This window comes from Crocodylus siamensis, chromosome 2 (genome assembly GCF_052110815.1).
Source record: "Crocodylus siamensis isolate JL-2025a chromosome 2, ASM5211081v1, whole genome shotgun sequence".
Taxonomy (NCBI): domain Eukaryota; kingdom Metazoa; phylum Chordata; order Crocodylia; family Crocodylidae; genus Crocodylus; species Crocodylus siamensis.
In genome coordinates, this window is record NC_143396.1 from 275,948,112 (window position 1) to 276,020,200 (window position 72,089).

The window sequence follows — 72,089 nt, forward strand, 5'->3', positions numbered from 1 at the left end:
CTTCCAAATGTCACCACTGGATCTTCAAGTCAGATCCTTCTGGGAAAAGGAACTCGTCAAACACAGGCTCCCTCTTTGCCTTTGCCACTCTGCCAATAATGGCATTTGGGGTTCACTAGGCAAAGTGAAGAACCAGGAAGAAAAATGTCATTTTAAATGCACCCAAACATTTTGTTCAACCTAAAACAAAAGACTAGGTTGGGGGGGGAGAGGGGGAGAGTCCTATTTTACCCCTTGAAACCTTTCATCCCCTCCTCTTCTTAATATTTATTTTACTGTTTTTAAAGTGTCAGTTAATTTCCAAGCAAAAATGTTGCTTTGAAATGTTTCAAAAGTCCTAAATAAACCCTTTTTGACTCAGCTCAGTGCTTAGCACTGCCCTGGACTTTGCCCAGTCTTATTCATGTAGTAGCAGAACACCTCAGACCATCACTCATACCACAGACACCAGCTTCTCTTGCAAGAAGTTAATGTGACGCTGAACACCTGGGTCTACCGGGCCTCCCCTTTCATGGGCTTGATGAGAGCCAAAGAGAGTCACTTGTGACCCTCATCCCAGTCTGAAAGGAGGGTGGGGAGATAGTAAGTGCTCGGGGCAATTACCCCTGTTGCCATCCCCTAGTTATGCCCTGGAATGCCACCATCCCTGCCTTCCTGAAAGGAAAAAGATGGAGGACTCCCACCCCTCCCGCTTTTTTGGGAAGTCAGGAGATGTGTCAGTCAATGAACTATTTGTGATATACAATCACATGTCACAGGCCGGCTGGGCACTGTGAGTGTATCAATTTAGTTGCAGGCTGACTGGGTGCTGCAACTGTATCAGCCGCTGGGCTGTTTGGTTCGGGAATGAGGAGGCAGAGGTGGGAGTGAAGCAGGGGCAAATTTATTATAGCTTACACACACAACAGTTAACAGAAAGATAAATGCAATAAGCAGATAATGCAATATTAAAGAGCTAATAGTAAATAATAACCACAGATAATGATAACAGACAACAGACAAATGGATTAATCTGTCGCAGGCCAACTGGGCACTGTGAGGGTATCAGCCACTGGGCTGTTTAAAACAACAGATAGACAGGCATGGGTTGGCAACTTATCGATAGTCCCTCGATGCCAGGTGCAGGCCAAGTGATTCCAGCAGTCAGGCGTCCCCGATTGACGCTGTCAGAGGGATTACCAGGAAAGGTCCCTTGATCAGGATCCAATCCTCACTCACACCAGGAGTTCAGAGTCCGGGCTTGGAATAGTAATGACCATTCTGTTCCCTCCTTCCTGTTGGTCACCTGATGCACACACGTTTTAGACCTAGTCTTATGCTAATCTGTTGGCTTTAGAGCCACTCACATGAACTGTTACCCTATGGGATTGAAAGGTGTTAAAAATTATCATAAAAGGTTGCTACCCAGACTCAGTATCCAATAAGCAAATTACAACGCAGCATTTTTAGATTTGAAATTAACATTACTCAACCCTTTTAGATTTTCCTGAATATGCTTTTTTGAGATGTGCTTTCCTGGAATGTGTTGGGTGTGACAGGCGGTTGGATCCAGTTTTTATCATCAAAGCTGAACCATGAGCAAAACCATTAGGTCAGCTAATTTTGCAGCTTCAGCTTCACCTTTTGGGCCCAGTCAGTTCCACAAATAGTTAGCTTTATCATTTTGGTTAAACTTATGATGGGCAAGTTACGTTTGCGGGTTACAAACTTACAAGCTTTATATTAGGCAAAAATTCCAAATGCCTTCAAGAAGCACATATTTATTGCTTATTAATCTCTTTGGTTCTGGCTGTCACAATCCACCCCTTGCTTCTTTGGAGCATTTGGTAAGGCCTACAAATATGATTTCTGCCAGGTGGTGTATACATGGTTGGCAGAAGCAACAACATTTACTTTGGCAGGGGTATTAGACTTAATTTTATAACAACAACTTATAAAGATTATATTGAATAATATTAATCCTATGATTAAACTTATTACTACTACAGATCAAGGAAAAGGAGCACCTTTCGTAAAGGTATACATTTGCACAGTACAGGCTACTCCATACCACTTACATAGTGGGGGAACCACTTACATAGTGGGGGAATATTAGTAGCGCATTTACTAATTCGCCCTCCCTCTTGAGCTATGAGGGCAAGTTGTTTTCCTTTTCGGGCATCTTTGAACAAACCTTTAATGTGGGCCACCACTTCACCCCATTCTTTTAGCTGGGGCGTGTCTACATCCTTAACCCAGGATGTTAAGGGTGATGAATTCTAATTGGGTTTTCGGCCACATTAAGGTGGCTTCCTGGTCTTGGACATATGGGGTAGCTGATGCCCTTTGGAAATCTTAAGCTTCTGCATAACAGCTGGTGCAGGAGGTTCAAAATGTGCTGTTAGGATGATATAAGCAGCCAGGACCTTCCCAGAAAACTCACTGGGCTAGGGTAACATAGGGAGTTGCTGGTAAGGATGTTACAGAAACCATGTTGGGGGAACTATTAGGCTACCCTTTCCATAAAGTTCCCAAGCCTATTAGAATGCCATTTACAGGGTACACTGGGGATTGGGCCAAATAGTTGGGACCTTCAGGGTTACAATTTCCCAAATGGGATGAGGTAAGTCCCAGTCTCACATGCACCCACCCCCTAGTCCTGTTGTCAAGAGATAGGTGGTGGACCATGTGCCATTTGCTACTCTGTGTAAGACAAAAAATCATTTTGTCTTGCTACACCCCTCACAGCATGTGCTCCATGTGTCTCAGTAAATTAACCATTGGGCTAAAGCTGGGTGTAGTCCATGGTGCTCTAAACCAGCAGGCCATTCTTTGTGTCTGAGCTCACTTATCACCTGGAGGACCAGTATATTTGGTGAGCGGTAAACTATTGTGCCAAAGTGTCATCAGGAAGGGGAACCGCTGGAGCTATTGTCTCTTGTGGAGGTGGGGTTGGAGGGTTTGGTCACCTTCTTGGGCTCCGGGTGATTGTAGAATTTTGAGCTACAGATGGGGCAACGGCAGTGGTCACATCAGGACCCGGGGTGGGCAGGGTACCTTCAGGCAGAATGTAACAGCACAAGGGCCATTGGAAGTAACCACAACAATCCCCTCTTGTTCCACACTCATTTTCCCAGCCCTGGCATATGGGAGAAAACCAAATAACAACCCTGTCCCACAGTAACATTGACAGATTCCCCCTTGCCAGTCCACAATCCACCACTGGCGACTGAAAGGCCAATTTCACACTTTTTCAATTGTGGCTGGGCATTCCCAGTATCCCAGCATGTCTGAGGCTTTGGCAGTGGGTGCAATTCCTGGGCACAGGAGCATGTGAATGCCCCACATTACTCAAACAATAGCAAATGACTAACAGTCCTGTCATGATGGTGTTTCACCCCTATATTGCTGGATGAGGGTGGTAACTTTGCTCTGGAGCAGGATGATGACTCCAGAGCACCCCAAGGCTGCTACGGTTGTGCCTGTGGATGGACCCAATCTGCAGGAACAAGAAAAAATGGAGTCTGGCTCCTGTTAGATGAATCTAACCTTGACACCCACCATGAGTTATGTATGTCTCCTGCCATTAGCACCCCTTCCCATTTGTCCCCCTGCTGATGCTTAACTACTACCTGGTCTCCCGCCTGGAGTTTATCCCAGCCACCCCTTGGCCATTCCACTGCCGGCTCACGGGGCCCACTTTGACCAAAGGCTTGCTGCCTGAGGCTTCCTCTAGCGCGGGGCTGATTGCTGGCCCAGTTGACTGAGCAATCCAGGTGCAGGTCCCAGTCTTTGAGGGCCGAACCAGCGGCCATTTGCAGGTTGCCCTTTAAGATCCTGTTGGCTCGTTCTACCAGTCCATTAGATTGCAGGTGTTAGGGAATGTGATAGGTCCGCAGCACATGATGTTTTGCGGCCCACTCATAGGCAAGATGGTTGCAAAACTGTGAACCATTGTCACTTCGCAGTTCTACAGGAGGTGGGTAGATAGCTAACAGGTTTCCCAGTGCAGCACAGGTGTCATCATTCCAGTGACTGCTTCCACTGCTACAAACACATACTGTCGCTTTCTGGGGTGCGGGGAAGTGGGCCTACAAAGTTTCATTGGCAAACTTGCCATATTACCTTTCCATCGTGTAATGACAAAGGGGTAGTTGATATGGAGGTTAGTCGGGCCTTGGCTTCCTGGCAGATGATGTAGGAGTTGACTAATTCCTGTGCTTCCCTTTTGGTTAGGTGAATGCCCCAGGTGGCTGCTAGACGAGCAGTGCCATCGTGGCCAGGGTGCCCATGCGGCTAGAACTCCAGGGGTCTGCTGGAGGGAGGGGCCGGGCACCTTCTCTGGGGGTGGCTGAGCCTCTGCTTCAGCAACAAGGGCTTTTGTGCTGTCTTTGGCTAGCTAACCTACTTGCCTGTTCCACTTTGCTTCAGCCCCTCCAGCTTTTTTACTCCCATGTGCTGCATTAACATGTCATATATGTAGGGGAAGGCCTCCCTGTGCCATTTCCCACAAAGCCTCCCACTCATCACAGCTCCAACTGTCTCTGCCTCGCCTTTTGAAGTTTTCTTTTTTCCACAGGGGTAGCCACTTGGTACAACCCTCTACTACCATCCACGAATCACAGTAGATATAAATGGGTTTTGTATAGCCTGACCCTAATAACAGTTCATACTTGGCTACAGCGGCCAGTTTGGCATACTGCGCACTTTGGCTGTTTCCCCTCATCGTAAGCTACTTACCATCTCGAACCCGTATGGCAGCACTCCTCCAGGTGCAACCTTTGGCTGAGCCATCCAGACCTCTATGTCTTCTGATGTTTCCATGTCGGGTGAGAAGGGAGGTGCTTCCTTAATGGGAGTTGGTTCGTCAGAGCTGGCTGCATCTGGGAGCATATGTTAACTGTGCTCTCTGTGACCTTTTCTATTAATGCTGGTGTCCCTTTGGGGTTACCCGCTGAGCTTGACTTAAGATATAATAGACCCATTTTTGCACTGCGGTTACACTGGTGGGAAGTGTCTGTCGGACAATACCATTCCTAGGATGGGCACCAGAGTGGTTATGAAAGTGGGTAACTCCTCTCTCACGGCCTCTGTGGCTTCTAAAGCTGCAGCTGCCACACACAGCATTTGTTCTAGTAAGGTGTATCGAGCTTCAGCCTCCTTCCAGCCTCAGCTCCAGTTTTTACCATCAAGGCTGAACCCTGAGCAAAATCGTTAGGTCAGCTAATCTTGCAGCTACAGCTTTGCCTTTGGGGTCCAGTCAGTTCCACAAATAGTTAGTTTTATCATTTTGGTTAAACTGATGACAGACAAGTTACATTTGCAGTTTACAAACTTACAAGCTTTATATTAGGCAAAAATTCCAAATGCCTCCAAGAAGCACATATTTATATTTATTGCTTATTAATCTCTTTGGTTCTGGCCATCACAATCACAATGGCATCTGATCCTCTGAATGATGGTCACAGATTTATAGGATAAGTTGGAACCTACATCAGCTGGACATGGGACCTAGAGAGTGTGTGGAAGAAGTCCTGAGTTCTGTGCCAATTAAATCACTGACATGATGTATGGATTTGGCCAAGTCCCTTTGGGTATTCTGCTTCATTTCCCCCATTTATACAAGGAATACTATAGGGATATTGTGGTCATTAAAATCTACCCTGATGGCAGAGTGCCCTCTGCCAAAGTACACTTTCTCAATATGTGGGGAGTCATTAAGAGAACTCCAATACAAGACTCCATCGGATGGAAGAGGTGGATTTGAACAAAGCTACCCTGTCTCCATGGGAACTGCACAATGCAGCTTTGGAGTGATTTTCTTTCCTTTTTCTGTGTTGGGAACCTGGAGGTTCTGCTTGCTGGGTGGCTTCAGACAGAACCTCTGCATTTCGACAGCCACACAGCAAGCAAACCCAGAGGTGCAGCAAAGAGGCAGTGCTTGTGTGGCACATGCTGCCACTGAAGCCAATGCAAACAGTGATCCCATTTTTCTGTCCCCTGTAAGATGCCATGATGCCACTGGGCCAGACTCCCTGCAAGTGTAAAATCAGCAAACTGGGGGAATCCAATTCATGCCAGCTCACACCAACTGAGGAGCTGGTCCAGAAACTTCAATTTGAATCAGATTACACTGCTCTGCAGATGGCAAGCATGGAATCGCCAGATCTGCAGCCTGCCATGGTGGATACAGGTTGCTGGCAATCCTGGGACCTGGCACAATGAGGCTGCCAGGAAAGGTGATGCTGACAGGCATGTTCTGTACTGGTAGCAGCCCACACACTCAGATTTATTGCACTCCCATGGTCGCAAAGTCCAACCTGCTATCTGAGGCATGGGAAGAGGAAGTGTACAGAAGCAGAGATAATAGGACGATAATAGACTGTGTAGTGGTTGTACAGCAGCCATAAGAAAGCACCAAACTCTTGCAATTCTCTGAGAACAAACCCAACAGTATTTCTGACCAAACTGGCCTCAGTCCCGCTGGCTAGTAGTAGGAGATGTAGCACTGAGTAACAGTAGGATTTGACTTAGGGGCTTCAAGAAGAGCCTTGCCTTAATCAGCAGTTACAGGATCTGGATTGGCTTGATCATTTGCAGGTGCCACAAGTGGGAATAGCAGAGCAGAAGCTGGTTCTCCATAGGCAGGGGAATTTCTCTGACAGCTGCCAAGACCTTTTTAACTGATGCTTAGAACCAATGAAAAACAGAACGTGGAACTGTATTGCTCCATTTCATCCATGTGTTGCATACTGTGCCCAAGCATGAGGGTAATCCCTCTGTGTGTGCCCACATAGCACAATGCAATGCCCAGCGAAGATACCTGAGTTAGCTCAGGTATGAGAAGTCATGTAGCTGTGTTAGCACAGGGCACTTCCCAGGCTACTTTGTTTTTCAGGAGCTGAACGGCTTCTAGTATCTGAGGATGAAATTACATGTTACACTTAGACCATACTAAGGGCATATAAAAGGCAAACATCCAAACATTACAACTCTTTAATGTCATGCTAAACGCCCTCTGAGCCTCTCAAAGTTGTACCACTTCAGGCAAGAGTTAACTCTGAGCCATGCCACCTAGCTTATGTTCGGTCTGCTCCACAGAGATAAAATTTGCGGTCCTCCAGCATTCCAAGATGCACTGCTCCCAGCATCCTCCCCCACGACAGCAGGGATAGAGCCCAAGATGTCCTGGGCCCTAGCCATGCCCCTGCTCAACAGCCCTCCAGTGGCAAGAGAGCTGTGCAGGCAAGAGATGATATTAACCTTTAACATGTCACTGCTGGCAGCGTGCTCTAACATGGCTTAGCACTCCACAATTTCAGTATGATCTAAATGTAATGTGTAACTTCCCTCTATTAGCTAGCTAATGTAATGCTAATACAGATACCTGGCATTGCATTGGGCCATCCAAAAGTACCCTGAGTTATGCTCTCACTACTCTTTCACTCTAAGCTAAGTAAAATCATGCTTTACACTTCCCAATCCAGTCCTCCAAAGACTACAGAGGCAATAAGTACAGAGGGAAATCTTTCCAAACACCGATATTCAGTAAAAATGTTAGAAGACCTATGAATAATAAAAGACAAAAAAACACAAATGTCAGCCAGACAGGTCAGCTAACAAAGTCCATATGATTTTTAGCTGCACATGCTGATCAGGTCATTGATATGAGAGTGAGCCATCTCTCTGAAATGTTCTCTTATGTCCACCTCTTAATACTCTACAGCACTTTTCAGTCATATGACTCAAACTGGTTTAAAGAGCTTTGCAGGCATTACCAACCCCATTTTAAACAGGGGAAAATTAAAGTTCAAACCTCAGTGTGTTGGTGGGCACAAAGAATATGCTTTTACAGGGACATTTGCTAGCTGGGTGGACATGCGTGACCCAGAGGGCAGAGGGGGAGTCATTAGGCAGATGTGATCCAATCAGAGGATATAGCCTGGAGAAGGGAAGAATTGGGAGCATGAATCCGCTGAATGCCAGTTCGCCCAAGCTGCTACCACAGCACTGTTGCAGCTGAAATATCTTTGTCTCTGATTCTGGTAGAAGATACGGAGAATTTTCTGGAGGAACAAAAACCATTCCCACATTCACCACAGTTACGCTCTTTATGGACTCATGTATTTTCACAAAGTTCTTTGCAAAAGACATGTTTGGGAGCAATGTTTCCTAAACTTATAAAAGGATTAATCTGGTGTCAAATGAAAAAAACCCGTCATGAGTGAAAGCCGTTACTCTTTTATCCAGCTGGCATGGGGTGTTCAGAAACACAAACAAATCCCAGAAAGCAACACCTTCAATCAGCCCTTCCTCTTGACTGGGTAGGTCTCTTGGACATGTCAACACATTGTCACCTAATGCAACTTAAGTTGTAGACTTGGATGGATCCAAGTGCTTATCTCCTGTCAACAACTATGGGCAAAAGAAGACGAGACCATAATGAAACAAGTAAAGAGGTGTTATATGCTGATCTCACACAATAGCCCTGTAAGGTCTGTGTGACAGGGGAACCTGCTGCAAGTGATAATTAGAGTTAAGCAGCCATTGTTTGCTACTTGACCAGTTTCCTTGTGGGGCCTGGATCATTTTCTTCTGACAAATCCTAACTTGAAAACTTTGTTCAGCTGGGAAGGAAAGTTGCCAACATCCTCCTACTTCACTGCTGGCTACAAACACACATCAGAGTCCTGGCCCAGAGGGCCAGAGGGCCCTTGCACTTGCCACGAAGCCCAACCACACTAACCTGCTCCTGTTCCAGATGCTCCAATCCAGGACGGGGGCACTGAAACCACCACACACAGGGCACCCCCTGCCACTCTCAAGCATGGTGGAGACAGAGCCCCTGAGAGCCCCAGCAAGGCAGGCTCCCAGCACAGCTTCACTGCCTCACATTTGGATTAGTTTGACTGATCACATCCACGTCCTGCGTGCAAGCCACAGTAGCCACATGGGAGACATGGCTGCTGTGAGAGATGGGGGGAAGTGTCAGTGCCATCAACAGCCAGGCAGTTAACACTCCCTACAGCCGCTGCTGTTGCCTGTCACCACCAGGATGGGGCAACACTGAATTCAGTGGTCCTTACACTTGACCTGACACTGACTCTCACTCCTTCCCCCTCCTCAAGTGTCACCCTGGCTGCAACATGCTGCTCCAAACCACCGTCCCCTTCCCAAGTGCTGCTCTGACTCTCAACACTGGTGCCACCTTTAACTAGATGCCCGAAGCTCATGTCCTGGTCACCCACCACTAGTTACACTGGTGAGGCTTAGCATACACAGAGTGGGTGGTTAGGGACCCCCTTCCCAGCAGCGTATTCAAGGGCTCCACAGAAATTGAAAGTCTACATCCATTCGGCATCTTCCCATTGATGTCAACGGGCTTCGAAGCAGGCGGATGTAAGGAAGAGCCATAGTTATGTAGTGGTAGTTCTGGGGTATCTTGTAGCTGTGATTGTCCAGGAAAAATGTGGGAAACAAGGATTTTTGTGGGTGATATCTTTTATGGGACCCACCTTATAGTTGGGAGGGTAGGGATACAGACAAGCTTTTGGATACCAAGTACCTTTCCTCAGGCCTGCCAGGACCACCTTTACAGTTGGTCCAATAAAAGATATGACCCACAAAAATCTCTGCCTCTCCCACTGGTACATAGACATTTTAATGACAAAAAGAGGTCAGTGCTTCTGGCCCCAGCATGCCCTGCAGACCCAAGAGAGCAGGCTCAGGAGCTATCCTGTCCTCTGAGTCATCTAAATCTCAGTTACAAGGTCTGTAAGTGATACCCTCACCAACCCCACCGGAGATGTGGGTGTAAGTGAAGACTTGATGTGAAGGCCAGGCATAAGTCAGAACAGCCCATGGCTGGCCAAGCCTTGCATGCTAGCGATGATGTGTGAGTTGGGACAGATGGCCCCTGAGCTGCAGTTCCAAGGGTGAACTTGCTTTTAGAGGAAAAAAAATCGATCTATTTGTAAATTGAACATATCTGATCTGGAGTCAGACACCATCACCATGGAAACCCACAAGGCCATCTCTATAGTCACTTTCCACGGCAGAGTTGTGCTTCTTAGGGAAAACCTTTCAGAAAATCACAACTGTTTAAAAGGCTGGAAACCGGGAGTTGGGGTTACACTCTGAAAATGCAGCTCTGGTATGAGAAGGCACGCACAGAGCCTCCGCTCTGCTTTTGGTTGCTGCAGAACCTCAATGCTATCAAGTTTCCTGGGTGCTTTGGGGCTTGAGGTTCGGTGTCATTAATTGTTTGGAAGGACATGGTGCCTCTATCTGCCCTTTTGTTTCTTACAACATTAATCCACCAATTGCCGTGGCATCTGTACATGGACAATACATGCAAAGAGACTCCTCTACCCCTGCATGAGGCCACTTGATAATACCTTTGACCGAGAAGCTCAAACATCACATATAAGACAAGGCAGAAATATTGATCAAAATTCTCCTGTTCTGTTTGTAACTGCACCCAAAGGCCAGAAAGAAAATTGCTGCTGCTTCTATTGTACAGCAGGTAATTTAGCAGCGCTTCTTCCAGAACAAGCACTTTTCAGGAACATGTGTTTTTAACATACAAGGTTTCAGGGCAGAATGACAATTGTTGAGCAGGTTGTTGGTACGTGCTTAACAGAGCATGAAAAAGCCACTGAAGCCTTGATTATAGCTGGGGTTTCCATTGATGCCACTTGACTGGCTGGTGTACACCAGTGGCTTGATCTGGGATAATCCCAGTTGTATAGTCACAGTACACGTATACCTTTCCCTGCAGGCTTCCTTCTCTCATAGCTCTGGTTTACCAGAAGTGCTTTCAGTGGGAGTGTCAGCCTCAAAGGCAACCACAGCCCCAGGCATTGCAAACCTGCTGATCCAGTTTTATCCAAATGGACTGAAGCCAGATGGGCAGGTTTTGCTTCTTCCTGCTGGAAAAGCCACACAAAGGTCTCAGAGCCAAGCGGTGGCGCATGGTGACACAAATACTTATAAGAAATGTTGGGGGAGGAATATGCACATGTTCCCCGGCTGGGAAGTTATGATCATCTCAAAACAAGACACCTGAGGTGTAAATGCAAGTGTAGTTTGTTGCCTGCTTGTGTGTTCACAGTTACAGTTACATGCACCTTAGGTACTACAAATGCCTATAAAGATGCTTGCCTTCCCATTAGCACATGCTGGACAAGCCATCCTTCCCCTCACACTAAATGGCTTTCTTTTATTTAAATCTGGCTTCAACAAGAGTAAAAGCAACTAAAACAGACTGAGCTGGCCATCTAGTCTGGCCTCCTCCGGTATAGAAGCATTCCTTAATGATTTGCCTAGTTTAGCTTTCAGTGCCTCAAGCAATGAAGCTCCATTACTTACTTATTGACAGAGTTCCAGTTGTTCAGCTTTTTAGTTTTTCCCTTGCCAAATTTTATCACAGCTAGTTCTAATTTTACACTCTACACCCCATACCCACCATCCCAAGGAACTCTCCTTTCCCAGCTATGAAGACCCTTGCTACATTTTTACAGCAAGTCCTATACATTTTAAACATACCTTGTATACTTAGTTGAACTGTCCTGTTCATCCCTTTTCCAACATGCTGTATCTGGCTCATCAGCTCCCTCCCCAAAGCCCCTGTGGAAAAATGAAGGGGTAAATGAATGCCTGCTGACACAGGCCCAGGGGGAGTTTTCTGCAGAGCTGTGGGACCTTGCCAGAGCATGTAACACCAGCCAACACTCTTGCTTTACCTTAGGGGTTCCTAAGGCCCTGTCTTAACCTTTGGGGGCCAAGCTTTTTGATAGGGGTGCCACAAATTAGTCCCAAACCCTCCCTAAGGGCCCCTCAAATCCCCTTTCCTTGCCTGGTCTGCTGGTCTGCTTTCTGCTCCTTGCCCTATCTGCCACTGTGCTGTCTGTCCCCTCCCTGATCTGCCGCATGTCACACATAGGGGCTGCACATGCCACTGGTTGGCCACGCCATATTTAAATCATGGTAATAGAAGCTGTGGACAGATATACATTTTAAACTGTTTTAAAAGAGGAATGTGGACTGGAGCATGTATCAGTGTAACTATTTTGCCTGTCCTCTCCCAGACTAGTCTACATCCCCTGGCAGACATTACACTTATGCTGAGATTGACCAGTTAATCACATCATAAGTTGTTACCTGCCACACATGAAATCAATTAATAGTTTGATAAAACAAGAAATAAACAACAAAGTTATTACACCAAAAATATTCAAAAACTTTGTGGCAGGTTCCTATCATGCCATTAACTAGTAGCCAGGCTAGGTCTCCTAGCTGCAAGGTATGTCTCCCAGCTGATTTGGAGCTCCCAGCCATGGGGGTGCACCCTGAGCCCCTGTGGCTGACAGCCCCATCAGCTTATCCAGGTTCATAGTGGTGGGAGTACACGGGCAAGCAGCAAGCTCTCCCCAGATCAGCTGGGGGATCCCAGCCACAGGAACGCATGGTGCACCCATGCCACTGGGAGCCTGGATCAGCAGATACGACTCCCAGCTGCAGGAGCTTACTACTTGCCAGTGCAGAGGGAACCTGGGATCACACAGGCAATAAGGTGTGATGGGATCTGATGTGGGATTCCCACAACCCCCACATGTGCATGGCTGGAGGCGTGATGGGGGGGATCCTGCATCAGATCCCATCTTGCCTTTACCTGCATATGCCAAGGGCCTAAGTGAGTTACACTTCTGCAATGTTAAATCTGAACAAAAATAGGCTTAATATAACAGTTTGGCTCCATTGGTATTAGTAGAGGAGTGGGTAGATGGAACAGTTACATTGGAATAGCTTACACCAGTCTAATTTTAATACTGGTACAGCTGTTGTGTCTGTCCATAGGCAGAAAAGTGTCATGGAGTCTGCACCTGAGCATTCCCTGCCTACTTGAGTCCCACTGGAGGTTCATCAGTGTTGCTCCTCCAGGCTAATCGCCAACGTCTCTCCATGAGCCCTCAGTCTCTGGCAAGGATGGGAGGGAGCAATAGGAGTTGCCCATGACAAACCTGGGTGGGTGGAGGCACATTTAGTCCTGTCCTACTCAGGACTTGCCACTGACATAGCACAGAGAAGTCCTAACTTAGGCATCTCTGCTGACTGCAGCCACAGCCACACAACCTTCCTGCTGGGAAACGAGCAGCTCTCAGCTCTTACAATTGAGGGCTTTAAAAGGTTTAAGCATTTAGCAATGACTAACTTACTAGCCAAGTACTTGCATTAATATTTAGCTCTTCCAAATGTCCCCCTAAACCAGCTCTTCAAGAACTCTGTCTATTTGGGCTCTGATTTCCTCCATTTTGGCCATATAGCTCTGAGACCAAGCCACCCCTAATTAAGCCCATTTTTGTAGACATCTTTGCACCCTATCACCATGCATAGAGAAAAGGTGAGCAAAGCATTAACACCAAAATGCAGTCCATGCTCTCCTGGTTTCTCTAACCTTTGTGTAGAACAAATCTGTACATTATTAAAAGGTATTTGGACCCATTTAAGACACTGGGTTGCAGTTGTGCAAACAAAATAATAATAACAACAGTGGAGGTTTCAAACAAGATTTGCTTTGAGATGCATTTGAACTGCCAGCCAACCCTAAACCTGGCAGGTGAAGGCACACTTAAGCCAAAGCTACAGGAAAATGGGCTAACATCTTTTTGATCACTTCACTTGGACTGTCTATCCATGAGGGAAACAGAGCAGTGTCTTTTGCCCTGTGTTGGCATAAAGCAGTGACAATGCTACATAATGACATTGGGACATAGCTCTGAAAGAGGCCTCCTGACCTATGGGGTCCGGTCCCCTGCACTCCCAGGCAGCCCCTTACCCAAAGACTCCAAAAATGTCCATTCTAAGCCCACAACACAGCTACAGGGCACCACACCAGGGAGCGCCAAGAACTACATTACGACTTGCCTACTGATAAACACAGTCAGTGCCCTGCCCCTGCCCTGGAAGGGGGCTTTGTGCCTGGCTGCAATATGCTCAGAAGATCTTAGGGAACACCCTACTAAAGAAGGCAACTCCCTACCCCCTCCAAGGCCATGCCAGTCGATTATGGGGAACAATTCCTACATCATCTAGGGGCAGGGGGAAGTTTTGCTATGTTCCCGCCGAACCCAGGCATCAACCAAAAGGCAAGGCAGCAGCCTGGAGAGCTGAGCACTGGAAGGCTCAAGGGGCTTTGTGTCCTTCCCCCTTTCCCCATTCACTGAAAATGATTAACTTGAATCCCGGAATTCCCCCAGGCCATCCTCACTCCCCTTCCCCGAAGCACGCTGAATTGTCAGGGCAGGAGTGAAAGTGAAAACCAGCAGTCCACACCCACAAGGTGAACAGACTGTTCAGCTCTTGCAGGAGACCTTTGCCTGGGACTCGGTGTCTTACTTCCCCTTCCAAGCTGCTTCATTAAAACCCCCTGGAAAACAGAAAAATTAAACAAGAAGCAAGAAATAAAACAAGATGCCAAGGAGCTTGCAGTCTGGAGAAGAATCAGCAGCCAGTGTCTGAGGACAGCAAGACGATCCTGCTGCCAGCTCACTCAGGTGAGTGTCTCTGTGCCCGGCAGGAGGATCCTGCCATGTTCTCCAGCTAGTGCCAGAGCCCAGACGCCATAACATGGCAGAGGTGCCTGGTTATAGCGCTCTGAGATGCTGCTCCCACATTATGCCACGCGGGACCATTGTGGCAATGTGGCCAGTAAGTCCTGCCCTTTGTCTTTCCTGCACCGGGCAGATTTCTACAGCTCTGCATCACCACACCTGCTGTGCCAGGACTGTCACTGTTGTCCCACAATCAGACCCAGCTTGATTGGAGGCTGGATCTGCAGCACCCCCAGCAGAGAGATCCCTTGAAAGGATGGTGTCTTGGCCTCTATCCCTCCTTCTCCCCCCACCCAAAGCTTTTTAATTTCCCCTCTCCTGGAATTTCCCCTCTCAATCCCTGCTTCCTTCCCCAGCTACTACGTGCAGGTAGTGACATACGCCACAACACGCTGCGGGGCTAGCCCTGAAGTCACCCCTCTACACATATCATTGTAGAAAACAGGGACCCCATCAGCATGCCGTTCATAGCTTATATACAGGAGGCCTTTGATAAAGCGTGAGAAGAAAAACAGGAACAGTCCTGAATAAAAATTGCCATTGCTTTATGCCTCAGGGAGGAACTGATTGTGCTAGAGATTTTAGAAACAGCCCCTGCCCCAAAGAGCTTGTCGGCCAGGAAGCAATCGCCCATGGAAAGGTAAAAGAGACAGAGAAGCCTGACTGCAGTCAGGTCTCAGCATACAAAAGTAAAGTCTGAGGAGACAGGGCTGCAATTTGGAAGTGAATTGAAGTCACGGCAGTAAAATTATAACAAAATAGGAGAGGGGGTGGTGTTAAAGGGAGGTTAAAATAGTAAAATCTCTGAGGTGATTTGGGGCTGGAGCTGAGCTGTGCATGCTCTATATTTCTACTGTGGTCAGCCTGGACAACCTGGTGTGAGGCACTGGGAGGTACAGAATGAAAAGACAGCCCATGCTCCAAACAGCTCTCCAGTCTGAGACAAGAGATGACAGATGGATCCAGACAGACTGATGGAGAAGCGGGTACAGAAGGAAATCAAGTGACTGGCACCCTAGATCTCTCTCCCATCTTCCTGCCCATTGGGCTAGACTGAGTCCTTCCTCAGTGATCAAGACAAGGACTGGTTAAACAGTATTTTCATTCTTCCCTGGCTCCAGAGAAGCTGCCTGTGACACCCTGTTAGGAGGCACCAGTTACTCATCCCAGCCCCTCGCATTGGCTCAGCTCTGCTGGCTGGGCCCTTTTGAAATGTGCATCATGGCTCCGTTTGCTTGTAGTGCGGAGCAGTGGCTAGGCTGAGTCTACTGGCCTGTCTGGAGGATCATGCAGCAGGCTGTCACGCTGTTAGATGCCAGGCAAGGTTACCCACTGTTATGCACACAGCTCAAATCGGCAGGCAAAAAATAAAGTGACGACGCTCTCCCAAGCTCCACACACAGAGTCCAACCCAGGAGGGAAGCCAGCTGGCCCTGCCGCTCACCGACTGTACAGGTGTTCGAAGTGTGAACACCTGCTGCATGCGCGGGCATGGATGGTCTTAGCTCCTCCTCAGGGGCAGAGCCAGAGCCAGAGCCAGGCAGGCAGTGGCATGAGCCTTAGAGCCCCGCTCACACAAAGTCATCCAGAAATGCCCCTTCCTAGCCCTCAACACTGCGCAGGAGCTTGCACGTGTAATCTTCATGTCCTGCAGTGTGTCTGCGAGCAGCTTCCTCCACAGAGAGGAGCAGCAATGACTAGAATAAGGTCACAAATTGCTTGGTCCCATAGACACCCGCACTCTCAGGAGCCCAGCTTGGTTGATGCAAAGGTTTGGGTACTTCGGTGGGATTATTTCCTCTATAACAGGGCTGAGGTGTGTTCTTTAGGCTTTATTTCTTCTCTCTGTGCTTAGGAATACATGGGCCACAATGAAGTAGTGGTCCTTGCCTCAAAGTGATCTGCAGCACCCATGTGGAACGTCACTGCACAGTGTGCTGATCTCTGTAAAATGCTTGTTCCTCCTTTTCTCATAAGCTTTGGTCAGTTATGAACTAGTTAATCACTTCAATTATCATCACTGAGCATCTGAGTTAACAGCCCCATTGAGATGACTCAGGTAGTTTCCCTTTCTCAGAACAAGTGCTTCAGGCTCTTTACAAACTCAGGCAAACTTCTTCACAGTGGTCACAGTCAGGTCATGTGTGAAGCTCTCTTTGTAATCAGAAAGGTTGGAGAACTTTCCACTGGCTGGTGGCTTTGTTATGGTCCATGTCTCCCTAGGGTCTGCTATTTTGGTCTTTGGAGCATAGGCCACACTCTGTCCCCTTGTCTCAGAGGAAGTCCTGGAAGTGTATCGCAGGCTTTCCCTGCTTGTGAGCTCTTTTTCTGTACGGAACTGATGGAGCCAAAGGTATGGGGCAGAAAAGCCTGAAACACCCTCTTAATGGATAGCCCAACCAGGCAAGAAAGGAGCAGTGTGGTAAATTGCTTCCAGTACAGAAGCTAGCATAGGGCAAGGGAGACTCCTCAGCCTCCTGCTTTGTAAGTAGCAGCTCCACCATCCATGGGAAGGAGAGACTCTCACTATAGATCCTTTTTACCCAGCTAGCCAAGAAGAGACTTGTGGCCACAGGGAGTCATCTAAACAGTACAAATTTGGTTTGTTTGCCAGGGGCAACTGGCAATGCCACCTGCAGGCAGGAAAATACACAATCAGACCTCCTAAGCGAAAGGCAGGTGGAAGGAAGTTGATCTCCAGGTGGTGCCTGTGGTACAGGGCCTATTCTAGGACAGCACAGTTTATATCCCTATCCCATGAGCAGAGCAGAGTCTAAGGTTACAATTCAGCCCTTTACCAGGAAGAGAAATTGCTGGGTGACAGAGCACAGAAAATAGTGGCAACTGCTGCCTGCCCCAGAACTCCTCATATTTTAGCAATTGTGGAAAACTGTTTCTGGATGTCCCTAGTATAGACAAGGCTCACAAGAGGCTCTGGGATAAAGATCCATCTATGAGATGTCTCCAGGCTGACACTGGTCTATGTCTGGCTTCAAAGTGCTTTGAGACAGAGTGTGCAAAGCAAACTTCCACTACATTGTGTAACCTCTGCAGAACTGTAACCATGACAATTCAGAGCACAGAGCACACAGGACTTTGATTTCTGATGTCAGGAGCCAGAGGAGAAGTCTGAAGCTTTTCAAACTTGCTGCAGTCAGTGCTGTGTGATGTCTGGAACTGACTGTCCACATTGTGAGCCAGGGCCCAGGGCTGAATGCCTTCAGGTCTCACTGCCTAAGTAGAGCAGCTGCTGCCAAACCCAAAGTTGCGAGGTAGATAACCCAAAGTGTGACAGCCCACATCTGCCTTTTTGACCTGAACTCATTTAGAATCATCTAAGAAAGAAAGATATCTATGTAATACAGATATAGACAGCAGAGGTTTGGGGGGGTCAGGGCACATACCCTCCTGAACACAGCTGTGCTTTGGGGTTTATGAGATGGCTACTAATTTAGTCAACACCAGGATCTGAAGCGGAGATATACAGCCCTGAGAGCAGGAGCCTATACAGTCAGTGCAGAAGAGCCAGTCTCTAGCAGGGGACAGCAGTGCACCACACACAAGCTGTAGCTTGGGGGGAGAGAGATGATTACCAAAATGTGTGGCCAAAGATTGACTCACAAGGGAGCAATATCCCAGCACAAGCCAGTCCTACCGTGTGATTCTGTTGTTTTGCTTCAGTACTTCCCTTGTCCTTCTGAAAACTGATTATTGCCAAGATGGACGAAGATAAAAAAGAGACACCTGTGGCCAATGAAAAAAGGAAGTCTGTTTCAAAGCCAGTGTCTCCACCAAAAAGCCCGGTGGATGAAAAAGCTGATTCCAGTTCTACAGTAAATGACTTGAACAGTCAGGGGGAGAAGAATGTAACAAGCCCTATAAAGGATTTAAAAAATGTGCTCACCTTGACGAGAGACACTTTTGGCAGCTTGAGAAGGAGCAAACGCTTTTCACTGAAACGAAAGAGCTTCAAAAGAAATGAAGAGGACTGCCACCTGGAAGCCCCCTGCATGGAAGAGTGTGTGGAAGAGACTGAAGCTGAGCTTGTTAAACAAGAACCTCTCTCAGGTAAGCGGTGAAAATAAAAATCAGTGTAAAAGCATTGTTGGAGTTGTAATAACAGTCAAGCAAAGCAGAACCCAAGTGCAATAGAGGCTGTCCTGAGTACAGAAAGGTCTCATTTAAATGCCCAAGCGCAGGTTAAACTCACCCGGACACCAAAGGAGAGCCCAGAACTGGCTTTCCAGTGGCCATCTAAAGGCCCATCTCTGCCCAGTGGTGGTGGCCTGGTCTGGCCAGACACCTCATCCACACACCACTCACCCACAGCCACACTCCAAAGCCAAAAATATACCAGCCAGGCTTTTTCAGGCCTCCTCACACCAGTGAGATCTGTATCAATGAAGGTACATGCTTATAGTGATGCAGTCCAAAGTTTGTCAACTGGCTGTGCTCAAATCTTGTCAATTGTGTCCATCTCCTTACCTAGATACATCAGTCATGACCAAAACGACTATGATGATAATGTAGCCTGACCTCCTACAAATATGTGCTATTGTATCTGACTGAGCCCCAAGAACTTGTGGTTGAATTAGAGCATCTATTTTAAGTCATATCTAAACTGATAGCAGGGGTTGACCTGATAGCTGCTCTAAAGCCCATATCTGCTGACTATTAACTCTTTAACTCAGTTTCTGGGGGCAGGCCAGTCCCACCCTGAGAGCTTTGCTGAGCATCATGAGGTCAAGCCTGCTGCCACTTGCCTCCTGCCCTGCCCTTTTCTGCAGCTGGTTGAACTTGGCCAGATGTGCAGGCTTCAAGGACTGACAGAAATCCCACAATTCCCTGATCCTGACTTCTGACCCTTTTGTATCACATTTCCTCTCTGTACTGCTATTAAATGGAGACAAGCCTGGGGAGAGAAATAAGTAGTTCATAAAAGGGTTCTATCTTACAGATAATATATTGGCAGTGGCTTTGGTGAGGGCTATTGGGAAAGGGAGTATGTGGCTGAAGGTTCAACCCTAACTATCAGAGTAGACATCCCTTATGAAGGCATTCAATCTGGATTTAAAGATTGCAAAGGATGGAGACTACACCATGCACACTGGCAAGCTGTTCAAAAGGTTAATTGCCCTTCAGTTGTCTGCCCTAAATACCCAGTTAGCAATTAGCCTTTGGCTGCTATATTAAAGAGTCATTTATTATCAGATATCTCTTTCCTGAATAGTACTTCTAAAGTGCAGTCAAGTTGCTTCTTAACTTTCACCCTGATAAATGGACTACATTGAACTCATTTAGGTCTCTCATTGTAAGAACTTGTGTATGCACAGGTTTTGTACCAATTGAACAAGAATCAGATTATAGTTAATGGGCGCAGTGCCTGGGGCAAGACTTCTGCAGCAGTATTTGAAATGAAAGTGGAAAATGTAATTGGGGTCAGCCCCTGTTTGGATTCTAACATGTGGGGCCTAACATGGCCCAAACTGTGCATCAGCCAATGCCATTTGGTTCAAATTGTTTGTACCAAAATGCCTTCACTTTGGCCTGGAGAGGTACAGAGCTGGCTGTGGGGTCCCTCCAGGTGCTTTTGGGATTGTTCTGCAAAGCCGCAGGGTGCAGTAATTCCTCTGAGTGGGAGATGCCCAATTCTGACACCTGTGTGATGGGGAATATAGAGGAAGAGTTCTTGGATTTCCCCACCCCTCCCCAATTGAAAAGCCTGAGAATTCGTGTCAACGCTAACCAGTGTCCAGGTTTATTTGAAACATAGGACTGCACATCTTGTGGCATCTCTAGGCTGAATTCCCAGTACATGCCAGGGCTCCTGTGGTGCAGACAGAAGTGCAGCTCCCCACTGTAACTCAGAATACTTTACAGGAAGTTTTCTGAGTTACAACAATCCGCCAAACCAAACAGAAGTTCACCGTTTGTTCCAGGGTGGACGGGAATCTAACTGCTGGCTGCCTGTGAGGTTGCAAAGTTTTCAGAATGGGGGGGGAAAGGAAGAGAGGCTTGTTTTAGGGGTTCCCCAGCTGATGCTGAAGGGTGGGGTGGGTGAAATGGAGCCCGCCATCTTGAGGGATGCTCCAGTACAGCCTCCAGTAGGGGCTTAAAAACACCCAGACTGAACTCCCTTCACTCCCTTTCACCCCTCCCATTCTAAAAACAGATGAAGGCTGGCAGGCAATGCAGACAGATGTTACAGATGATGCTCTGTTTTGAAACATCTTCATCTGAGCCCTCATGCAATGAGGGGTCAGGTTTTCACACACTTAGCCATTTTTAAAGTTGTTTGCAGCCATGCACTTGTGTTTGGTCATGGCTATAGACTGCTTTCTGTGGCCAGATTAGGCAATAATTGTCACTTCTGTCTGTGCCCCTGAATTCCTCCATTCTACACTACAGCCTTCCCTCAGTTTCAGGAGCCCTGTGCGTCTCCCCCTAATCTTTCTTTGCCAGGGTTCAATGTACCCCAACCTCCTCTTCTGCCATGGCAAGAACTCTGTGTTGTCCTCCCCTTTCTTCTTCCCAAGCTCACCAAATCCTCACACCAGGGACTCAGCCCTTTCCTCCTGCTTGGGGCTGTGTGTACCCTGTGCCCTATAATAGGGTTCTTCATTCCCACCCACCCCCCTTACCAGGGTCCTGTAAATTCCCCTTTGCCTCCTGCTCCCTCAAAAATTATTTTTTATCCAGGGGGTAAGCCATGCAGGGTGCCCACATGACCAACTTTACTGGGAGGACTAGTAGAGGTAGAGTATTATACAGCTGGAAGGCAGTCATTAGGGCAAGGGACAGACATTACTCATAAACTGGTTTAAGTGATCAGAAACTGGTTTAAATCTGTAACAGAACAGCTGTTCACTGCACATAAACCAGTTTAAAACCAGTTTGAGATATACCTGGTTGAATGTACTATCGACTTAACTGATTTGGCTCAAACACATTTATGCAATGTCTGTCTCAGACCCCTTGCTGGTTTAAGATAAACCAGACTCCCCCAGCATCCCAGAATGTTCTCTGGGCTGGGTGGGGCTCTCTGTTCCACAGAAGGGCTGGCCCCTCCCCTCTGCTCCCTCGCTGGAGCTCCAGCAGAAACTGCAGGCACAGCAGGGTCTGCCTGGCTTCCCCCTCCCCTACTCCACCCCCTTGCTGCTTGCTGCTGAAGCAGGGATCCCCTGTCCCTCCCATCTCCCACAGTATGGACAACAGCCCCACAAACCCTAGGCATGTGGTATGATAGCTAATGTCAAGAAGTGCCTGTGTGTGTCTCCAATTTCACTGGGACTGGAAGACAGAACAGTGACTGCCTAGGGCTTTTTGGAGCTAATCAACAGGTCAGATGTTAAGCTGCTTAAGAAGAGTTTGAACTAATGGAGAGAGGCTATTGTTTTGCTAATGATGTGATAAACACTGTTATCAGGTCCCTGCTGGCTTGCTCACCTGTCAGTTTGCTGCAGACAGTATAAAGTAGCAGGGAGAGGGAGATTGGAAAGCTCTATATCATCAACAGATGCATGCACTGCACACCCCGCCTTGCCTCAGAGTGCTAGCAGGAGGCTGGGGTCTAGCAATACTCCTGCCCCTTGAGTAGCCAGCAGGGAAAAACCTGGGACTGTGCAGGCAGGGTTGGGGTTTACACCCCTCCCTAATCAAAGTATCCTGTGAGGGCCTGACCCCACCCCCACCACTCCTCAGCTCAGCCCTGTGGAAGGGAAGGGAAGGGAAGGCTGCTCTAGTGCCCCCTGGCTTCTAGCTGGAGCCACTGCAGACATGTACCAGAATTTCCTCAGTCCAGAAAGAATGACTTTCTGGTTACAAACCAGTTCAGCCTAGCCAGGTTAGACTAACTTGCAAAGATTGAATCAACTCAGGCTCAGGCTTTTTGAATGTCTGTCCCTAGCCTAGAGGTATAACTAGTGGGGCTTGTGCCCTGTGATCCTTACAGACAGGTGGGGGGTGCCTCTGAGTGTCAGAGACCAAGAGGTGCTGAGCATGGAGTTTGCCCATCCCAGTTCTCACTGCAACAACAACAACACATCATGTGTCCTGGGCTGCTGCTGCTGCTGCAACAGCAAAAGTGCAGGACTGCCTGGGGCCCTCCCTGCTCATGATCAATGTGAAATCCATGCAGCCAGACTGGTACTCAGTAGCCACTCACCAGTGACACCACTTTGCTTTGAGATACACAACAAAAGCAGCCAGCCAGAAGGCTATTTCAGCAGAGAGAAGCCTGTGCAGCCAAATTCAAGTTCAGGCCCAAATCAGAAGAGGGGCACAACTATAGGGTCTCATGTCTGCCTGGAGCCCCAGCTTGACCAGTATCTGATGCATTCCCCTCTGGGTGCCAATTAAACTTTCCAAGATTCCTTCTCCTGTGAAGGGTATTACTTGGAAACAAGCTCTTTGGAGAGAGATGGAAACAGTACATTAATGAGTTCCTTATAACCACATTTCTCCTTGCTATTAAACACGAGTTAGGCAGATTAAAGGTGATCTGTTGCATATGTGCAGTTGGAATACTTCTATGCACACAGGAGGCACTTGAGAGCTGAGTCAGTCCTGCAGCCCTTACTCACACAAACCTGAATCCTGTGGTATTTTGCTGTTGTCATAAACACATTCAATGTCTAACCTTAATTTAAAATCTGCTTCCTTCTCCCCTGTCACATTCTTTCTGTAGTAATGGAAATAAATGACCTTATTCAGCAAAGGCAGCTTTTAAAGGCCTTTCAAAGCATCAAATATTTGGAAGATGAAATTGTGACTGAAATGGATGGCAAGGATTCTGATGACAAGTCCACAGAATTTTCCAGGAAAGTCAAAGATGTGGATTTGCTTTACAATTCCATTGCTAATAAAATCAAGTCCATCGTGAAGGACACGCTGGACCATCCCACTATAGAGGAAAAGCTACTGACTTCACTGGTGGAGCTAATCGCCGATGAAGAAAAAGCTCATGCTAGGGCAGAGGGGACAGAAACTCCTGAGTCCACCTCCCTTGGCATGCCCAGGAAGTGGAGAGAGGTGTGGAAGGACTCTGTCAAAGAGAGTGCAGAAGAGCGCATCCTTCAGGTGCCCATGACACCTGAGAAGGACAAGGATTCTTGGCTTGCTGTCCATTTAGGGTTCCTCAGAAAAAATGTTAAGGAGGATTTATTGAAAATCAAGTGCTCAGTACAAAAATGCTACCCAGAGGACTATAAAGTATGTGACATGTACGTGGAGTGCTTCCACAATGCCATTTCTTCACACCTGCAAGGGCTCTTGCAGAGACACTTGGAATTCAATGAACTTTACGCATTGCTTGATTGGGTTGCTAACATGTACCGCAGGTAAGCTACTATTAGTTGTACCAGCTCAGTCTCCTACAAATAATCACTTGGCTCTGAAACACTGCAGGGTGCTTTTAAAGCATTAAGTTATTTTTGGTTTCCCATGTGAGTAAGACTGATGCAATCACTTGGAGTGCAGAGGAATGTTCTAATCTCATAACTGCGAAGACAAAGGTTTAGGGGTAAAAGTGCTTGCCACGTGTCTATTGTATACTTGAGTTGCCATGCTTCTCTGTAACTCGCTGACCTGCTGTGCTCATATACCACTTAGTTCCACTTTCAAATGTCATATTTCAGCTCTAACAAATCTCAATTTCCCCCATATGGAAATAGTTTACAAAGTACAGCATCTGTTAAGAGAGCTTTGGGGCATAGTACGCAGCCGGTGGAACTGCCTTCTTTACTCCTTTTTCAATTAGGTTGGAAACAATTCACGCTACTTCTCTTCCCCACTGGTCACTATCTGAGCCTTGGTAGGCACTTCTACATGTGCAATGCAATTAACTCTGGTACAGTTTGCGCTGGTGTTTATTGCTACTGGGCACCACATCTACAGGTTCATCTAGGACTGCAGCATGTTCAGCCGGGTCAGAGCAGCCCCAGCTGGCGGGGCCCCTGGAGGTCAGCCTGCCAGCCCAGGGCTGCTCCAACCCAGCCCAACATGCTGCTGAGGGGCTGGCTGGGGCTCAAGTGTGCTTTAGTGAGGGGCTATTCAGCGGGCAGCCCCCACACTTTTTTTTTTCATAGATTCATAGACAGGGCTGGAAGGGACCTCGGAAGATCATTGAGTGCAGCTGCCTGCCCCGGGGCAGTAAGTCAGCATGGATCATAGGATCCCAGCATGATAAACATCCAAATGTCTCTTGAAGGTGTTCAGAGTAGGTGCTTGAACCACCTCCAGTGGCAGTCTATTCCAAACCTTGGGGGCTTGGACAATAAAGAAGTTCTTCCTTATGTCCAGCCTGAATCGGTCATGGAGGAGTTTGTGACCATTTGACCTTGTCATCCCTTGGGGCGCTCTGGTGAATAGACTTTCCCCCAGATCCTAGCGAGCACCCCTGATAAACTTGTAGGTGAGCACCAGATCACCCCTGAGCCTGCACTTTTCCAGGCTGAAGAGTCCCATGGCTTTCAGCCTCTAATCATAAGGTCTGTTTTCCTCAGCTGTGATCATAAGGGGTCACACTGACATGCCGTCATGCCCCAGCCAGTCTCATCAGCGTCTACTTGTGTGTTGCAGCGCACTAAATGATGCCACTGCAGGACAGTACTTGTGTTTATGAGTACTATCCTGTGGTGGCATTTATTAGTTTACGGTGGCCTAATAAGGCCACACATGTGAATGCTGAGACTTTACTGCAGAGCTAATTAGTCAACTCTGCAATAATCATCTTATGTAGATGCGCCCGGTATGTAGGATATTGCTAGGTGGAATTAACCATAGTGTGGGTCAAATGTGTCCTTACTTTAATAGGAGATGTGGGTTTCCAGTTTCTCTAAACATTATCAGTAGTGCAGTAGTGACCAAAACAATCTAGGCCCTAACAAACATGGAAAGGCAGAATCGCAGGCCAAAACAGCTTATAGTCAAAACGGAAATAGAAATATGTGACAGGGTAGAGGGAAAGGAACCATACCAGCAAGGTGGAATTATTATGTATTTCATTATATTGATTCAAAACTGGCTCTCTACCTAATTAATGTTACAGATATCACTATCACTGCAGGGTCAGGTTTTAAGGGGGAACGCAAATGACAGTGGTAGACCAGATGATGATAGACATTCCAAGTACAGGAAAGGAGACACATCACTAAAGGGAGAATGGTGAATAAATGAGCCAACTTTTGTCAGTGTCAGTCAGGTCCTGTGGGTCTCTGGCACCCGGGGGGCCAATGCCTAGATTTGCCTCCCCAGGATGATCCGAGCAGGGTGTGGGTTCTGAGGCAAAGCAGCCTGTGCAGAGCCCTGCCTCTTGCCCCATGGCACTTCTGTGGGAGAATCGGGCCAGAGGGGGGAGGGGCGGTGGCCAGAATTTCTGGCCGGAAAGGCAAAAGAAGCCCGCAAGCCGTCAGGGGGGCGGTGGGCCACACACAAAGGAACCCCGGTCTTTCCGGCCGGCATGCCCCCCCCAGCTGGTGCCTGGGGGCCATGGCCCCCTACTGCCTCCCCCCCACTCTGTTGGTACACCACTGGTCAGTATTTAGCTAGGGATTTGGGATCTTGACTTCATGCAGCAAACTTCAAAAATACTGATTTAAAATTCCATTTCAGGTGAAACTGTTCCCTTAACCACTGCATTTACCCAAATCTAAGATTATCTTGAATTTAAGATGACCTCCCCAATAATGAGCAATAGGTTGGCCACCCCTGAGCTAGATGATAAAGCAATGCCATCAAACCAAGCCTTTCCTGATGACTGCTGATTCTGCTATCCTCCAGCAACTGGCTAAAGCATTCTCCTTGGATTCCACCTTCCATTCCTTATTTAGGACCAAACTTCTGGACAAGTGGTGACGTGTAGGGGGTTCATGGGGGTGCACATGCACCCCCTGAGAGCACCAGTGAATCCCCTGATTGGCCATGCTCACCTCTTAGGCAATGGGCAGGAGGGGCAGGTGAAAGCACCAGTGCCCCCCCTTCAAGTGCTGGCCAATTGCTGCAGCCACTCCCAGAAGTGGCCGCAGCTACTCCTGGAAGAGGCTGCAGTAATTGGCTGCAGTGATTGGCTGTCATGGGATCAGCAGCTGGTCAGCAGGATTGGACACAGGGGACCCCCCTGCCCCCCTCCCAGTTGGCAGGACTGGTTGCAGCGGGGGCACGTGCCCCCCTGCCCCGACCAAAGTGGCACCAATGCCAATGATGAAACAGAAATCAATGGGCTTTCCAAGTGCAGGTTCATATCCCTCATGGGACACTGTCAGTTAAGCTGTTTCCTATATACAGCACTGATGCAGAGTTAGCAGTGTATGTCCTGAATTCATTGAGAATAAATGTTTACAAACATTTTCCTCTTCCTTCTTCCCCAGTGCTTACCAGGAAGCAATATAGAAAGATGTAACATGAACTCACGCTTGCTCATTATATGGATGGGTTGGTTAGGTGGCACATTTGAATATTATGCAGTATTCAATCAAATGAAGCCTAATAATGGATTTCTCATTGTGGAGTGAACAACACATCCGTTCTCCCTCCCCCCCACCAAAAATAGTACTGTACCTTCCCACTAATCAGCTGTTTTGTACTGCTGGTAACTCATGGAAAAACGAATAGCATGTCAATGGAATGCACTTTGAAGTCAAACTCCCTAGTTCAGAGTCCACCCACCTCTTCCATATGGGAAGGAAATGCTGTAGTGCCATCGCTCATGTCCAAACTTGTGCGTGCTTTCTAGATCCTGGCCTTCCAAATGCCACCTGGATAACCTGACCCATGATCTTACTGTGTGCACAAGGAAGTGGACATGCAAAAGAAATACTTGGCCAGTTCTAAAGGAATATACTGTTGCTGGAATTAGCCCTAAAAAGCAATGTCAGTAGCTCCCTTTGAAATGAAATCAGCATCAGGTTGTTTGTTTAAAAAAGAAAGTTCTCATAGCAGATTTCATGTCCAAACATCAACAGGCATGTCATGACTTCTAAGATGGGCTGGAACCATAACATCATTTAGATTTTGAATAATTAGGATTTTTGAATAGCAAGAAAAGGTTGGCTGGTTAAATCTTGAAAGCATGCAACACAGTTTAAGTGTCAGGTAAGTATAATAATTATGTAGCTCATGCAACAAGAATATTCCATCAATTTACTCACGCTCCACAGCAGCATAATTTGTTCATCTGAATTTTTAGTGAAACCCTTCTGGGTCACCCTGATCTCCAACCAGAGGTAAAGACTGAAAATCTGCCTCTGCTTTTACCACCAGCAACCTGGGAAAAACTGAAAAACGACTACACTGATTCTTTAAAGGTAAGACTGTGAGGCCTGCTAGCAGATATATCTCAGGTAAGAGACAACAATGACCGATTCAGAAGCCTCCCCATTAGAGTCTGATCCTGAAGGTTGCTGGATAGCCCCAACTCTGAAAGATGTGGAGCACCTAGCACTGCACACAGAATCAGGCCTTAAATGACTATGACTCCAAGATTCCTTAGGATGAACCATGCCAATCTTCCACTGGTGGGCATATGGTCTTACAACCAGCCCTACAAAGCCAATACCACTGGTTACGGGAGTACGTAGTCACCATGACACATAGGGTGGCAAGGCCAAGACAATGAGAATACTGTTGCAGAGTTTCTCTTCAATCTTTCCAAGCTCCATTCATCCCTGAATGAAAGTCTGTCCTTTCCTATGATGTATTCTGCACACCGTGTATTTATTAAAGTCTGTTTATTGATACTGACCTGTCAATTTCCCTCCTTCCCTGTTTAATATTTAGGAGAAAATAAAGAGCTATTTTGACAATATGCTGAAGCTGGAGATCACAGAAAAATGGGAGAAGGAACTTCAGCCAGAACTCGTGCAAAACCAATACAATTCATCTCTATACTTTGATATTCAAACGGTATTTGATTAGCTTATGCAAAGTACATGCTTTTCCTTTCATTCCAAGGAAACTGGAATATTACCTTGTGGTATGTAGGTGCTGCCTCCTGTGATAATTTATGTTAGTCACGCACTTGCAGAATACATTAGAAAAAGCTGCCATTTATTATAACTTTTAGCTCTGCCACTTGCCTTCTAGCTGCAAATTAAACCCGCTGTCAGTTGTGTCACTGGCATAATAGGCAACTGATTTTGAGGTCTTTAAATCTCTTTGATTAGGAATTTTAAAAAATGGTTTGTTAGAAAAGCCTCTTCGTTGAAAGAGCTACTTTGTCCCAGGGCTGTAGCAGCCACCGAAAGGCTGGAGGCAGAGTGACAGCCACTCAAATTTGAACAGGAAGAAAAAACAAAAGCTCTTACTAGCTTTAGGGAGCACAGAGTAATAAAGCCAAGAGGGTTTGGATTCATTTTCATGACTTACAAAGGATTGAGTCATTTCAATTGAATACTCCTAAAGAAAAGAGAGAGAGAGAGAGAGAGAGAGAAAGAAAATCAAAGATTTTTTTGCCTACTGCTGTGACTCATTTTCCATAGAAGAATTTTCTACATTCTACAATTTTTTTTTTTTGATAACCATGAAGGCAGATGTGAATTGGAGTAGCAGATGGGTAAGGATGTTGGGAAAGGCAATAGAACAAGATTGTAGCTTGTCTGACTTTCGAGGCACAGCTGAAGTTGCGTGAATAGGGATTAGGAGGGACCAGGGAGAGGATTGCAGTAGTTAAGATAGGAAATGACTCGAGCACAGATGAGGATTTCTGAGGTATAGGCCCAGATTCTCAGCTGCAGCTAAGGTGTACTCTGGACAGTCAGTGTGGAGAGTAAGGCAGTTTTGGTTATGTTGGGCTGCGGGACTACCTGGAGTGCTTCTGGATTTTTACCAAAACTGGCATAGAGTAATGACAAAAGTCTGATAAATATCTTGGTGCTTCCACTGGGATATGTGACTCACTACCAGTCACACTAATCCATGTTACACAGTTGGGTGGATGAAGGTGATTCCCCTGTACTTGTCCCATTTATTGGATTCTTATCACACCACGTTCTAGATCATTGCAGAACACATGAAAACATCAGGAAAAATCTCCACAAGCCTGGGAAATGCAGTTCTTGAGATCTGTTTGGTAGATCTGAAGGAATACATCCCACGGTAAGTGCTGCTTGCAGCAACAGATTCCTTCCAAAGTGAGAACCACGTTCCCAAAGGTCAGGAGAGGTATCCATAGTGTAGGGCCAAACATTAGCATCATCTGGCATACCTGTGCCTGTTGCTGAGAGAACTCCAATTCATTGGAAGCATGACAAATTTAAAAGAGGATCTGCAGAAAACCAATATATACAATAATAGACAGATGGGAGATCCATGTCACCCATATATTTGATGTCAGAGCTCCAGAAGAGGAACTGTTGGCTGGAAAGGACTTTCTGCCAGTATCTTATCTTTCCAACATGCTCCAACTGTGGTATGCAGAGCCTGGACAACAATTAAGCACCTGCCCAAATGAGGCTGTAGAAAGGCACCGCCTATGATCCTGCATTAGCCTGAGAGCTTTGCCATTAACTCTGATGGGTGCAGAAGCAAGCCCAGAATGCATGACTTACTTCTAGCCTGATGTCTGAGTCTCAGATCACTGCAGTCCAGTTCAAGGGAGTAATTTATTCTACCTCTGATGACATAACATTGTTTCCTCATGAGTAGCCCCGAGGGTCATGGCTAGATGTCTGCATTAAAATGCAGCTGCCAGTGTTCAGATTCCATTGAATGTAGCCCTCTTCATCCTCCCATGGGGGTGGACACTTCCAGGAAAGATAGTGGTTGCACAAAGGAAACAACAATTTTCTCATCCTGAGACATCTATTTGCCTCCTCCTGTCACACATGTTGGATTGTACTGAGAGGAGAGTTTTGCTCAGGTTTCAGATCAACACTCTGGCATAACAAAGGAGAAGGACTTTTCAGCATGAATCAATGCCATCCGAGACTAAAAATAATTTTGCATTAACCTTTGCAATTTCACACCTCAGGAATGAGCCAAGTGGGTAGTTTGCTAATAAACGTTTTACAAAATCAAGTGTGGGAGAGAATGAAAATTGCTTTCTTGAATGTGAAGTCGTAGCTTTCTGTAAGGCCTGACAGAAATTTAAAAACACTTAAAAGCAACATGTTTACCCCTCCAAAATCTCATTTCCCATACCATAACTACCCCAGCGAAATCCAGATTAGTTTACATGAATCGTGTTTACAGGGGGGTTCTTTTTAAGAAGTATTATGATTTTGCAATTGAAAGTGATTAATCTAAGAATATTCCTTTCCTTTTGATTAATTTCTTAAACTTCTGTAGCAAAATCAAATGGCTTTTGGTGGAGTTAGACCTCGATGACCTTGCAGGTCCCTTCCAAATTTTTGACTTTATGATTAAACAACTATGGACCCAAGGTCCCTATAGTGATAGGGGGACACAGGTTTCCTCCCTTAATTGTTTTCTCATATATTATGTGTGTTGGGGCAAATGGACCATGTTGGTCTAAACAAGATACCTTTAGATCAACAGAGCAATAAAACATGAAAGAATGGAAGCTAAATCCACAGTGAATATGGGGAATATTTGTCTCTTCCAATTCTCTGTATAAACTTGAATGTAAAATGGAGCCTATCACTAACTATCAGGATCCTCAAAGGTACAGAGATAAAAACGAATACTGATACCTCATACACCATGCTGACAATACACAGTGAAAAGCTAAGGGGTATTGCCTTGCTTATGTTTCATTTCTGGTATAAAATGAGCCCTGAGCTAAATCCCTTGCATGTTAGCTGAAGTAAGTACACATTATACTGCTCCAAAAGCCAGAAAAATGACTGGAGTATTTTGTGACGCTGCAGATTACTAGTTAATTTAATTGCCCACAGTTAAAGACTTCAACCTATGCCCTGTACAGATTTCTGGAAGCTGGGATCTGAGCCATGCTGATGACAAATGAGCACATTCCAGATAATACTGTACATTTGGCTATAATGTCTATGTATCTCATTCCCTGCCCCTATCCCCCAGTAAGACATACAAAAAATCTGTGCATATAGAAGAAACCACACAGGTCTGGCAATACATTTGCCTCATCAAGTTCATGTACATGAAGCATTGTGTTGTCTAAGAGGACCTGTACACTGCTTTGCTTCAACTAACTGCAGCTAATTTCTGTTTTAATTAATGTTGCAGATTTGTAAGGGTTTTTCTGGAGTGGGACAAAGAGAAAGATTTTTCCTTGTTTCTGGTATATTTAGCAGCCTACATCAACAGTTTCCACGATCTGATGTAAGTCTGAAGTTCTCTTATAACAATTTTCGGGTTTGGGGAGGGAGGGTGGATTTTTGGTGGGTCTCAGAGTTAGAAAAGAAGGAATACGTTAAGGCCCAATAGAATCAATGACCCCAAATCAACCTGGGTATAAATGAAGTGAAAGAATGAAGTTACACCAACAGTGATTTGGTCCTCTGAGGATTGCATAACAGTGCCCATGGAATTTAGCTGATAAAAGCTCAGTTTGTCCTGAGGATGAGGATGGAGCAATAGAAAAAGATTTGCCATTGAGATCAAGGGCTTAGATGCAGGCCCAGCTCTGGTCTGTTCTTCCAAGCCATTTGCAGATCTCAAAGAATCATCTTTTCAGTTTAAAGCCTAACACTGTAAAATCAGCCCCTGCTGCTCCTTTTGACCTTAGGAGGGAAAAATATCTGGAGAATGCACTTCGCTTGCAAAGGGTGTGGGTTGTAGCCATGTTGGTCTAAGGACATAGGCAGACCAGGTTCTTTGGGTGAATCTGATATCTTTCATTATATCAATCTTTTATTAGAAAAACATTTTTTTAAAAGCAAGCTTTCAGGTTTAAAAACCCTTTGTCAGTCTGAGGAAGTTTCAGCAGTTGGTGTGTGCTCTTCCTGGATGGGATGAAAAGTCCAGGAAGAGCACACACCAACTGCTGAAATGCCTTCAGCCTCACGCAGGATTTTTAAACCTGAAAGCTTGCTTTTAAAAAAATGTTTTTCTAATAAAAGATTGATCTAATGAAAGATATCAGATTCACCTGAAGAACCTTGTCTGCCTTTTGTTTGCAAATAAACTCTCCATTTAATGGCCAGTATTGGTGACTTCAAGGGTTTTACGTATGTTAAAGACTGCGTATCTAAAGCTTGGCTTAAAAATGGCTTCTGGTTTGTGTCTGTTAGCTTGTCTAGCTGCCAAATCTACTTCCCTGCAGCAGGACTGAAATGCAGCCTATCTCCAAAAGGCCTGAGTTCAGGGTTCAGGAAGATGGACCCCTAGGTAGAGAACAATGCCTGCTGTGATCAGGGCTAGGGTGCAGAGGTGTTATACACCTCTTGCCTTGTGGCTACTCCTGCAGTCTGGCCAGAACAGCAGCTGCAGCCCTCCTTGGGGCACTGAGGGCAGTGGATCTCCATAAAAATAGATTTGCAGCCCTTTCCATGGCACTTCCCTGCCTTGCAGCACAGAGATGGTTCGAGGCATTCCTACACAGCCAGGCTGAAAACTCCACCTGACACACTTTTCATCCAATCTGTCTTGTGCAGGCAAAGGTTACAAGACCCTGGTTGGGGTCCTGTGAAAATATCATGCATGGCATTGTAAGTGTTGTGTCTGTTCTTAGACAGTGCTCAAAATACTCTTAAATTCTACAGCCCAAGAGGTGAAGGGAAGACACGAGATGCATCAAACATACCAGGTGCGGTTCTGCCCACATGCTCCGCTGTACACTGGGAGCAGCTCTCATGATATCACCTGACTCACACTCAATTGTAAGTGAAGTCAGCATCAGACAGAGTTTCCAGTAAACTTTGCCGATACCAAGGGTATCAAGGATACCAAAGATAGAGGCAGCAAGCCAGATGTTGTCCAGGTCCTGGTGCTGCCTGTGCCAGGCTAGCCCCATATGCTAAATGAGGAGTATGGGCTTTTCACAGATGCTAGAGTCAGAAAGGACCTCAACAAACCATCAAGCCCAAACCCTGAAAGCTGGAGACTCTACTGACTGAGTTACCAGGCTATCACAGTCAACCCAAGTGGGAGCATGAACCCACAATCACCAGCTCCAAAGGCTAATGCCTTATCCATCAGGCCACTGGGCCACTACGTTAGGCTACTGGCTTTGGTCTGATGCATGTTTCAGACAGCTCCTGGAGCCAGTCCAGGGCACACGCTGTCTGTGGCACTGCACCAAACTGGCCCTGCACACTGGATGCAGCACACAAAGCTGGTCTGTGAGCCTGATCCAGCCCACCAACTGCCCCAGCACCGCTCACCTGGGCCACAGGGGCTGATGAGTTTGACAGCCCTGCAGCTATGGTGATAACTTTTGATTCTGGATGTCATCACCATTGAGATTAACAACATGAGAATGCATTTTTGAACAGCAATATCATATCACATGCCAAGGCCGGGCCCTGTGAAATTGGGCCAAAAGACCTCTTGAGAAGATTTTAACATTTATAAAAATTCACTTGCAGTTCCCAGAGCAAATATAGGGGTTTGTGTTCAGTGGATAAGTGGCAGTTATCTGTGGTATACTTATGTGCCGTTTCTCTAAATCTAGCTCATTTGCAAAGGGTTCATTGGTCCTGATCCCAACTCAGAAGCTCAGGGGAGACATAAAGCGTCTTTTTGGCTTGCAGTTTTGTCTCACTTGGGATCAGAAAAGGCCACTCACTGCAACTATTGATTGTGAGCAAAGGGGTAGGGAGGGGTGAGGAGTGAGGACACCAAGCTCTGCCTTGATACTCACAGGGCAGGGCAGCTTGCTGGGTGCAAGGAGCACAGCTGCTCCATGAGGAGGGGCGAGGGAGCCTTCTGCTTACCCTATACCAAGTACAGAGCAGCAGGAATTGTAACCAAGTCCCGGGGTGATGCAACTGTGCATTGCCCCTCTGTGTAGAGGGGCCAGGGGTGACCCAAATGGGCTGGTGGCAGTTATGGGTGGGGATCATGAGCCCCCCCAAAAAATTCATTTCTTCTATATTATTATTTATAATCAAAACTGGAGGTCATTTGGGAATGGCTGCTTTGGAGGTTGCCCGACAGACATAAAGCAGTAACATCACAGTCCAGCCCGAAGTTAACTTCTGTGACCAGACTGCACTGGCACCAAAGAGCTAAGTGACCCTTGGCCGACTCTTCCCTTCCAGGTGTATGCCAAACCAAGCAAAAGTGTCCAGACCCCATCCTGCCTTCTTGTTCCAGCCCAGTTGTGCCACTGACAGGGATATCTGGCCCTATACGGTTCACTGTAGGCGCAAAGTTTTAAGTTGCCACAGCCACCGGTGCCCGTAGTGGATTTTTGTTGTTTCACAGTAAGCACTACCAGCAGAAAGCCTCTAGATGGCACAGTATATCCAGGAATTAGTCACATGCCAGCCTCTAGCAAGCAGTATAAAGCCAATAAAACCTATTTGAAAGTCAGTCACATCAACACTCTCATTTCTAAGTACCAGCCATTAAAAAGGTTCTTTACATTTATCTGCTGAGGATTTCTTAAGGCAGTAAAACGAACCAGGGCCCTGATTCTGCAAACACACACCTACTTCACTTTACGTAGGTGAATTGACTCCAGTGGGACTAGTCAGACATCAAGTTAACCACATGCACTGATGTTTGCAGAATTGGGGTGCTGAGTTGTAAGAGGTGGGCAGATTAGATGGCATCTAAATGTACTTCAGTGACTTAAGTTTCCAGATGTTGATCACTGTGTAGAAATCAGTGGAAGTAGCAAAAGTCCAGTGTCTGTAAACACCACATCATTTATTTAGGTGCCTTTAAATACAGGTGTCCAGCTTTAGTCAATGATTATGTTATAGCACTGCTTTTGTCTGACAGACATATAAGCCAAACAATGCAGCTGGGAGCAGACCCAGACACAGGCATGGGTGAACTGGGCGGCCACCTGGGACCCAGACATAAAGAGGGCCTGAAAATGAAAAGAAAAACTTTACAATTGCAAAAAAAATTGTTAATATTGTGCATATATGGGACTGGCAATGTTATCAATTGAGAAAAAGTTATTTAAAGCGCTGCATGATTGCTCAGAGCTCCAGTATGAAACTGGAGACAGACCTGATGAAAGTCTCTGGATTAAGGTCAGTGGGAAGAATGACAAAGGCGATGCTGTGGTGGATGTGAGCTATACACCACCTGACCAGGAGGATGAGGTGGATGAGGCTTTCTTCATACCGCTAGCAGAAGTTTCCAGATCACAGCCGCTGGTTCTCATGGGGGACTTTATCACCCTGACGCTTGCTGGCAGGGCAACACAGCAGTGCGCAGGCAATTGAGGAAGTTCTCGGGGAGTGTTGGGGACAACTTCTTGGTGCAAGTGCTGGAGCGGCCAACTAGGGGCCGTGCTCTTCTTGACCTGCTGCTCACAAACTGGGAAGATCTGGTGGGGAAAGTAGTATAGTGGATGGCAACTTGGGCACCAGTGACCACAAGATGGTTGAGTTCAGGATCCTGAGGAAAGGAAGGAAGGAGACCACCCTCAGCAAGTTTTCAGATGACACCAAGCTGGGGGGAGTAGTAGATATACTAGAGAGTAGAGTGAGGATGTAGAGAGACCTAGAGAAATTGGATGATTGGACCAAAAGAAATCTCATGACGTTCAAAGAGGACAAGTGCCAAGTCCCGCACTTAGGATGGAAGAGTCCCATGCACTGGTACAGGTTGGGGGCTGACTGGCTGGGTAGCAGCTCTGCAGGAAAGGATCTGGGGTTACAGTGGACAATAAGCTCAATCTCAGTCGACAGTGTGCCCTTGTTGCAAAAGAGTATACTGGGCTGCATTAGTAATGCATTGCCAGCAGATTGAGGGAAGTGATTATTCCCCTCTATCCAGCACTGGTGAGGCCACAACTGCAGTACGGTGTTCAGTTTTGGGCCCTCTGCTAAAGAAAGGATGTAGACAAATTAGAGGGAATCTAGCAGAGGGCAATGAAAATGGTGAAGGGGCTGAGGAACGTGAAATGAGGAGAGGCTGAAGGAAATGGGCTGATGTAGGCTGCAGTAGGCCTGCGCAAAGACGCTAGTATTTGCTTCAGATTCAAATTCAGCCAATTTCAATTTGGTGATTTGAATCGCTGTCCCGAATCAATTCAGCTCAATTTGATTTAGAGATTCAGTTGCCGCCGAATCTTCAAATCTCCGAATCAGCCAAGCCCATCCCCCGCCCGCTCTCCCAGCCTGGCACTGGCTGCCCTGCCTGGCCCGGCTCCGGGCATTTGGGAAAAAAAAGCCCAACTCACTCAGTGCCACCAGGCACGGGGGTGATCCCCACTGCCCCCACTGCCCCACGCTGCGTGGGAGGCTCTGCATGAGCCCCCCAACCCCCGCCCCCTCAGGAAAATATGAGAAGGATCTTCTCAAACCCACAAGGCTTCTGGGTTGCTTGTAATTTCACCCAAATTTCCTAACCTTATTTCTCGTTGAATTCCCCCCTCACTTCATCATATTAAATATTCCAAAGTTAACAGCTTGCATGTTTTCATCTTTGCTCCATTCACCCAATCCATCTTGTGCAGGAAGATGTTATATGTAGGAGATGCTACATATAATCAATAGTTGATTTGTACGTAAATGGTTTATAGATTTTCTCCTTCCCAAACCCCTTTACCTGTCTCTATGATCATAAAATCCTCAGAACTAGAAAGCTTACTTGGAAAGTACTTTGCACATAGTGGGCCACACTGCAAATAAATATGAGATTATCAATCCTATTCATAACTCACTCATAATGCTGGGATTTGAATTTTCCTGTCTTAAGAAGATGCAGATGATCGATATCTTCATTAGAGCTCAAGCTCTAATTAGAGCTCAAGCTTTATAACCAATATAGTTTTTGAGAAGGAAATGTACTAGAAATTCACACCTTTCCTTTAGAAATCCCTGAGGGTATAAACAAACAGTCCAAATTATTGTATCAGTATGAACTGATACTGATACAAACTGTTACATCCACAAGCCTAGCAAAACTGTGGCAATGCTAACTCCACTTCTTACTCAGGTTTACAGTTAGAGTCACTGAGCTATCCTGTATTGCTTCAGGAGCATGGAGGTGAAACAGTGGCACCGTAACAGCAGATGTGTGCTTCTTCCCTATTCAAACATTTAAAAAGTGCATTTGTCCAAAGCCAGAGGTGTTAAACTCACTTGGCTACACTGTCCACAGAAAGGTAACTTTATGCAGATAAACATGAAGCCATTGGTTCTCTCTCTCTCTGTCTCTTAGAACGGGCTTACAAACCAATTTTGCTGCTGACACTAAGGAACTGGAAAAGGTTCTGGCTGATGTGACAATGAATTTCAGAAAACGCTTTTTAAATAAATTAGAAGTGAAAACACAGGTAAGCTGACCCTCAGCACCCAGGCACTAGCAGTGTTCCCTGGCTGTAACTGAGCCTGGTAGCTGTGGATTTATTCTCATTTCTACAGTATGTACTTCATTTTGGGGAAGGCAATCTGTTGCTAATTTCAAAATGTGTTGTGCTTAATTTTGATTTAGAACTTTCTCAATTCCCCAATTTTCAAGGCTTTTGATTACAAGCATTGATACCATTTATTTTCAAGCAACAATAGCAACAATGGGTATTGGGTGGCTTCAGGTATTCCAATTTCACCCCTGGCAAAGACCCAATAAAATCAGTGGTGTCACACCAGAGATGAATTTGGTTCTTTAACAAACAACCTATTTCTCAGAGTTTGTTTAGCTGTATTTATTTGCGTGTCTGCCATCGTGATGAATTACCAGCACCCACATGAAAAACTTATCACAGAAGATTAAACTTAGAAAAGAGTTTATTCTGTGAAAGGCACTGTTTTCAGAGGAAAACCTAGGGGGATATTTCATCAGGGAGACAGCAAAGTCCTCCTATCTTAGGTTTGCCCAGTAGATCTGCTGACAGCCTGAAATGACAAGTTGTTTATTTTGCTGAGTGGCTTTTCCACGTCCCCTAGACAGGCCTTTTCTCAAAGATGTAATGTGATAAATAGGCAATTAAGAGTATAAGGAGAGATACCACAGATGCTTTAGGGATTGTACTTGGATGCGAAAAGTGTATGCAGCGATCAGAAGGAAAAAAACTTCGTGGGAAAAAATAAGGAGGAAGACTGAGATTTGATCTCCACATTATTGAAATACTTTTAGTGTGTTGGAAAGGAGTTTCTCTCTTTAGTTACAGAGAATAAACTACAGGACACAAGGGCTGCCAAGATGCAGCTTGGCAAGTGAAATAAAACCTTGAATAAAGCCTTTAGACAAAGCCCAGGTCCAACGCCCTCTAGAGCCAGTGAACATGGCACTGATATCAGTAGGCTTTGAATGAGGCCTGTTATGGGTGATTAGGAAAGAACGAAGTTAAGAGACTTAAGCAAGTTTTTAAATCATTTAAAAATTATATATGATGATGTTGTTCAAAAAAAAAAAGAGTATTTGAGGCAGCACAACGCAGGGATAGCATTCCAGATGGCTGGGAACGCAGAGGGAGGACTTCAACCGGAGTTACTTGGGGGGGAACTCACAAGGAGAGAGCTAGGACGAAACAGACTGGCAGACAAGTTGGGGGTGCGTATAAAGACAATATTAAAGAGGAAGGAAATTTTGAACTTGACCCTCAAGAGAATCCCTACCGCGAGCCACAGGAGGTGTTTGAGTTAGGACAGTGCTCCTTGGTACAGCTGCGTGAATTCTGGAGAATTCTGGAGAACTTATGAGATATGAGAAAACCCCCTCAGTGGTTAAAGGGAGGAGAGGAGGGCAGGGGGGTGCATGTCAGGAGCATCCTATACCCTGGGCAGCATCGCAAGGGGGAGAAGGACCAGGCTGAATTTGTGGCTTAGTCCTTAGCATGAAGACAAGAAGGGAAGATCTGCAGGCAGATGTGCCGAGCCCAGATCAATGACAGAAGAGAATTTAAATGAAATCCCCAGGCAGCAGAGATAGCCATCTCACAGGAGAGATTTGCCCTACCATATCTTGAGTTCTTTCTGGATGACACCTGAGTACAGAGGCATGGGAAGTGAGTTTCTGGGTTAGCTTCCGGCATGCTGTGCTCTGCATAACGGATGACACCCTCAGATGGTGCAGATCAGTGAGGACAGTGCCGCCGTGTCAGCTGAGACCCTGGTATATTATGTGAAGAAGCAGCAGGCATCAGTGGGCTCTTACAGGACTCAGTCAGCTGCTCTTACATGCCACTTAGGCTTCCTGTGATTAACATTTTAATTTGCCTCTTCATCCTGAAGCTTTCACCAGCTGATGCAAAGGGTTTTCATTCATCTAAAAATTACAGTTAGGGAATTAAAGAAACCACAATGCAGGGAAATCCACCATCCATCCTTAATACCTTAGCCAAGTGAAGCATATGCCAAAACCGAGGCTCTGCTCTCCTTGACATTTAACAGTGGCTTCTCACTGATCCCCCTAGGAATCTGTGCTGCTACAAAGTACATGTCTCTGAGCAGTACTTGTGTATAACTCATAACCCAGATCTGCTTTCTTTGCATGCCCAAAGCCCTAGCTGACTTCTGTGAGAGCTTTGGGTTCATTGAATTAAGGGCTGGGCTCAGAAGGCTACACACCCAGGGGATTCTTTTCTCAGGGGACTTAGGAACCTAAGAGCAAATTTTAAAAAAGGTAACTCATGCTTACAGTCCTAAGTCTTGAACGTCTGTGGAGTTTAGGCTCTGAGGGCCGGGTATTTAGAGGTATTATTTAGGCACCTAAAGAAACAGCAAGGTGCCTACTGGGTCTACTGGGTTTGGAAAATTACCTAGCCTGTTATGTGGAACAGCCATTGGATAAAACGCCTGCATTTGTTGCATACATTCCCCCTCTTCAGTAAGTGACTTACCACAAGGCCTGAGAGTCACACTCACTTTTACTTCATCGCTCCAGCCCAATGATTCTTGGATTCTTTCCCACACAGTGGCCTGGCTTCAACAGGAGAGACGGTGAGTGCCCCTCCCTTCAACACTGTCCTCACAAGGCACTTTCTGGTGAGGTGGGAGCTAATCCCTCCAGCAGCTGTGAATGGAGTCTGGGCTCTCAAAGCCCAAGCGAATGTTCCTCACCACTGTGTAAAATGCTCCCGCTCTATGTAGGGCTTAATCTGTGGGCACGTCTACACATGCATTACTGTAGCGTAACTACAGTGCGGTAAGTTTAGTACCTGTAATACTAAACAATCAGCGCTGTTGGACAGTAGTGCCAGCACACATTTTTACATGATGCTAATGCACAGCACACTAATTCTACTGCGCATCAGCACGGCTTTCACCATGACACGCTAATTAGTCTACTGTGCTTCTAGCATCTTGTGTAAACGTGCCCTGTTACATCTACTCTGAGATGCCAGTGGATCAGGAGAAAGAGGCAAAGGAATGCTTCAGTCATGGATTCAGGTGGGACTGCAACTGAGAAGCCTGCGGAGTGTAGACACCTCCACTGTTAGGTGACTGCTGACCAGTGGCTTTCAGGATCACAGGTTTGGGCTGAGAGGCTCAGTTCTGACTCCTAGTTTAAGTGCCTAAGTCATTTGATGGATCTGGCCCCAAAGTCACTTGGAAGAATGTTAGCCCGTATGCTCATGTGTAGTTTGAACAGTGCCCTGTACACCAAGCAGACACAGTAATTGTTGTTAAGCAATATTATGACTAAGTTTTAGTATTGTAATATTAGTGAATTGGTCTTTTCCAGCCACTATTTAAGAAAATTCTGACCAAAACCTGGGTATCAAGCAATGAAATTTTGAACTCAATACTGTCAACCACTGTCCAGTTCTCACAAGACTTAATCCATTTAAGGGAGCCTACCAACAAGGTATGTATTCCTTCCTTATGCAGTTGCCCTGGAGTTACAGCAAAATGCCATGTACTCTCTTTCAGAATATAGACTGACTTTGAAATAGGAACTCTCATTTATGTGTGTGTGTGTGTGCATGCGCACGCACGCATGCATGCACAAGAGACAGAGAATGCAAAGATACAGGTATATCTTTTTACGTCTGTACATAAAACTCGACATAAATAAGAATTGCTTATTTGAGAGTTTGCAAGGTCATTATCTTGCTTTGTTATGGAAATAAGTATCATATCCTTTCCTTTCTAAAATTTAAATAAGGGAATTGGTTTCATTAAAGAGGAGCCAAAAGCACTGGTTAATATTACTCTTTGAATGCAGTGATTACTTTAGCATGTTATACACTCCATATATATCTATACAATCGTGAAATTAGAGGGTAAGTAACAATAGCTCTAAATTTAAAATCTGCAGGCATCATCCAAACCTATTATTAACCAGTCCCAAATGTCCACATTTGCTACTGAAGAGCCAAATTACCAACATATAATCACGGACCATTTTGGAGTACAGACTGCTGGTAATTATACAGCTCCTCTTTCTTCCCTCTCTTAGCTTCTTGCCTCGATAGAAAGTGATGGAAGGGAACACAAGCCGTGTGTTTGTTTCAGAACCATCTGCGCACTGTGCTGAATGCTTTTCTTGAGTGCCACTCAGGATGGACTCCTAAGCCTGCAGTTTAGTATGCAACGATTAGCATGCTCAGCTTATGAGTCTCACCTGCCTCTTCGGTTATTGCCAGGGAATTAATGAGCTCCCTACCCTCAGACTCTCTCACGCTCCATTTTCCTGCTTTTTTTTTTTAAATCAGGATTTTCTGCGCGACGTTCACAGGTACTTGGTGAGAGAGTACATTGCACAGGCCATCAAACCAAGAAGAAAAATGAAACGCTCCCGGCGGCAGGACGTGAGCAAAAAAATGAAAGAAGAAGCCACAGTTATAACAGAGACACTCAGTGAGCTGGTAGGTGGATTGTCTCATTGCCTCATTAAGCACTTTCCCTCCAGCTGGTGGTATCATGGTGCCTTGATGTAAGAAACTACAGAACACAGGGGAAAGCTTTAGGGGTCTTGTTCATTGGGCCTATGTTTACAATAGGGAAAAATTCTTAAAATCCATCAGTATGGGCAGTCCTCGACTTACAGCATTTCGAGTTACAACGTTTTGCACATACAACTTTTATAAATTGACAGCCTGTTTCAACTTTACAATGCCAGTTTTGACTTACAACGCTTGATCTGACGCAATGCCATGCCAGCGAACGAGTTCACTGCATCGCTCATCTCCCTGGAGAACATCTGTCCAAACTTCCTTGGACACTTCCTTTAAGAAAGCAGACAAGACTCCAGAAAAACCTGCAGCCAAGACTCCTGAGAAGACTCCAGCCAAGAACCCTTCAAAAAGTCTAACCAAGAGCCTTTCAAAAAGTCCAGCAAAGTCACCTCAAAGAAGTCCTTCCAAATCAATATGATTGCTATTTACAATATAAACATATTAATGTAGCTGTATTACTCATCTATAATTGATCGAGTACAAAATTCTGGGGTATTTTTGGTGAAAATAGGGTATCAGGCCTTGTTCAGGAACCAATCCCCCTTTTATAACATTGTTTCTTATGAGAAAATTGATTCCGAGTTACAACATTTCAACTTAAGATGCAGTTTTCAGGAATCAATTGTGTTGTAAGTCCGAGGACTGTCTGTATTGCAATCACTAGTTCAGCTCAGCCAGTAGCTCTAGTGGTCACTGGTGGCTGTTGCCAAGGCTCAGTAGCCAAGCCTCTGGTGGTCACTGGTTGCTGTTGTTTTTATTTCTGTTACTGGAGTGCTTAGGTTCTGCCATTATGGACTAATGACCCATTGTGCTAGGTGCTGTACAAACACAGAACTAAAACATTCCCTGTTCTAGAGAACTTGCAATGTAGGCACAAGACAAGAGATGATGGAGCGGCACAGAGACACAGGAGAACACAAGGAAATAATGGGACAGGACTGGTCAGCAGGACAGACTGTAGCCACAGCCTATCACCCTCCTAACCACTGTCAAGCTTTCTATTAGCCACGTGGCAAAGGAGAGTTTTAATGAGGGCTCTGAAGGAAGATGATGAAAGTAGCTTTGTGGAGACTTGCAGGGATTTCCTCCAACTTACGAAGGGTGGCAATTCAAGTGCTCCTATCAGTGCTGCAGCTGATGGAGATAAAGCAGGGGTAGCAATGGTGAGACCCAGTAGAAAAAATACTCTGGTAGGAAGAAGGCCAGGGGAGTCAGAAACTGGGGCCTTGCTAGGTGACCCTTCAGTCTTGGGGAGGTGAGAAGGAATTGATAGCTGACTGTCCCCTTCATGAATAATGAATACCAGGGCTAGGATTTTCAGACAAAGTGATTTAGGTGTCTAACTTGTTTTGGATCTTTGGCAAATCCAAGTCTTGATCATTAACAAACCAAAATTAGTGGCTATTTGATAGGTGAACCAGAGGAGATCCCATAGGGATCTGGGGGGGTGGGGGTTGTATATAATGTACACTCCAATTTTAAACAGATGATTTAGGTGAAAAAGGTGCAAGTTATATATGAGAAATATGGTTTTTGTTATATTAAAGTTGTGCCGCCAGTGCCATTGAAGTTGTGCCACTCGTACAATTAGAGGATTGCAGAGCTAGGTCCCTACTTAGTTACACAAGGGAGATCTCAGCAGCATGTGAATGGCTTTCCTTTCTACCCTAGTGCCTCCTACATTCTTTACCATTCTGCACAAGACTCCTGCAGGCAGATGCTTACTGGGCAAACTAGCCACTTCACAAGCCAGCGAAACCCATCAGTGCTCCATTGAAAAATTAAAATGTTAAGGCTAACTCATCTTTCATTTCCCTGATTCACTGCTGACCCTTTCCCGTGGTGATGCCATAAAGTGGAGATGTGCTATTACTCCAATGTACCCCATCCCTTGCCAGGTATTTCTGCATATGTGAGGAGGGTGCCCAGCCTAGTGGCTAGAAAAGGAGACTCAAGTCAGAGTCACCTGTTGGCCATGGATTAATTCCAGCGCCTGGAGCAAGCTATGACTGCCTTTCCTTATTATTTCATAGACATTAGGGCTGAAAGGGACCTCACAAGATCATCAGGTCCAACCTCCTGTCCAAGGGGCAGGAAGTCAGCAGGGGTCAAATGATCCCAGCAAGATAAGCATCCAAATGTTTTTTGAAAGTATCCAGAGTAGGTGCTTGCACCACCTCCAGGGGGAGTCTATTCCAGGCCCTGGGGACTAGGACAGTAAAGAAGTTTTTCCTTATGTCCAGCCTAAAATGGTCTTCCAGGAGTTTTTATAAAATAAGAATGATAAGGCAAACCTTTTGCAAAGTACTTGATACTCAGTATACAGAAATGACGTGTGTTTTACTGTGTCAAACGGATGTTGATGAAAATGTACTTTCTAGGTGTTGCTGCTTCTCATTAAAATCCAGTGTGTAGGCAGTCATCATCATCTAGTTTCTTATTCCTAGGGCTCCGATTCTGATGAGATTTCTCTTGCCATATCTGTCATTGCTGATATCATTTCTGAGAGGAAAAAAGAAAAAATCCAGGCACACCTGGAGTTAATGCGTCAGCGCCATCGAGATTTGAGGTATGTAGAGCTCATATTAGAGGATTTCTCACTGCAAAGTGCTGCGAGCAGAAAAACAAATCACATTTCTTACCTCTGCACGTATTTGTACAAATCTTTTTACTGGTTGGTAACCAAATAAAACTTAAGATATGTAGGTTTCACTTCCCGTCCCTTTCCATTTTACCCTATTTCAGGGGTGTCAAATATACGGCCCATGGGCCAGATTTAACTGCTCTCTTGGTTGCCCTCCATTTCTTGTGGTTTCAAAATTGCACTTGCAATTTTGGAAATTGTTTTTTAAAAATGCTTTTCATCTATAAGTGGACAACTGAGTAAAAGAGGGCTTCTTCCTCTTCAACACATCTCTCCACAAAGTCCACCTATGTAGGCAATCCACTGAGAACAAGAGTACAGATTCTTCCAGGACAACACTGAAGTTTATCATTTAATTTACCTGCTAGATTTCACATGGCTGGCTTACTAGAAAAATACATACACCAACAGATCAAATACTGCTGAAACATTTGTATGGAGCCAGGACCCAGCGGTAGCAATCATATGACTGCTTCTCAAGGGCCCCAGAATTTGACAGAATTTAGGCTTTTGCTTTAAATGGTACAGCCTCCAAAGATGACTAGGGGACTGTCTGATAACAATCCAGTCCTCAGTAATTACTATAGTTAAGCAACAGATTACACCTTGATATATATATTTATTCTGGTCTTTAGAGCCATCCCTATGCAATCTAGTTTATAAGCAAGGTATGAGTCCATGTCCGTAGTCACTTTTGTAACCTATCCATTGATCTTTCCATTACTAGATAAGAAGTCTGCTCCATATCTAGGTTACTTTCACTCTAAATAGAATGGTTATTGTGTTATATGAGTACAAAAAAGAGTAGAGTTTAGTGACATCTGTATATTCACCAAACAATGAAGCTTTAAACACAGACATTTCAAAAATTGTTTTAAAACCAGCTGCAGTGGTTTGCACTGTTGGGTGGGGTTACAACCAGGCCTTATCTGGCCAGTGATTCATTTAAACAGAAATTTTACAGCTTGTTCATAGCCCGGAAGTAGCATACGGTGTGTAGGGTGCCTATAGATGTGCACCCTACACACTCCACATTCTAATTCAAATGCCTCAGCATTGCCTCACTGTCACATGTATTAAGCCGCCATGTGTTTCAAAATGGCTGCAGGGGTGCTTTATCTAAACCTTGTCAAATGAGCTTTAAATAAAGTATCCTGCAGCCATTTTGAAATGTGCAAGGGATTAATAAATGGGATAGTTTATTAACGTGATAGGGAACTATTTTAATTAGAGCAGCTGTTCAAGGCACCACTTTAAGTACAACAGCCCCTCCCCCACTTTTGTCCCTGAGCATGTATCTAGGAAGCCATTAGGCACCTTCACATGTGCTGCATGGGCTGGTGGAGTGGGCATGCTTTATTTAGAGCCGCTCCAAGAGCTGCTCTAATTAAAGCACCCACAGTGTCTTGTGTATCAGCATCCCCACACTTCAAAATGGCAGTGAGAGCGCTTTAACTAAAGCTCATTCTACAAGCTTTAATTCAAGTGTCCCTGCCACCATTTTGAAGTGCAAGCATACTGATACACAAGTTAATTGAGTCTGCTCCAATGTGTTGTAATTACAGCACATTGGAGCACCATCCCCACATGTGTACGGGCACTAGGGCTGTGCGAAACAGTACCGTTCCGTTTCGAGTTTCATTTTGACGGGACAGTGTTTCATTCTGAGTTCTGTTTCATTTCAAAAGCACTGTTGCATTTTGTTTAATCAAAACTGTTTCACTGTTTTGAGACTGTTTTGATGTTTCACCCATAGGCTATAACGGCGAAACATGGAAATGCCTAAAACTTTGACATTTCCTGCCTGATTCGGATGAATCTTGCCAGGGACAACAGGGCAGACCCTACAATGAGAGACTGCGGGACCTGAACCTGTTCAGCCTTCACAAGAGAAGGCTGAGGGGGGACCTGGTGACCGTCTATAAACTCACTAGTGGGGACCAGAAGGGTTTGGGAGAGACCTGGTTTCCCCGAGCGCCCCCTGGCATGACAAGGAACAACGGCCACAAGTTGTTGGAGAGGAGGTTTAGATGAGACATCCGCAAGAACTACTTCATTGTCAGGGCAGCTAGGAGCTGGAACCAACTTCCAAGGGAAGTGGTGCTGGCTCCTACCCTGGGGGGCTTTAAGAGGAGGCTTGATGCCCCTGACTGGAGTCATTTGAGCCCAGTTTTTTCTCCTGCCCAAGGCAGGGGGTCAGACTTGAAGATCTACAAGATCCCTTCCGATCTGATTTCCATGATTCTATGGGATGGTAGCCCCTTCTGAGGGCATAAAGCCTGCCAAGTTTCAAGGACACAGGTGTAGAGATTTCTCGGAAATGGCACCTCAAGGTGTTGACAAGCAAAACCCATGTCGCTTGCCAGCAGACTCCTGTCATCTGGCCCACAGATCTGGAGGCCTGCACCCCCGAGAGGGCTGCAGGGCAGTGCCGGACTCCTGGGAGTGCCAGATGACAGAAGGCTGCTGCTGCCGCCACCTGGGACTGGTGCTGGGTGTAGCTCACTCCCAGCACTGGGAAGATTGGTGCTGCTGCTGGCCCAAGGCAGCAGCGGTAGCCTCCTGTCATCTTCTGTCAGTGCACAGATCAGGGGCCTACAGCCCCCAGGAGGAGTCTGGCACAGCCCTGCAGCCCTCCTGGGCTGTCGCTGCTGGCTGGGGCCAGTGGCAGCACCAGTCTTCCCAGTGCTGGGCATGGGCTGTACCCAGCGCCGGTCCCAGGCGGCAGCACCAGCCTCCTGTCATCTGGCATGCAGATTGGGGAACTGCCCGCACCCCTGAGAGGGCTGCAGGGCTGTGCCAGACTCCTCCAGGGGGTGTGGGCCCCTAATCTGCACACCAGATGACAGCAGTCTCCGCAGCACTTGGCACAGGCTGCACCCAGCACCAGTCCCAGCTGGTAGCAGCAGTCTCCTGTCATCTGCAGCACATATTGGGGGTCCACCTGCATCCCCGGGAAGGCTGTAGGGCTGTGCCGGATTCCTCCTGGGGGTGGGGGCCCCCAGTCTGCGTGCTGGATGACTGGAGGCTGGTGCTGCCACCTGGGAATGATGATGGACGCAGCCCGCATCCAGCACCAGGCAGATCCAGGGGCCCGCACCCCCAGGAGGGCTGCAGGGCTGTGCCAGACTCCTCTTGGGAGGTGCGGCCCCTGGATCTGCACGCTGAATGACAGGAGGCTGCCACTGCCAGCTGGGACCAGCGCTGAAGCCAAGTAAGACCGGCTTCTAAATTCAAAACATTTAAAAACTTTTAAAACATTTTAAGTGGCCTTGCTTCATTTTGAAGACTTTTGTTGAGTTTTGATTTTGCTGTTTCAAGCTTAAAATGCATCAAAACAACTTCAAAACAAAACACCCAATGAAATCTCGCATACCGCTAACAAGCACCCATTGAGACCAGCAACTCAAAAGCCAATCTCAGAAAAACCCTGAGGCCCAAAAAGAGGCAATTTCCATAGTTTTTACCCAAACTACAAATAGACTGTTAGGGTCATCAGCTCAGTTTGCATTCTAGCCATACTGGGCACAACTACATGTGCCCCTAAGGCGCCATTGTTAATGAACTGTCATTTAGACGGTGCAGTAACAGCCCCTACTGTGCCGTGCATGCTGTGCATGGTTATTTTTAGGCACTAGATTGCTGTAGCAATGCTTTATAACAGAGGAGCACATGGCTACAGAGACCTAGCTGCAGCATCACAGTTCTTGCTCACGGATGCTACATCGCCATAGCGCATTGCTATGGTGATGTAGTGTCACGTGTAGATGCACCCATTGAGTAGCATAATTTCTTGAAATAAGTTTTGAAAACCAGGCAGAGCCTACTGGACCTTTATTGTTTTGTGTCATGCCTCAGGTCATTCTTTTCCTGGGGTGGTAAGAGTCCCAGAAGGGTTTTTATATTCATATGCACACACAGCCCTGGAACAGTGCCCATTACTTGTGTTTTGTCTACTAGCTGAAATCTAATTACTGCCAGTTAACTTCCTGAGCATTAATGCTGACATTATTTATCGACTGTTAAATATAAAAGGCCTTCTGTTTCTCAGGAAAGCTTGATGAGAGGCTGAAAGTTTCACATTTTAACATCTAAAAGCATCAAGAAGGAGATTTTCACAAGCACAAAGAGCTGTCAGGTGCCCCTCTCTCACTGACATGTTGAACTTGTCTCTATACTTCTGAAAGTCTTCGAGCCCTGTCCTGCTAGCCTTACTCATGATGTAGGTAGCAGAAGGCAAAGGCACCCCCACAGAATAAGACAGCAGTACTAACAGAGTGGCAGTCTGCCTCCAGACTACCCCTGTCCAGCAGCCTGACCCTACAGATCTCGCATAGGCCGAACTCCCAGTTGACTGGGAAAAGTCCCTTCTGGACACCTCCAGCTGCCCATATTAAAGATCCTTATCCTTAGTCTATGCAGTGTCACCGAAACACCATTGTCCTAGAGTGTTCAGTCCCCCAGGCCCTTCTGCAATGCTCTTGGGATGATTAGCAAAGATCACCAAAGGAGGGATGGAAACCAGCCCAGATATTTCAACTTGCCTTTCCTTAATGCACAGCATTGTTGTTACTTGGTTTCTTACAAGGTTTTCACTCACCAAGAATGATTTTGTTTTGTTTTTCACAGGAACGAACATATTATAGCTATTCTCTCCCTCCGAGGATTTGGGAAGAAGACAAGAGAGAGCATTATTCGGCATCTGGGCAACCTCAAAGAAGATGCAGAAATCGAAACAGATGAGGCACTCTTTGCTGAGATTGAACCTCCAGCTATTGTCAGCTGTTTTTAAAGACCAGCTAACCTACAGAAATCCCCTTCACCAATTCCTTCCAGTGCTTCACATTCCTAAAGTAACTCCTGCTCCTAACTGCCCCTCCAGTGCAACATTTTATTTCAGGTGCACAACTGGACTCTCTCACCCAGAAAGCAAACACAATGGAGGAGCCAATAAATAGGGACTACACAGAAAGGATCTCCAAGAAAGGTCTATACCCTGTCTAAAAGGACATCTCAGGCTGCATACTTGGGTCTGATCATTGGAAGGCTGCTCTCTTTATTGTACTGCTGATAGTTATGCTTTCCTGTTTGTGCATTTGTTCAAAGGATCTGAGAGGGCATGACAGATTCACTGAGGTTGGGCTAAGGTTTGGACTATATGCCTGTAGAGACACCCAAGAGAAAACAAGCCCCCACCCCCACTCTAGAGCTGTGCCCAGTGCTGCCCTCACATCAACAAGTGAGCAGGCAGGGCTGAACCTTGCCTCCATGCCCTCCCTTACGGACCAAACCCTGCAGCAGAGTTGACATGCCGGGGAGTGGCGTCATTAGCCTCTGCTCTAAAACTAAGCTGCAAATGCTTCCATGGCAAGAAGGACCCCAGGAGTGAAACAGACTTCAGCAGATTTCAACCATGGGTTCCCTTGGGCATGGCCCGCTATTTGTACAGAGACCCAAGTCCTGTACTCTGTGGGAGGAAGCCTGACGGAAACCAGAGTTCCCCACTGCTGGAAGTGTGCAGGTGCTCTTCATCCCTTGGGCACAGCTGAGTAAGATGAGATGGGAATGCTCAGGGCTGGACGTATGGAGACATGAGTGGGGCTAATGGATTCAGCACACCTTGCACTCAGAGGTGGCTTTCATCTACATCTGATCAGAAGGAATTCACCCACCACCCTGGAGACTGTAGCCCTACAGAGTTGTCTAGAAGCAATGTAAAAACTGGAAGACCTGAGTAGTGAGCCATAGGAGTGGGCTCTTTGACTCTCAGACTGCACTCTCAATCAAGATTTAGCCCAGATGTCTCTCATGGAAAAGCTGTAAGAGCCTAGCAATATCAGAGCAGAAGGCAGGAGTTCTTGTCATGTTCCCTCAGCCCTTGCTCTTCCTGGAAACTCCTTTTAATGAGGCTATTATGATCTGACACTGATGTTACAAATGCAAGTGTGAGGCAGACACCAGCAACAGCTTGGCCCAGATCCTTCGCTGATGTACATCAGTGTAGCTCCATTGACTTAAATGGAACGGTACTGTTGCCAGTGACTCTCAACCGAGGTGCTGCAGCACCCTTCTGTGCCTTGAGATCCTTTCAGGGTGCTTGGGGGCGGGGAAGGGGCACGTAGTACTGCTAGGTGTGCAGACATGATTCACATGATAAACCCAGAGATTTCAAATAGTTAATCCACTGGGTTAAAACCATCCTGACCTGTTGCGCACTGAGTTCTTTGCAACAGAAAAATTGTTCTGTTATCTTCTGTAATCAAAAAAACAAGTGAAAAATAAGAGTTGGCACTTTCCAGAGAGTGCCTTGGGTCTATCATGGGGTGCCTCAAATCTAAAAAGGTTGAGAACCAATGGTTTATGCAAACTGAGGATCCAGTCCATTACATCCAGACTTTAAACAAACGATACATCTGCTATGGCTGCTGTACAGACGTTATTCCATACCATCTGAGTCCTAAGAACCTGTAACAGGTTTCCCTCTCCAGCAGCATCTAGTGGCCTATGAGAGGCACCCTTGAAGTCCCTTAATACTTCACTTCTGTATTTTTGTCTTGGATTCTGCCTTTACCTACCACCTGGCACATCTTGATGTAAATATTGTATGGATGTTCTTACAAGCAGGAGACTTCCTATTGTACTTCTATGTTAGGGTTCTCAGCCACCATGGGCTTTTCCCCCCAGCTTTCTCTAGTTAAGCCTACCAGCCAAAACCCACCAGGTGCTTAATACTCTCTGGGCCTGTGGCTCTCTGTTTGTGCTCATTATGGCACCAGGTCTTCTAGCCCCCTTCCATGCTGTGCCCCTGGGTGCCAAGTTGTTGGGTCTTCTGCTTCCTCAGGCTTGGCCCCTTTCTTATAGCCCAGACTACTAGCCAAGATCCACCCACTGGAACGTGGCTTTGAAGTCCTGCAGCCAGCTCTGGGCCACTGACCCTATACAGCTGCAGCGAATAGTGCACTGGGCCCTTTGTATGACTGCACCCTAAGGTGCTAATGAGGTCTCCTCCTCCCCTACAGCCTCAACCACAAACCACCAGTTTACCAGTCAGTCATAAGCAGTAAGCCCATGGGCTATAACCAAAAAAATAAAGTTAAGGAAGGCAGTATGCCAGTTCATGTTTTTCCATGGCTCTGTACTTCTGCTTCCCACCATCTGCTATGCTTCTTCCTCTGTGGCTGCCGCAGCTTCTTGGGGAGTCATCAAGAGTTCACCCCTTCTGCTGCCAAGACCCCATTTGCCAGCTCAGCCCAGGGTTTTTATAGTTCTGGCCTGCCCCCTTCCGGTCACCTGCCTAGCTGCAAGGCGCAGCTTTTAACCCCTACCCCTACCCTGCCAGCAGGCTGTGCCCAGAAAGTTCTGGTGTTAAAGGGACCGGCCTGCTTTTTGGTAACAGGACTAGGATTCCCTGTTACAGAGCTCCATATATTGAAAAAGACTTCAGGGATATTTTTCAGGATTTAGCCATTAGCATGATGTATGTGGAGGTGGCATTGCCTCAATCATTAATTTTTTAGTTACTGAGTTTTTAAGTTTGAAGTAAAACTGTGATAAGCCTTAGTTCATTTTTTATCCATGTTTCCACCTAGATACAGTGAAGTACCTGAAAGCAGTGGGTATTAATAAAAGGCTAAAGGCACTGCACATGCAGAGCAGACAAGAAATAAGTATACCTTCTTATCTAAGTCATTAGACACCAGAACAACTCAGAAAGAGATGTGGTAAATTCTCCATCATGTGAAATCTTGGAAACCAAGACTGGATTCCTAAGGACATGCTGTAGTTCAATAACCATATGTGCATATATTTCAGGAATCTGATGAGTGCCATTTTCTGACTTGTATCATTCATGAAATAATGCTATAGGATCATTATGGTCCCTACAGGTCCTCTGACCTGTGAATCTATGTGACTTTCATGGCTGTAAAGAAGTGTAGTTTCATCTGCACTTACTCTTGAGATGAAAGGGCGATTTTACATGTGCTCTGGGAGCGGGAGGGGAGAGTGGTGCTTTAAAGCACTGCAGCATCCCCATGCTTCAAAATGGAAGAAGGGGCACTTGAATTAAAGTTTGTTGAACAAGTTTTAGTTAAAGCCCTGCCCCCCCGCCACCATTTTGAAGTGTGGGGATGCTGATACATGAGACATGGAGACTGGATGCACACTAATTAACATGCTCCAACAGACTTGCTTAATCGAGTCTGCTCCCCGCACAAGTACAGGCACCTAAAGAGTTCTGCTATTTGCAGAATGCTATTTAGTGAGTGATGACACCGTTTGCCTCAGAGTTTTCTAATGAGTTGCAAACATCAATACGCAGAGTATAAGTATTGGGGATCCTCTTAACCCTGAAAAATACCATTTCTGCCAGTCCACCTGAAGGCAGAGGCCCAAAGCAGTAGTTAGTTCACCTGAGCAGCCCTTGTTTTCCACCTTTGTGGTAAGGTGCCTAACTCACATTAAGGCTAGGATAGTGCCCAGGGGATACTCTGAATGTTCCTACAATCTAAGTAGGCTGTCTGTGGGAAATAGCTGCAATTTAGACCGCTCTTCTGTCCTGTCTGAACATACTATATCCCTGTCCTGGGCATGAGTCACCCTGTGGGCTTAATTGCCTCTATACCAGCAGAAGTGAAATGAAGCCTAAATACAAACAGGGGGCTGCTGAGATTTCATAGACATTAGGGCTGGAAGAGACCTCCAGCATGGCATGCTTCAAGCTGGGCCTGCAACCTGAGAAGCAAAGGGCTGGATTTTCAGACACCAAGCATCTGAAGTTCCCAATGAGATCAGTGGAAGTCTGGGTCATGCTTGGAACACAGGATTGGGCCCTCTTTATTCTGTGTTGTGATTCAAGCACCGCAGGCAAGAGAAGTTTTTGTTGTGGAAAGACTGTTCTCAAAGGTCCCAAATTTAAGCTGAAGAGCTAGCTGTCACAGAAATCAGTGGATTATATTAGACTCTCTAATCAAAGCCCATTTCTATCTCCTGGGTGGCAGAGAAGAGCTTGGAAACCTGAACTAAAGGCACTCCAGAGCAGGGTGAGGTGGTCCCCTGGCCCTCTGCCCTCCCCCAACTGCTTCTCCCTGCAGACCCTTCCCCCCTTCCTTGCTGTCAGATCCTGCTGTCCCTGAGTACATGGAAATGAGGGACATGTTTGAAAACACTGACCTTGAAATAAACATGCCTGTAATTTAATTTATCCAGAATTAATGCATTTTACCTTTTTTTGAAACTGTTACAGGTTTAACATAGGTACTCTATAAACATACTTTTAAGCAGCACTTTTGTGCTTAGCTATATGCAGTCTAAACTATGCATGGTATTTGTCCAAGCCAAAAGGCTCATGTTTTACCATATACCTCACTGGGCTTGGTCCCAGCAGAGTCAACAGTGTTTTGAGCTATGGTGACCCCAGAGCTCAGCATTGCTCCCACAAAGGCTCAATATGTTAATTCGCTCCTCACTCATAACTGGAACTGGGAGTCCTGGGCTCCTCCAAAAAATTATATGCAGATGAGGCACAAGGCAACCTGGTCTGCCTCCACTTTATTGAGGATGGACCACAATAATCATATGTGACAGGCTGAGAAAGAGGGCAAAAGAGAGCTCCTGGGTGAACTGTTTGGGGCCCTGTTTGGTGATGTTTGCTATACATTTAAGGCTGGTGAAGAAACAGGAATAATTGGAAATGGGAAAGAAGGCTCAGTTCAGCTGTGGGAGTGAAGAAGAAAATATATTCAATGTAGTGGCTCACCATGACTTGAAAATTAGTTAGCACTGAGGGGGACTGAGCACAGTGGGCATTGCTATGTATGTTTTCAGATGGGCTATACTAACTTAACCTTTTGGTACCACACTACAGGAAGGGTGTCAGGTCTGGCTCTGGCCATCCTGGTGCTAGCATATATAAATATAAACACACAAACACTAAAAAAGTTCCCATCATTGTTTGCTCTATATAGGCCATGTTTTTTATAGTCATGCTTAGTGTTGACTACATTTGATCAACTTTATAGTTGGTTTCCATGACTGAGTGTCACGGAGTCACAGAGGTGCCCCGTGACTGTGAGGGTGATTGGCAGAGCTGTCAATCACCCAGGCAGCTCAGGTGCCTGGTTGCCAGGACAACCAGGTGGTCACATGGCCAGAAGAGGGCAGGGCCTGGCCTTTATAACTAGCTGAGGCCGGAGCTGGAAACACAGTTCCCTTCTGGCTGCCGCAGGAGCAGGAGCTCTGCGGCTCGAGCTGAGTGGCCTGGGTTAGTGGTTGCTACCTTACCATGCTAACCGGCTGCAATGATGCAGGGAACAAGATCGCCCTGATGGAAGGTAGGATTGAGAGCCCTGGCGGGGCTTGGAGTTATTGTTAGGCGTGTGGAGCCTCTATTTATGTTGTAGCCAAAGGGCTGGAGTTTAAGTTACAGTTTACACCGGAGGACCGGGTGAGGCTGTAGGGGAGCGAGGAGGCCTCAGGGGAGCTCCCCAACAGCTTGGGGGTTCCCAGTGCCCAGTTGAGGCACAGTGCCAGGGGCACTAGTGTCGGTGCTGCTGGGCATTATATTGCGCCAGGGAGGCGCAGTGTGCGGGGTTACAGACCCCTGCCCATAAGGGCAGTGTTTAGCCCCGGAGCGGGGCAGAGACAGGGCGCAAGAGGCGCGGAGTCAGCCCCGAGAGGGCAAGGCCCCTGGAGCGGGGAAGAGACAGGGCGCAAGAGGCGCGGAGTCAGCCCCGAGAGGGCAAGGCCCCTGGAGCGGGGAAGAGACAGGGCGCAAGAGGCGCGGAGTCAGCCCCGAGAGGGCAAGGCCCCTGGAGCGGGGCAGAGACAGGGCGCAAGAGGCGCGGAGTCAGCCCCAAGAGGGCAAGGCCCCGGAGCGGGGCAGAGACCGGGCGCGGAGCGTGCGGCGTGTTGGCCCCAAGTGGGGAAGCCCAAAGGGGCAAAGCACAGGGAGCGCGGTAGAGGCCCCTGAGGGGCGAGGCCCCAGAGAGGGGCTGAATAGCCAGGCCTAGCTAGCCACCCAAGGGCGCCGAGACTAGGGCGGCGATAGCGCCGGCCCAAGGGCGCCGAGACTAGGGCGGCGATAGAGCTAAGGCTAGCGCGGCGAGAGCAGCCTAGCTAGCCACCCAAGGGCGCCGGGACTAGGACGGCGATAGCGCCGGCCTGAGGGCGCCGAGACTAGGACGGCGGTAGAGCTAGGACTAGGGCGGTGAGAGCGAGCCGGCCCAAGGGCGCCGAGACTAGGGCGGCGGGAGACCCGAGATCCGGGCAGAGGGACCGAGCCGGCCCAAGGGCGCCGAGACTAGGGCGGAGGGAGCGTGCCGGCCCAAGGGCGCTGAGACTAGGGCGGAGGGAGCGTGCCGGCCCAAGGGCGCTGAGACTAGGGCGGCAAGAGCGTGCCAGCCCAAGGGCGCCGGGACTAGGGCGGCGAAAACGCTCCAGTTCCAAGGAGAGCCGGCGATTAGCCAGGCGCCGGCTAGAACCCGGCCCAGGGGGCGCCGGTAGTGAGCGGCGCTGGCGAGCCGACCCAGGAGGCGCCAGCAAGTAGCTGGGCGCCAGCGTGACAGGCCCAGGGCGCGGGGAACGGGCTAGGGATTGGGGCCCGACCCAAGGAGGCGCCAGGTGGGCAAAGAGCCCCGGTGCCCGAGAGTGAGAACAAGGGCACCCGAGGGGCGAGGGACCATACAAGCGTCCCCCAGAACAGCTGCGAGGCTTGGGGTGTGCTGAGGGGGAGGCTTGGAGGCACGCATTGCCCTTAAGGCAGGACGCATATCGAATCCCCAGTCTGGGATAGGGACGAACAACAAGACCGTCCATTAGGGAAACTGGCAGCCTCCACATTATATATTTAACCATCAAAGTTGTGGCGGGCGAGGTTCTGAGGGTGCTACGTCACCCTAACGTGATGGTAGGCGGCGCTAGGGAGCTCACGGCCGCCCCTAGCCGCCCCTAGCCGCCACTCCCTCACACTGAGCATATGCTGCTTTTGGCAGCAGTTTAATGACTACCAGTGTAGTTAATGAGGTTTCCTTGTATTCGTATGTAAGACAAAGACCTTTTATCCCATGTTGACCAGGGGAGGGAAGGGGAACCTTCTTATATTCAAGGAAATGCATTACTTTCTTCATAAGTCTGGGACAAAACTAAGCTTTTCCTTAGAAACAGGAAATATTTCCTGAAAATTCAGACATTTCCTAGTAGAGAAGGGTTTTCCAAACTTCCAGTGGTAGCTGATCTTCTCGGGTGGTCCCCTAAGTCCTTCCTTACTTGTGTTATGATGGGAAAGATTCTTCTTCTGGACTGACAGCAGCTATATGTTCATTCTCAGTAACGCCAAGGTTTGCTTGCCTTATGTCTACTGACTTTATTGCAACTACTTACTTGAGTAAAACAAGCAGAAGTGCCCCCAGAGTTAGTTTATTGTTCTCCATCAAACATAGCTTTGTGATGATGCTGTCTGATATTTTTCTTCAGGTTTCTGTGTTGCATCTAGATTATCTATTGTAATTTCACATGAAGTCATTCAGATATGTAAAAGAAAGCGATAACATTCTGACTGGGCTTTACTAGCTCAGAGGTGACTGTTTTTGTATTTCCTGGAGAGATTTGAGAATTCATGGTAGAACTGGGTGGAGAAACATGTTTCTTCCTTAGAGGACTCTGATATTTAGTTGTGTTCTGAATTGGAACAAACATCACAAAGCCAAAATGGAAGCCCAGCTCCAGGGACCCACACATAGCAGACTGCTCAGCACTATGGGGGCCCACAGGCCCCTGGCTCTGAAGCTGGTAGTCCAGTGTTATAATTTAAGGAAATTTACTTGGTAACCCTATCCTTTCTGATGACTGTGAAACTCAAACTGAACTGGGCCTACTCACAGAAGTTAAAATACAAAATATTGATGACAATTGCATAGGCACAAGAGAATGTAAGCTTGTGGCTAGACCTTCTGAAAAGAAATAATGAGGCATCACTTCCAGCTTATCTTATTATATTTATGATGATTTCAGGCAGGATCCTATTTGTCTAGTATGTAACTGTGAAATGTCTATCTTTGATTAATTAGTATAGTAAATATTTATTTGGAATTAACTCACGTTCATGTATAGGAAGAGACATTCTCTATATGGGCTTTGATAGGTGTCTCCTCCTGGTTTAGTTTTGTTTTGCCTCAGTGGTTCCCTTGATCTTCCAAAGATGAGTCCTCAAAAATGTTGTGTTTTTCCTTGTTGTTAATCAATTTCTTGATATGTTCCAACTTAGTGGAAATGGATAACCTCTTGTTACTGAGGAAGGTAATTCAATCAAACTTGGGACTTTCTGATAACCAATAATGAACACTTTGATGAACAGGATTTTCATATTAATTACTGCTTGGGATTCTCTCTTGATGTATACAACTACAAGAATGCTTTGAAGATGCTGAGCTAAAGGATATAAAAGAGGAATAAAACAGCGAACAGCACATGCTTCCAGAATGAGAAATCATTCTGACAAGAACTGCTCCTGCGCTCAGCTGATCTTCTAGGTGAACATAGATCCATGCATTAGAGAAGCTGACATGGATGAGAAACTATCACTGTACAGCTGAATACTGGACTTTGCTTTACTTTAGGCTCATTTAACAGTGAACACTTGTAGTAAATAAAGCCTTTCTGTCATTCATCGAACAAGTTGTTGTGTCAGTCCTTTATACACTAATCCTGAGCCCAATTTCATGACTTGACACTTTCCCCATAAATCCAAGTGTGATTCTGATATAAGTTAACACCCTCCTCACACTTTCCTGGACCACTTGCTGGTTCCTTATCTCCTAAGCTCTTGGTCCCTATTAACTTATTGAGAGGGTGCTATGAAAAAGGGAATCACAGGTGTTGAGGAGGTGGGCAAACAAGCTGGCAGGAAACTGGGCAGGTCCCCAGGGTCAGCAGGAATCCAACAGAATCTGATTCAAACCAATGTATCAACAGAAAGCCTACCAGCTTTGACAAACTGGCAAATTGGATGTAACCGTGTTTCTGAGATTGTCCAACCTAGGCTAGTAAGTATAAACAGGGAGCAAAGAGCATATTAACGGTTGTTGGAATCTCACTTCCATTACAGGAAGAGTAAGAGAGTGTTTATGTTCCATTTAACAAGCCTGCTCCTTACAGATAAGGCAGCATATGAATTGTGCAAGGACAGGATGGAAATTACATGTATTCCAACTGATGAATCAGTCTTGTTGCACTCTCAGCCTGTTTCTGCATTGTACAGTTTATACTGTCTCTTGTATTATTCCATATTAAGTTACGGAGAACAGCAGCATCAGTGATGTGCTGTGTTCTGTGGTGTGATGCCTGCCGTCAAAGGATCTCACACCATTTTAAAAAAAACAAACTGTCACTGAATCTCAAATCTCTCTTGGGAAATGGGTAAATAATATTATATTACTTAGCATATTGGGGAAATGATCTATAGAGAGGCCATGTGATGTACCCAACACCATACAGGGAACAGATAGCAAAGTTGCGAATATAGTACACCAGTACTATTGGTATGGGGGTACACACACAGTTAAGGTTGTTTTGAGTTTATATAAACAGATGTATGTAATTATAGTGCCCACACATGGTAGAGGCTGGGCTGGGATTTACACAACTCTCTCTCTCTCTCTCTCTAAATGCTGCTCTAAATTTCATGGCATCAGGTTGTAAGTTATGTATCAGAACAGCAAAGGGTTAATATAGCCCAATTCAGTTTTCCATTGTTATATATTTTTTATGTGATGACTCATAAAATTTAACCTAACAGTTTCCTCTGGGGGAGTTGGGAATTAATCACAGGAAGTAAATACCGAAAATCAGCTTGTTGAAAGAAGAGATTCTTAATTTGCATTAATGGAATCAAATTTCTCAGCTGTTAGGATGTGCAGTCCTGAAAGCATATATATTGGACACAGTCCTATTCTGCTATATTAAATACATTAAATGTATACAAAAATGTCACATATTTTCTATGTATCATGTTGATTTCTTACTGCCCCTATAATATTTCCATAATATTAATGCCAAAAACAATAATCACCTTTAAAACTTTTCTGGAGATAAACAGTTACCTCAGTCCTTTATTTAATCCAGGTATTTCACCTAGTAACTATAAGGAAGTAGCTGCTGGTTTTCCTATACTGAGGCAATCTCAGCTATGCCGAAATTTTTTTTTAAATTAATCTTTAAAAACAAACAGCCAAGAGAGAGAACATTTTATGAGTAATATATAAGGTCATCAAAACAAGAGTAAAAGTCAGCAGTATATTTTCTGCCTCTTCACGATACAAACATCAGCAGTGAGTAAAGTTATCCCTTAACTGATGTGGAAAGAAACATAAAAATTAAATGATTGGTTCCAGGATGCATTGAAAATTAACCAGGAGAACCAAAATTAGCAATTACGAGCCCCTAGCTTTCTGTCCACACCTAATTAATATTTGGCACAAGCAGGCCATGTTTAAATACGGAAGTGCTTCTGGCAGTGTTACAAGCTCATTAGGCCAAGATTCAACAACTAGATTTGTGTAGGCAGGGTGCCATTGACTTCATGAGGGTTCTGTCTGCACACATTCATTGCAGGATCCAGGCATCAATACTCATGAATTTGAGGAGATTAAGAGTGCAGGAATCCTATGGACATACAAAAAATACAGCCATCTGGGACTATAAGACAGGAAAGGTCCTTCTGTGCTACTGAGTCCAGGCCCCTCTGTTTCCAGGCAACTGTTAACACAAGGAATCCTCACTTCTAACCATGATGTGCAATACAAAGAACAAACCCCAAAAGATCAAGAACCCTTTATAACTTTGGTGTTATAGGTTAAGGGAGACAAGGATGGACACAAGAACACTGACAGGGAAGCAGCTGGTTCATATAAACTTAGAAGATCCTAAGAAAAAAAACTGTTCCTCACATTGAAGAGGAATGCACCCTTCGCACACTGCCTGTGCCAATTTGTCCTAAAGAAAAAATGCCTTCCTGTCTTCAAAGTCAGCAATCAGTGAACATGTGCGGGATATAAGACAGCGAGCTGTTTGCAATGTTCTTGAATCTGCTGCCAGCACCTACATTTATACAGGACTTGGAACCTCCAGGGCATCGTACAGGGATAACCAACCAAGGGTCTCGTCAAGGAAGTCAAAGGAGCAGCCTATTCCAGAACGGGTGAACCTGAGAGGCTGTGTGTCTTATCTGTAACCATAGAACACATGAGCAACAAGACCAAGATCTGAATTTGGGGGTTTAGCTACCAATCTCAAGCTTATTCCAAATAGCATCCTCAGTTTGGGATGGTTCTATTGTAACCCCCAGAACTCGATTTACCAAAAACAAAAAAAAGTTTGACATCTGGAGCAAGTGAACACAACATCCTGTCTGTGTTGGTGCATCGCAACTGACGGCAGCCATTTCATAGCAATAGCATATAAAGAAATAAACTTCAAATACCACTTATATTACTCTGAGGTACATATTCAGCCCTCAAACACCCTTTGTGGGTAACAGGATTAAAATGCAATTGTGCTTTGCCTAAATCTTTGCAAACAACACAGTAAATACCCTGGCCATTTAGCAGTATACTTGGATGGAAGTCTAGGGATAGCCAGGTATTCAAAATGGAGCCTGACCTCATTAGATTCCCCAGCTCAGGACCACCCTAAATCTTTGGCTTCAGCATGCATAACGAACCTGGTGAGAAATCTCAGTTGGACTAGCTCTGGAGTAAAATATGTGCCCAAGTGCTTAGTCGGATTAGATATGCAATCCATCATTGCAAACAGAGTTCTTTTGTCCTGTTCCTGGGCAATCACTTTTGCTATCCAAAGTTGTACTGCACTATCTGTGTATCGTATCGTTACACAGATAATTAGATCTAGCAGTGAAACCACTCGCACCTTTGTGAGCTGCGATCATGGCAGCTCTTGCTTCTCTGCCGATCTGCCTGGAGAGCTGCTGTGGGAAGCTTCCCTGGATCTCATGCTTTCAGTTTTCCTGGCTCCTGACCCAGCTCAGGTCTGCTACTGGACTCTGGCTTTGGGAGCTCTGCTCAGGTTTGTTACTTGGTCCCAGACTCCAGGGACCAAGTAACAAATTCCTGTAATTCCTCCTTTGATTTAGTATCTTGAACTCTAGCTCCTGCCCTCCCTTGGGCTCTTCGTCATTTTGGTGCTGTCTATAGGCCTCCCCTGGTGGCCAGCCCACAAGGCCAGGCTGCCTGCCAGTACCTGTGCCTCAGTTCTTACATAAATGAATGCATTAAGGAGCTTGTGTCTTGGGATCTTCATTCGCTGTTTGCTGTGAGAAGGCCAGGCTACAAGTAGTCCATGAATTCATATGTGAGGTATTCAGTGGATAATGTGCAATTAATATCAAGGATTCCTTAGGGATTTGAAAGACTAAAAGCATCAATGAGTAAGTACTTGTGCCTCAAATAATGTAGCACTTTTGCACATGAATAACTCAACAGTCATCTAGTTTCATAGTTTCATAGTAGCTAGAGTCGGAAGGGACCTAGGTAGATCATCTAGTCCGACCCCCTGCCTTAGCAGGAAAGAGCACCGGGGTCAGATGACCCCGGCAAGGTGCTCATCTAACTTCCTTTTAAAAATCCCCAGGCTCGGAGCCTGCACCACTTCCCCTGGAAGCTGGTTCCAGGCCCTAGCCACCCTGACTGTGAAGTAGCGCCTCCTAATATCTAATCTAAACTTACCCTCCGCCAGTTTGTGACCGTTATTCCTGGTCACTCCTGGCAGAGCACGGGGGAACAGGGACTCCCCCAATACCTGCTGATCCCCCCTGACCAGTTTGTAGCAGGCCACAAGGTCCCCCCTTAGCCTTCTCTTGTGGAGGCTAAACAGGTTCAGGTCCCGTAGCCTATCCTCATAAGGCCTGCCCTGCTGACCCCTGATCATACGAGTGGCCCTCCTCTGAACTCTTTCCATATTGTCCACGTCCCTCTTGAAGTGTGGCGCCCAGAACTGGACGCAGTACTCCAGCTGCGGCCTGACCAGTGCCGCATAGAGGGGGAGGATCACCTCCCTGGACCTGCTCGAGATGCATCTGTGGATGCATGATAGGGTACGATTGGCCTTCTTGACTGCCTCCCCACACTGCCGGCCCATGTTCATCGTGGAGTCAATGACGACTCCAAGATCCTTTTCCGTCTCCGTGCTGGCAAGAGGAGAGTTCCCCAACCTGTAAGTGTGGTGCCGGTTCTTCCTCCCCATGTGCAACACCTTGCACTTATCAGTGTTAAACCCCATCCTATTCTCATCCGCCCACCGTTGCAACCTGTCAAGGTCAGCTTGTAGCCTATTGCACCCTTCTAGTGCACCCACATCCCCCCACATCTTAGTGTCATCAGCAAACTTGAACAGGGTGCTTTCTACCCCCTCATCCAAGTCACTGATGAAGATGTTGAACAGTGCAGGCCCGAGGACCGAGCCCTGCGGAACCCCACTGCCCACATCCTTCCAGGTCGAGAAGAACCCATCCACTACCACCCTCTGGGTGCGGCCCTCCAACCAGTTGGCGACCCATTTGACCGTGTGGGCATCGACACCACAGTCTCTCAGCTTTTTGATGAGGACAGGGTGAGAGACAGTGTCGAAAGCCTTCCGGAAGTCCAAAAAGACTACATCCACAGCAACCCCTGCGTCTAATGATCTACTTGCAGTACATGCGAGTTACTATCTAAGAATGCAGTATACAGGCTTTTGTCAAGATAGCTCTTTAAATAAATAGGTCCAAAGTGCTTTATATCACTGGTGAGTGCCCATAATGAATTGCCCGTTGGTCTCTCAAAGCTGTATCCAGGCTGTGTGTTCTAACTAAAGAACCACTTAGTCATCTTCTAATATAAAGACCCTGAAGTGGAGCGAGATATAATCTATTAACAGAATTGCATGAGAAGAAATGAACCTTTTTCAAATACACAGGGAGGATGAAGAAGGCACCAGGAAACATGGGGCCCCTGCAAGAGTCTCTGGGCAATCTGGTGGTTGCGCCAGAGGAGAAAGCAAACCTCTTTAACCAATTCTTCATTTCCATTTTCTTGTGCAGGGACCAGGACTGCCCCGCTGTGATGCAAGACGGACTTGAGGGGAACGCCTCCAGACCTCAGGTTGGGGAGAACTGGGTTAGAGAGCTTCTGGAGGAGCTGGACGTGTTCAAATCAGCGGGTCCAGATGCTCTCCACCCCAGGGAGTTGAGGGAGCTAGCTGGGGTTATTGCAGGGCCCTTAGCACACTTTTACGAGCGCTCGTCGTGCTACGGCCAGGTGCCAGATGATTGGAAGATAGCCAACGTGGTCCCCATCTTTAAAAAAGGGAGGAGGGAGGACCCAGGCAACTACAGGCCCATCAGTCTTACCTCAATCCTAGGGAAACTCTTTGAGAAGATCATCAAGGAGCACATCTGCGATGGGCTGGCTTCAGGGATGATGCTCAAGGGCAACCAGCACAGTTTCATTAGGGGCAGGTCATGTCAGACCAACCTGATTGTCTTTTATGATCGGGTCACAAAAGCATTGGATGCAGGTGTCGCCATGGATGTAGTCTTTCTGGACTTCGGCAAGGCCTTTGACACCGTCTCCCACCCAATCCTCATTAAAAAACTAGGCGACTGTGGAATTGATGCCTACACAGTCAGATGGATTGCAGATTGACTGAAGGGTCGTACTCAGAGGGTGGTGGTGGATGGGTCATATTCGAGTTGGGGGGAAGTGGGCAGCGGAGTCCCCCAGGGATCAGTCCTTGGGCCTGCGCTGTTCAATCTCTTTATCAGCGATTTGGACGATAGCAACCTGTTTACATTTGCTGATGATACCAAAATTTGGGGTGAGGTGAGCACGCTAGTAGGGAGGGAAAGACAGCAGCAAGACTTGGATAGGTTACAGGGGTGGGCTAGCAAAAACAGGATGCATTTCAATACTGACAAGTGCAGGGTGCTGCACATGGGCAGTAGTAACCAGCAGCACACTTATAAGATGGGAAACTCCCTTCTTGAGAGCACGGAGGCAGAAAGGGATCTTGGAGTCATTACTGACTCCAAGATGAACATGGGCCGACAATGCGAGGTCAAGGTTGGCAGGGCCAACCGGACCTTGTCATGCATCCACAGGTGCATCTCAAGCAGGGCCAAGGAGGTGATCCTCCCCCTCTATGCAACACTGGTCAGGCCACAGCTGGAGTACTGCATCCAGTTCTGTGCGCCCCATTTCAGGAGGGATATGGACAACATTGAAAGGGTCCAGAGGAGGGCCACCCGCATGATCTGGGGACAACAGGGCAGACCCTACAAAGACAGACTGTGGGACCTGAACCTGTTCAGCCTTCACAAGAGAAGGCTGAGGGGGGACCTGGTGACCATCTATAAACTCACTAGGGGGGACCAGAAGGGTTTGGCAGAGACCTTGTTTCCCCAAGTGCCCCCTGGCAGAACAAGAAATAACGACCACAAGTTGTTGGAGAGTAGGTTTAGATTAGACATCCATAAGAACTACTTCACAGGGCAGCTAGGATCTGGAACCAACTTCCAAGGGAAGTGGTGCTGGCTCCTACCCTGGGGGGTCTTTAAGAAGAGGCTTGATGCCTACCTGGCTGGAGTCATCTGAGCCCAGTTGTTCTCTTACCGGGGGGGGGTTGGACTTGAAGATCTACAAGGTCCGTTCCAACCTGACTTCTGTGATTCTATGATTCTATGAACCTTTCTGAGAGAGCAGGCTGAGTTCGGTCACACAAAAGAATTATTCTGCCGCCCTTCAAGTATCTGGAAAGCTAACTGCTTCATGCAGCTGAAGCCAGCTGAGAAACCAAGCAAGAGAGCTTGTGTGGGTTTCTTATAGCTCTGATGACTTTGGTGCACAGGATTGTTGTGTGTGGTGGCATCAGGTGCAGAGGAAGGAGAGAAGAGCGGGGAGGGGAGGACCATTCAGAAGTGCTATTTGTGCTGCTCCAACCATGCATGCTCCTCCTTTCACGACTTCTGTTTTAACCCAAACCTTTGATTCCCTCAGCTCCTGCTAAGAAACTGCACCCAACAAGAAAGCCAATCAGGGTGAGAAACATCACTGATCAAAGAGCCTTGTATTTCAGTTGCACCTCTGAGCCTGAGGCATGGAAAAGCTTAGCTTCCTGACCAGTGCAGTATTACCTATGAAGCTATTCTCTATGTGGACTCTGTCCTGTACATGATTACTTCTTTGTTTACTTTCAAATTAGTTATTTTTTCTGGTAATTTATTGCAGGAAAAAGGAAAGCTACAAGCAAATTCAATTGTGGAGGCATCACTTCACTGACTTGGCTCTGCTTATACCCAAAGCAAAGGTCAATGGCCATTCTAACATCTGTATTCATATTCTGAAAGAGTCCCATGACCTGAGCAGCCCCTCTGATGTACCATGGCTTGGGGCACTAAGACTCTGCAATGGCCCAATGCAGCTGATGCAGGGGACTGTTCTTGTGCTATTGGATGGGACAGTGTAAAGGAATATGTCGTATCCATTTCTCTGGAATCCGGAGTGCAGTGCGCCTCCTCACAGTCGCCCACCATGCCTTGATGGAAAAAAAATGGGAAGCTGATGGTTAACCCCAAAGTAATGAGAACTGCAACTTCATTTCTCCAGATGAATCCTCTTCATAGGGCTCCAACCTCCCCTACACCTGTCCTCACCACCCCTTTTCATGTAGTTTGAATCATCTGTTCCTCATCTCCAGAGTAAAGAGCCCCAGGGTATTCCCGGCTGTCTGGAGTACTCCAGAGGCTCAACCTGTTACTTCAATTAGTCGTTTGAGGGTGGCACCTTAGGCAAGTCCCTGTAAATGCTTATTTAGTCCCCCCATCCACCCTTCTCAGGTGGTTGTGTTAAAGTCCCACAAACAATCTTTCCCTGAAGGCGTTACAATCCTAACTCTCTGGATCAGTGTGTCTTACACCAGCCTCCTTCTGGCAGGCTGAGGTCTCCCAACTTCCATGCCTCTCTGGCCTGTCACAATTCACTACTAGTCTTCTGACTTCCAGGACTTTACTCAGTGGTTCTGCTGTCCTGCTGCTATGGCAGTTCCCATGCCTCCGCACAGGCTCACTCCTACTCAGGAGATGCTGCTGCTGCTGCCCTCTCCAGGGAAAAGAGAGTCCTTAAACAAATTGGCTTTTGGCGAAACCCTATTGCCTTCAGCTCCCTCCATCACGTGCTTCTGTACCAAGAGCTCCTCAAGCCCAGCCCTCCAGGCACTTCCAGATTCATTCCTGGTAAATCATCATGGCTGCAGGGAACAGCCAGGAGTCTTTCCCTGCTGGGAGGGTTTTCTCACTGTCCCCAGGGCCCCCTGCCAATGCTGACAGACAGGACTGGCTCCCCGCTGGTTCAAGGTAAGTCTCCGAGCTGGGCCACCTCCTGGCCTGGGTCTTGGGCTTGGGGAGCCATGAACACAGCTATCACTAGGTTCAACTACATAACAGGGGCTGAGGGTTGGCTCCCTGTTACAAACAGGGTGAGCACAGGGCAAGCCTATTCAGAGCAGTGGGACGTGGCTCAATGTGTAGAGACCAGCTTCTCTGTTGCCTGCCTCCTCCTGCAAAGCAGGAATGGCACATTTCCCTGGCCACGTGCTTCTCCACAGAATTCAGCCTGAACAGCATCCATCATGACCTCTGACCCTTCATGAGCTATTTCACATTCAGGCAAGCCCAAAGTTGTGCCTTTGCACTGATAAACATCCCAACACACTCATTCTACTTGTTGCAGTGTAGCCTTATTTTGCGTAGCTGCACTTTTTTTTTTGCTTGATTAAGCATCCAGCACAGAGACAATCCTGAGGTTACCAGACCAATTGCTTGCTGACTAATAGCAAAACCCATAGCAATATTCTACAATTTTGCAGTTATTCACACTCAATTACCAATGACAACTATTATCTCTCCATTTTCTGTTTAATCAGTTAATAACAGTGTTGGTATGTAGGCTTATATTCCAATGTTGCAATTTGCAAGTTCCTTCCTTAGTATATGCAGAACAAGGCAGCTTATCTAAATACAGTTATCCAGAGCAAGCATTTGCATGGAAATCACAGGAGCCAAGTTAGGGAATTTCCCAACAGGCTTGCAAGGAAACAGATTATTTGTTTAGCAAGACTTTTATGCTATTTCTCAGAAGTTGCCTGCATGCATCACATCAAACAGGATTCCTTAGGGAATAATGATTTTTTTTCTGATGTAGAAAAAGTCTTGGATTTATATTTGTGTTAATCAACCAGCAGTTTCCTACCACTTATTCACAATCTGATAAACAAAGCCAGTTGCTGAGCCTTCCTTGTACAACTATGTCTGAGTACGGGGTCCATTAAAAACATTCTGATTTTGCCTTCAATCATAAGGTGACATTGGGTGCATCTACACGTGTGCTTTACTGCAGAGTTGACTAATTTGCTCCATACTAAACCGGAACAGTCTACATGTGTGCTGCTATGTGTCGGCACAGTAAATTAATTAACTCCACCGTAAGATAGTACTGTTGGGGATGGTACTGTGTTATGGCAGAGTCATTTACTGCACAGAAATGGACGTGTGGAGGGTGACTCAGACTGCAGCAGTTTGAGCCGGGGCAGAGCAGCCCCAGTCTGGCAGCAGACTCAGGGGGTTAGTCATATGGCTCCACATTTGTGGCACTTGCATGCTCCAGCCAGCCCCTTTGACACCCAGTGCTGACACCTGGAGCCCAGGGCTGACCCCTAAGCCTGCTGCCAGCCAGGCTGCTCTGCCCTAGCTCAAGCTGCTGTACCTGAAAGCAGCTGACTCCAAAGCAGACTGAGCCGGAGTTTATCACATTGCCTTAATGACACATGTAGATGCACCTGCTGTGATCTACTGTAACTTATCTCTAGTTAGTATATGGAACATTATCACAGGTTTAAAAATGCTATCTGAGCCCTGTTTGGAGCTAACAGAATAATTTCCATGAGAACACCCACGGGCCAAGCTAGGTGGACCATCTCATCCATCACTCCATCGTCAGGTCAACAGGGTGATGCAAAACAAGTTTAGGACAAAGAATAATTCTAACAGACTGAAAGCTCAATGGGATGTTTAGGCCTCTTATTCTGTCAGGACATGGTGGTTACTGTTTTCTCTGAAGTGGCTTATGGAAACTATTGACATTAGAGGTTAGGACTTCAGCATCTTCCAGAAGGAACCCCTTTGTGAGTTAGGGCTTTAAGAGCCTTTCCTATTTCCAGTAAAATCTGTGGCAGAGTCCTCACTGACTTCAGTGGTGTGGGACTGGATCCTACTTAGCATAAACTCAAAGGGTAACTGTCAGTTACTGAATCCCCACTGCCATCATTTGGATTTTCCCTGGAAATCTTTCCGGCAAGTACTAATGGAGCCTGAATCTGCTTAGCTGAGAGACCCTGTGAAATCACAGCTGGAACAAGGCCTAAATAAACAACGAACATTAAGCATGGAGGAAATACAAAAGTGATGCTTAAAATACCACAACTATGAAGTTTCTTTTATCACCTTGTTTTAGCCTTCTCTCAGGAAAAATATTGTTTTTCCTGTTTTTGATTGCTGTTTTCCCCCAGCTCATTAAATGATGGCAAGTTATGACTCTCTCAGCCAAGAAGAGACCAAAAAAAAAACCTGGCATCAGCCTGGAATCAGAAATCTTACAACAATATGGAAAGCCCCTCCACTCAGGGCAGGGAATGAAGAAGGCACACTGTTCACCAGGGATCCTGGTTTTCTGTTTTAAAATGACATATTCTTTGATTAAACATCAATGTTTTTCTGCTAGTAAAATGAAACACCACTATATATATAGCTATCAGTTTAATACAATTTTTTAATATATATTTACAATTTTAAAACAATTTGGAAGCCTGCCATTGCCTCAATCATCATAATAAAATAAATTCTAAATATCTATACATTTTGGCATTTGATTTTGGGTTTTTTATCATTGAAAATCAGAGCTCCCCCAGCCCTCTTCACTTACCAGGACGCGGGTCCAGCTGTGGCTGTCCCCCCGACTGCTTTCTGGCTCTGAGCAGCCCTGATATGCTGGTGCCCTGCCCATGCCATTGCCCCTCTCTCCTGACTCACAGCCCCTCATCCCTGCCAGCGTCCCTCAATCCCCACCCACAGTCCCCCCAGCTCTGCTTTGGCTCTCAGTCCTGACCCACTGCTCTTCCCTCCCAGCCCGGGCCCTGCTGATGCCCCTCACGCACAGCCCCCCAGCCCTGCTGGAGGAGGCCCCTAGCTGCCAAGGCTACAGGGCCAGGGATGTAGGTCTCCAACCCCCTGCTCCCCTCCCCCCCCGCCAGCAGCACCCAAGCCCCAGCTGCTGCCCGTGGGAAGTGGCAGCAGCTGCTGCAGCAGAGCAGAGTGTGCAGCCTGGCTCCCCCTCCCTTACGGCTTGCATGGCTAGAGTGGAGTCCATGGGAGGGGATGTGGCCCCCAAGATTTGTGCGCAGGGTAGGGACGGATGTGGCCTGGTAGCTGCAGGTTCAGGGCTCCTTGCCCTGCTGCCCTCCCCCTGGGGGCTCTGCAGCCTAGCAGGCAAGATCTGACATGGCAGGGCACAAAGGGACAGGGTGGGAAGGGTTGGTGCCACTGCTGGGAGCCCTGTACCGCCATGACAAGGTGCCCCCTGCCTGCCTGGCAGCAATAAGGGTGGTGGCATGGGGTTGTGTACACTGCTGGGGCACCTCACCATGGCGATGTAAGGCTTGTGGCAGCAGCACATAGTCTTCCTGCGCTGCTCTGCCCTGATGCACTGGGTCCCACCCACTGGGCTGCTGAGGTGCTGGGGGGAAGGCAGCAGGGTGGGGAGCCCTGAGCGCACAGCCACCAGCCTGCATCCGCCCCCACCCTGTGCAAGTCTCTGGGGAGCATGTGCCCCCCCATGCTTCCTCCAGGGAGCCAGACCCCCCGACATCCCGGACGAGCTACCCATGGCTCTGTCCTGCTCCCCACCGGGGCCCTGGGGCCACGCATTCTTGAAGGCTAGAACTCTGCCAGCCTGAACGGGGAAACCCACCACTTCCTGTGTTTTCTCCTTAAAAAGAGAAAACCTGGGTGTTACTGCATTTTTCTGTGGCAAATGGAAAACCTGGATTCCTGGTGATCACTCATACTAAGTCCAAATACCACACTGTGATCATTGCTGAATCAAATCTCATGGTAATGTAATTTCCAAGATTGTTCATCTACTTCTGTCTTAATATTCCCCCATTCTTTTCTTCGACTAAATTAAAATGTTGCAGGCTGAGCCAGAGGTGAAGGTAGTAGCCGTGTTGGTCTAAAAAGATATCACCTCTAGCACTCTGGCTACTTGTATGCTTAGATCAGCTAGACAGTTGCAAAACATTTTTTTCTTTATGTGCAAGCTTCCAGGCATGTGTGGCCTTCCTCAGGCATAGGAGATGTAAAGATTGTCAAATTTCTCCCAGGTAGAAATGAAAATTCATATTTCACAGGAGACCTGGAGATTGGTGTAAGGTCTCCTAGCCGGAAAAGTACATTTGTCATTTTATGCAAATTAGTTGGAGCAGTCTATTTCCCTCAGAGGTGTCTAATGGCAAGCAGGAGGTTGAAAGAAGCAAGATTCAACATCCCGCTTGTCGTCAGACACCTTTGAGGTAAATAGAGTATTCCAACTTTATCTGAGCCTAATTTACATAAAATGAAAAACGAACTTTTCCAGCCAGGAGAAATTTTACAATCTTTGCATTCTCCTATGCCTGAGAAAGGGTGCATGTGCCTCAAAACTTGCAAATAAAAAAATTTAAAAAATTGCAACTGTCTAGTTGGTCTAATAAAAGATATCACCTCTAGCACACTGAGCCAAGAATTCACAGCACACCGAACAGCACTCAACCTAGGAAGCCAGTCAGCCTAGCTAGTCTGCTGGTGCGCTGCCTGCCT

General features: G+C 46.7%; 1 protein-coding gene across 1 annotated transcript; it reads left to right on the top strand.

Annotated features, from left to right (window-relative positions):
* The first annotated feature begins 18,294 nt into the window (after positions 1–18,294).
* Positions 18,295–58,810, top strand: EXOC3L4 (exocyst complex component 3 like 4). The gene is made up of 11 exons (XM_090034085.1): positions 18,295–18,659; positions 23,278–23,929; positions 27,775–27,892; positions 28,365–28,490; positions 29,581–29,681; positions 31,749–31,844; positions 37,815–37,929; positions 41,280–41,402; positions 42,253–42,405; positions 44,943–45,064; positions 49,769–58,810. Exons 1-11 carry the CDS (start codon positions 18,311–18,313, stop codon positions 49,929–49,931), a joined length of 2,118 nt encoding a protein of 705 aa, XP_089890211.1. The 5' UTR covers positions 18,295–18,310; the 3' UTR covers positions 49,932–58,810.
* The last annotated feature ends 13,279 nt before the right edge of the window (positions 58,811–72,089 follow it).

Excerpts from the sequence above, each read along its gene's own strand:
- EXOC3L4 (XM_090034085.1), top strand. The coding sequence starts at position 18,311 with ATGGACGAAGATAAAAAAGAGACACCTGTGGCCAATGAAAAAAGGAAG. Across the intron at positions 23,930-27,774 it reads GTTGCTAACATGTACCGCAG|TGAAACCCTTCTGGGTCACC; the intron begins GTAAGCTACTAT and ends CTGAATTTTTAG. Across the intron at positions 27,893-28,364 it reads ACTACACTGATTCTTTAAAG|GAGAAAATAAAGAGCTATTT; the intron begins GTAAGACTGTGA and ends TTTAATATTTAG.